General features: G+C 45.7%; 1 protein-coding gene and 1 long non-coding RNA gene across 5 annotated transcripts; both read right to left on the bottom strand.

The window, feature by feature from the left end:
* Positions 1-377: 377 nt before the first annotated feature.
* Positions 378-22,983, bottom strand: LOC118510267. 4 transcript variants are annotated; one of them, XM_036051867.1, is made up of 4 exons: positions 22,871-22,970; positions 20,786-22,270; positions 14,294-16,966; positions 378-7,987 (listed from the first exon to the last, which is right to left on the bottom strand). In XM_036051867.1, exons 3-4 carry the CDS (start codon positions 16,944-16,946, stop codon positions 7,167-7,169), a joined length of 3,474 nt encoding a protein of 1,157 aa, XP_035907760.1. In that variant the 5' UTR covers positions 16,947-16,966; positions 20,786-22,270; positions 22,871-22,970; the 3' UTR covers positions 378-7,166. The 4 variants fall into 4 exon arrangements, with proteins under 4 accessions (XP_035907760.1, XP_035907768.1, XP_035907779.1 ...); XM_036051875.1 differs by having other exon boundaries at positions 14,294-16,961; positions 20,786-22,983; XM_036051886.1 differs by having other exon boundaries at positions 14,294-16,956; positions 20,786-22,983.
* A 13,892-nt stretch (positions 22,984-36,875) lies between these two features.
* LOC118510249 lies at positions 36,876-42,015 on the bottom strand. The gene is made up of 3 exons (XR_004905988.1): positions 41,906-42,015; positions 37,459-37,756; positions 36,876-37,392 (listed from the first exon to the last, which is right to left on the bottom strand). It is a non-coding gene; the product is annotated as an uncharacterized LOC118510249 (long non-coding RNA).
* Positions 42,016-60,774: the final 18,759 nt, after the last annotated feature.

The following is a 60,774-nucleotide window of genomic DNA, read 5'->3' as shown; positions in this document are numbered from 1 at the left end:
CAGGCTCTAGAAATTGCCTTTCGAAGTGAAGAATCGACCGGGGAGAACGTATCATTTGCCAAATTTTATTTCTTTCAATGTATGTAATTAGGAACCAATGATGGAAAAACAAAAGATCAAACAAGAGAGACTTTTTTTTGTGCTTTCCTTTCCCCATCACCAATCACCGTTAAAAGCAAGCAGGGTAGAGAAAGGGAGGGTGTGTGTTTTTTGTTTTGTTTTCTGGGGTGTGTTTGTGTGTGTGTGTGTGTTCTTGTGTGTAAATTTTTATTTCAGGTTTTATTTAACAATCAGCGACAATAGTTCCGCTTTTCCGCGCGCTTCTTCGAATCTGTTTTGTTTCAACTAACTACCTCTTTCAATGAATCGATGCGTGATTTTGCTTTTTTGTTGTTGTTCGTTTATTTAACTGCAAACAATATCTAGAGCGTCCAATACCTTGCTAATTTATTAACCTTTCTAGCGATGCCTTTTATTACATTTCTCCTGCTTTCTCTCTCTTTCTCTCTCTCTCTCTCTCTCTCTCATTCATTTCCTTTCTATGCTTAAAGCAACCTCTTTACCACTCTTACACTCGTCAACTTCAGCGTGTCCTCCTGCTAAAGATCAAGTGTCCGGAGGACTTCGTCGAAAGCTATTGAGCGTCACCAATCCGGTTATCCTGTTTTCCCTTAACTGCATCCCTTATTTCTTCACAACACAAACCGTTCTGTCTTAAACACTGTCTTAGAAAAAATAATTAAAACTAGCTAGAAGGAAGGTAATCGTAGTAAAGAGCGATAATCTCAGTAAGAAAGTAAGTATAAAACGATAGATAATATTGTCAAACGTTTGTCGTTAACGATATTTTTTGTTGTATGTGCTTTACTATAATAATGTTGGGCACATTAAAACACTATCCCTCAAAAAAAAGTAACATAAACCATATAGCTAAAACAAGACCAGAAATCGGAACATCAAAAAAGCGAGGATCTCCAATAAAAATCGTTGGAGTTGAGCGATTTTTTGGGCTATTGTACATTGTGGTTTGTTCCTATCGCGAACTTCGTTGCGCTTGCTTGCGCTAATGTGCTCTTGTCTTCTGATGCAGTCAGCTAAGCTACGCTTTGAGGTGTGTGTTTTTCATAAAGCAATATATATATCACTGGTTCTCGCTTTAACTGACCACTCGGTTTGATAATAATTTTAAAATAAAGGTGAGGCAATTATTCACAAAAAAAAAGTATGTTCTAATCACGAAGTACGTTTTCCTTGTTAAGTCATAACGGTGTAGTGCAGAGCTTCGATCCAGTAAAAAAGAAAACGTTGAATCACTCGAGGGAATGTTTCAGGCGAATAGTGGAACATTGTAAATCGATTATGGAACGTTGCAATCACCTAATGGAATCTTTCAAACAGTCAGAGGAGTACAAAGGCTCAGCCGAAAGTCCAAAGCTGATTGATCGCAAATACTTCTCTAACTGATAATAGTAAGCTTCCATTATATGATTGCAACGTTCCACTAACAACATTTGCAACATTCCCCTAAATGATTCAACAGTTCCAAATATACGGTACGAGCCCCTGTAAACGTGAACGGCGAGGTGTACGGTTGTGTTCTTTCCCTCCAAATTGTTAGCATCAGTGAGGAACAAAATTCTCCATTCACAGCAACTTCAATGCCCAGAATATAAGGGATGAGAATATCCAGATTCCCCGGTTGGATGGTTGGAGTGGTGATCGTAATTTTTAGTAGCCCGTCAAAACAAAATGCACTCAGCCGTTTGGCTTCTGCTGCTTTCGCGCTTTCCGCTTTATTCCTTTGGGATTTTTCCAAGTTTTGTATGTATATATATCTATAACATGCATATCTGTATGTACGCAAATATATATATATATTTTCGTATGTATAGAGTTATAGCTTTATCCATAGTCTAATGGTCTTAGAGTACATGTAAGGTAGTGTTGTTTTGCGTGTTGTTCCTTTGTTTTTTGTTTAGAATGTACGATTGAAAATTTAATGAAAACATGCAGAAGAAAGTTCGCCGCGCTTCGAAGCCGAAGCGTGTGTTCAGCTAATAAGGTTAAAGAGAGTTTATATGCGAATATAAATGTATCTAAGTAAGTAAAGCACTGGTTTTGTTTTGTGTGTGTGTGTGTCTCTCTTCTTCCCTGCGTTTTTTTTTTGTCCCAATCCTCACCCCCGACTCTGGATTACTAGTTACTTGTCACGAAAAAAAAAACACAAATTGTTAAATAATAAGCGAACAGACTGCGACAGAGCTGTCTGCTCTATATAGTAAGGTCTGCGTTTTTTTGTTCTTGTTTTAGTTTAATGTTCTTCTAGGTACACTTCATTTTGTTTTCTTTCCTTTTTGCTATTTTCTCTCTTTCTTTCTTTCTTTCTTTCTTTCTTTCTCTCTCTCTCTCTCTCTCTCTCTCTCTCTTCAGAGTATTTCTTTTCCAATTTCCCAAGGGTACGACCTTGAGTGGGTGTGTGTGTGTGTATCTGCGTCATGCAAGATGCGAGGTTGGAAAATATAAAAAAATATCACTTATATGAAAAGAATGGCCCTTTGTTTAGTTAAGTAAACACAATTCTTAAAAAAAAAATTATTTTTCTTTCTTTCTCTGTGCCCACACACACACATGTATAGCGAGCAGAATGTGAAGCAAAACCAAAAAAAAGTCCCAAAAAATAAACACAAAACACCAATTCATAGTTTTAGGTTTGAAAAGAAACATTTATGCAAACGAAAAAAAAAAAACAAATACAAAAAAAATGTTTTAAAAATAGTTATTATAATAGTAGAGTTTTATCCTTACAAGTACAAGTAGTATAAGTGTAGTAGTAGTTGTGAAACATACTAACTGGAGCGGGAGGTTGTAAAGGCTACTGCGAAACTAATGAACCAGCGTGTGTAGATCGGGAGAAATCCGTTTTGTAGTAATTTCCGAATGAAATCCGAAGGAATTAATTAATAAAACAGAGGAAGTGAAAAAAAAAACACATTAATTCGTTTCTTTTTTTGTTTCGCATCTCCCCTAATTATCTTTTTCAAAATAAAACAAAACGAAAAAAAAACATCGTCAATATTCGTACTGCTACTACTACTACTACTACTTCTTCTTCGTCTAGCCGTACGCTGCCTAATTGTCGCTAACCTGTGGTGACACGTCTTACATATCGTTATTTACTTTGTAGATATATAATAATCATAAAAAAACGCTTAGCAAACTAGAAGACCTTTTCACTGTTCATGAGGAATCCCACAGGGTCCGGTGTATCGGGAGCGCACATTCTTAGTAGTAGGATGCCTGTGTTCGGTTGAATTCTATTGGTCAAAATTGGGCGAGAATTGTTTTTTTCATCATGGCATGGATGCGTATCTCTTATTCAGATACATGTACACGCACACACATACATGCAGAGTAGTTTCGATCTGTGAGGATTCTTCGATCTTAATATTATTTTGAAGATTAAGATCGTACTGGGTTAATGAAGTCAAAGGAAGCCAGCCAATGGTAGACCGAGTCAGCTTGAGGTTGTAGAGTTGAAGTAAAAGAATTCTGTTGAATTTATGTGTGTGTGTGTGTGTTTGTATGTAATGTGTCCATAAACTTGTACTTGAGTACAAGGACACACTAATCGCAGTATTAGACATGGGCTCCCTTTACCTGGTGTCCTGGTCCCTCTCGCTCTCTCGCCAACATCACACTGCTCAATAAAATCAATTTCATAAAAAAACCCTAACTAATTTTAGTATGTATGTAACTAGACAATAAAAAAAACAATGTTATCATGTATGCTAATAATAGTAAAAAAAACATATCCTTAAATCCTACCTACAGGAAATCCTCTACACTCTAACAGGGGGAAAAAAACACCTCGTCCACACTCAACCTCCCAACCTCGATCAATCCTCCGGGTATGTGATGCATGCACAGCATCCACCCACCCACAACGCACGGCGCGCACACCACAAAGGAACGTCTAACCCACTCCGCAATAGCGGCATTCTCCATTCTCCTACACCTCGCCCTCTCCTACAAACACATTCTAATTCTAATTAAAATTCTTACGGTCAAAGGGGGGGGGGGGGGGGAAACCAACCAAGGTGTCAAAAACATTTCGGTATTTTGGTCAGAGGAGCAAACAAACAAACAAACAAAAAGTACATCAAAATAACAAACAAAAAAAAAAACAAAAAAAGTATTGTCTTTCCCTTTCCAAAATAAAGGTTTTTCTTCTTCTTTGTTTCTGCTGTCCGTTGTCCTTCCGCTTCTGTATGCACACACACACACACCGCGACCTTTTCCATATTACATAACTACCCTTCTAAACACGCTTTCGCTTTTCGCTCTCGCACACACGCTTCCTATTCGTAACAAGTAATGAACACAACGTTTACACAGGGGTGTGGGGGGCTGTGAGTGAGTACTCATGGAGGGGAGGGGGGGGGGGGTATGATGGTGGATGGTGAGTTTTTGTTTTTTTTGTGTTTGTGTGTGTGTGTTATCATACCATCAAAAAGTACTAAGAATCGTTAATATCCTGTTCTCATCATACTTGGAGATTTAAAACAAGCGCAAATATCGTCCCCCCTCAAAATCCACCTCACCCCACCCACCTACACACACTTTACACCCCTTTCCTACACCCCTCTACGCATCACTATTCCTGGGTCTCTTCTTCCCGACTTTTTCCCCTTCCTTTTCATCCTACTCGCTACCACTACTACCTCCACTACTATGCTACCTACTACCTATAGGCGCCGCAGTCAAGTTTTCCAATTCAGAGAGAGTGAGACAATGGGCGATTGAAAGAAAAAATCTTTTAAAGAAGATGAAAAAGAAAATCTTACATACTAAAATGTATGGTTTTTGTTTTGTCTTTAAACTGTGTGTGTGTCTACTGAGGGAGAGCACAAACCAAATTAAAAAAATTGGAATCCGATTAAAAAAAAAGGAAAAAATTGTTGGAGTTTTCTTTTTAGAGAAAATGCATAAAAACCAAAAAATTTGCAACCATCGTCAAAATCGTCACCTTCAATCCCCAATGCCTTCCCCAACCACTACTTCTTCTTTCTTGTCTGTATTCGTCTGTATGGTGCTTTTGCAGATATTTGCCTTACAGCGCAAAGTTGTTAGAGCTACTAAACTTGTATTTATATTCGATATAATCCCTATATCTTACGATTTCTGTTTTATCAATCAACATCATAGCAATCTAATATTGCTGGGTTGGAGACGAGTAGATATTGTCTCTATCTCTCTCTTCACCAGCTCTTTCTCCCACTCGCACTCTATCTCCTATGTATGTACTGTAGTATATATATATAGCAATTTTATGTATCTATATGTCTGTTGCATCATATGTATATATAGGACTATGGATGTAAATTGTGTTCAATTATGTTCAATTATGCATGCACAGTAAAATGCATTCTTCAATATATAATACCCTAATATATGCGCAATTGTGTGTAATTAGCTTTTTGTGAATGTACAAATTAGCTTCAGCATAGTTGGTTGTGAAGCATAAATAAATGCTTGTGATTTTTTACCTTTATCTCTCCCACCTTAACTCTCTCCCTCCCTCCCTTTCTTTACTGTGTCTATCAGCTTATGAAACAGGTGTCCACACGTTTAAAACAATAAGCACATTTTCACATAACAGCAGTTACATTTTGAATGACACAATTGTGTTAAACATGTGAACACTTGTTCTATGACCTGAAAGAAGCACCTGTAGGAAAAAAAGGAAAGAACGATCGAGACAGGTTGAGGGAAAGAGTGAAACTCCTTTATATATCGATGGCATCAAAATTTTGCCCGTTCGGTCTATGTTTCGATTGCCATTGCTGGGTTTAAATCAATCAGCGATCATCCTCAAGGTAACCATATACTCTCGCTCTCTCGTACGCTTAATAATAGTGTACCGCCCAGCAGCAAAAAAAGCAAAGTCGCTTTTTTAACAAATAAAAAGCAATTAAAGGCCGCCTTCTTCTCCTTTCTCCCAGGTCCCCCGTTAAAATATGGGGGGAGGGGGGGGGGAGTAAGCAGACAGCCGCTGTTGCGATTTAACTCTCAGCATCTAATTTTTCTTCGTTTTACTACCACTATTTGCTCCTCTCTCTCTCCTATTTACAATAAATCATGTCTGTTATCGTCGTTACGACGCACGCAGCTTTTCTTTAAACCTAGTAATAGTAGTAGAACCACGCACACGCGTGTGTCCCAAAAAGAGGAAAACAAGAAAGAGCAATAAGCGTATGCAAAAAATAAGGGGGAAGCCCGCTAAACGGGGTTTCCTTCCCGTTATATATATTTTTAATAGGAAAATGCTTTTGCTTTTCATTGAACAAATCAAATTTACACTTGATAAGAGCAAGCCAAACAAAAAAAAAATCAAACTGTTTTGCTTATCAATGGTCAACACTGGATCAAAAATTATTGGTTTTGTTAATGCTAGTCCACCAACCGTCCATCGGGCATTAGTTATGCTTCTTCTTTTTTTTAAATCGAACTCTAATTCTCTAGGATCACTAAACTTCCGCCCCAAATATAATGTATGCATATATATGTGTGAATACCCCCAAACTTCCCAAAAACCCTACATTTTTATGTACACACCCACCAACAACGCACAGGTGAAATGAAAACCGTCTTTGAACAAAGTAATTGATAACATGATAATATAAAGGGTAGGTTTGATTTTGTTTACAAACAAACCAAAAACAAAAAATCAGGAACTATTAGTTTGTTTTCATCTTCATTAACTCCCACGCCTCCTCCCGCCTATTCACTCCTCTCTCTTTTCTAACCCCTAAAAAAATCCATTTGAAATGTTTATTCTAATTGTCTCTTTCTCTCTGCTGTGAGGGTTTGTTCCTCCCGGGATAATGTATATTAAGCAAAAAAAGAGGAATATATACATATATATATATATGTATATAAAAATAATAATAAAAAAACAAGGTCATGTGTACCACAAAACATACCCGACGTGACATGTGTGGGAGTCAACATCCTTTTCGGCATCTCTACTCCTTCTTCTCTCGCCCTACCCTATATATCTCTACCTCCTTTTCCTCCCTCTCACTCTCTCTCATATCACTCTCCTCTCTCTCCTCTCGCCACCTTCTCTCCGCCTCCCACCCATATAACGACTGATGGTGTTTCGTTTAGTCCGTGCCGTGCCGGTGCTGACTGTGAATGGAGGCGCGCAGATAGCGCACGCGCTCGTACAGCTTCATCTGCTGCTGGCGCAGCTCATTCACCTGTTCCGCCTCCTGTATCAGGCGGGTGCAGAGGGCAGCCGCCTCACGCAGTATGTTTACCTTGGGTGCACGGTCCTTGTCGCGCAGCGTCGGTATCTGGCGCTTCAGCTCCTCGAACAGATTCTTCAGCCCGATCCGGCGCTGCCGCTCGAGATTGTTGTGCAGGTTCCGCTTCTCGACCGTGTCGAGCTCTTCGGCCAGTGCCTGGTTGCTGCTATCACCACCACCACTGCCCCCGCTACCACCACGCTTCGAGTGTGCGAGACGCATTCGTTTGCTTGCGTTCGACGAGCGTTTACTACTGCTGCTGCCACCACCACCTATCGCCCGCTTCCGGGATGAGGTGCCGGACGACGACGAGCTGGAGCGTAGCAGACCGGTGGAGGTGCAGGGGGCGGGCGGTGGCGAGGAGGCAACGCTCGCACCGCCACTTCGCGTCGGCAACGGTGTGTTCGCACCGGATATCGTCGTCGAACCGGCCGGCGTTGGATAGATGCCGCCGAGGCTGTGATGATGATGGTGCAGCCGTTGCCCATCGGCCAGATGATGCTGACGCTGGTAGTGGGAGCTGCCCGTACCGTACGGATGCGAACCATTGCCGGTGTTACGAGACGCTGCGGTGCGTATCTTGCTCGCGACCTCCGACTGCATGTGGCGCATGTCGCGCTCGGTCGGGTTGGTCGGCAGGTTTTTGTCGCCAACGGATACCACGTCGATTTCTTCATCTGTAACGATTCAAGTAGAGGAATGATGAAGCGGATTAGTACAGAAATCAAGACTGCTGAGATGAGAGAGGGATATAGGTAATGTTGGGGAAAATTGTGAACTCTCCTATTTCTTCTCGAGGTAGATTTTATCCTCCTATGCTCTAAACTCTTAAGCTCTAATCTTAATTCGCATATTCAGAGAGGCGCTTACTTCCTCATCTGCCAATATCTACAGAGTCATATGTAAATTGAAACTCCCAACTCGCTCTATCAAGGGCTATTTCCAAAGTCGCCCTCCTTCATGTAACTCAATCTAGACATCAGTTGAGAAATTTATGCAAGATGAACCTGTTATGCACTGGGTTACTAACAGTGCCCGAAATGAACACTTCAGACCACGTGTAGTCTTTGGACTCATCCCCAATACTGATGTCTAGAATGTCTCTCTTTCTCTATGTCTCTGTCTATCCTAAATCCTTCTAAAACTCTATCGAAATCCACCACACCAGACACCGGGAATCCATTAAGTTCCTATCGAGCATCTATCTCTCCTCTCTACACTGCCATCTCTCGCCTTATCTCGCCCAGAACCTTCATCTTTCGAGACGCTCTCTTCCTTTTAGCACGTTTTAGCGTATGTTTTAAACATACCTTCAACAAACGAAAAAAAAAAAGAAACGAGACACATTTTTCTCCGCATGGCAACAAGAGCGAGAATCACGCGCTGTCCCGTATATTACATATGCGCGCGGACGCTTGTGGATGCTGTCGCAAATGATGAAAAAAAAAACCCGCGTGCGTCTCGTAACCGGCTCTCTCGCTCTCCCAGGCTGCCTTTTTCCTGCTACTGTTACCCTGTGCGTGCGTGTGTTTCGAATTCTTTCGCATTAAATCACCCCCGTAAGCGAGAGAGAGAGAGAGAGATGTTATAGTAGTGGCCCCGGAATAGTAAATCAGCAGCACAGCCCTCTGCGCGAAAAAGGGCGGCCGGGCGCGAAACGAAAGAATGTGTGGCGTGAATAATGGCCGAAGGGATGATGATGCCGCACCCCCCCCCCCCCCCAAACAAAAACCACCCCCCCCCCCTCGATAAGGGAGGGTTGAAAGAATCGCGCGAAACTAAAAATGCTCAAAACATGTCGCGCCGACAGATCGTCCGACGGGTGGTTTCCGGACATTCTTTGCGTTCTTGTATTGGCGCATACACACACACATACACATATGGGTGTCCTTTTTCGAACGAGCCGTTTTTTTTCGAATTTGAAACCGAATTGTGTACTTCAAATATTTTTTTCCTGCCTAATGAAAAAGTGAAGGGCAGCACACCGCTTCGTTTCTCGGCCTCAAAACTCGTCTTTTATATTTCTCTAATATATTATAGCCTTCGCTCGCCTTCCTTCCAACGCGACTGGCGGGGCACACACAGGAACAGGTTTCTTTTGGTTTAGAGGGTTTTTTTTTGCTTCCTTCTTTCTCTGTCTCCTGTTTGATGCACTCGGCAAAGCGGCAAAGAAAACTGCGTATTAAGTCGCGCCATCACTTGTGATTCATGTTTTCTCCGCGTTCCTCCTTGCAGAGCACACACGTGTACATATGGTAAATTGGCAGCCGTTATTCTTCTTCTTCATTTCGGGTTTGTCTTGTCGTTGTGTGTGTGTGTGTGTGTGTGTGTGTCTCGGTTCCCTCCGTCTAACGAGAACATTTGCTTTCAATTTTCGCTCACAAACAGTAAGAAGGATCTCTTCCTTATCCGCTTGTTTATTTTTTATTGGTTTGCTGTTGCAAAAGGAATGAAATAAGATTTTCCCACGATTTTCTTAGCATAAAAACGCTTGTGTGTGTGTGCTGTATGATGTTTGCCTATCTCATGTTACGCAAATGTATCCCGACGACGACCGCGACGACACACACTGCTGTATAATTTATTCATCTTTTCGCAGAGCGTTTTATTTTATTGTTATTTAGAATTGTGAGCCATTCTGTTTTTTTGTTTTGTGCCTTTCTTGTCCTTCGTTTTTTTCAATTAAAAAAACAACAGAAAAAAGCAAAACAAAAAAGCCACCGCCTTGTTGAGATGTGTGTTGTCAGAGAAACTACCACCCCATCGCTCTAAATGTCCCTTGCTTCCACAGCCTCATTCGATCCGGTTTTAGGTTAATTGAGGCGTATCTATCATGAATGAAAGTTTAAACGGGGAGTAACACAACACGAACAACAAATGATTTCCTTTTCTTTTTGCTGTTTTTTTTTTGTTTCTCCTTTCACCACGATTTACTCGATTTTATTTTATTTTCTTTTTTAAGAGAAGAAATTTAAAGTAATAAGAAAAGCCCCTACACAGCTCCTCGACTACTCGCTCGCTTAAAGGCTGATAGTGTCGGAATAGCATTTTATCGCAATACAGCGTGTATCGAGCCAGACGGGTCCGGTAGCCGAGAGGTAAAGACGATGGGGGCTTTACAATGCGGCCGGACACATGGGGTATCAAATCCCCCATCCATTGACGGGAATATTTATTCAACTACTACTACTACGGGATGGTAAAAAATTTCTCTAGTCAGTCCATTACATATGTGTGACCGACCACAGGCAAATTATATGACCTAGCCCCAAGAGTGTATATTATTTATTAAGCCCAGAGAAGAAAAAGAACCTTAAAAGAATAGAGTTTTTTTCATAACAGTCTTTGCTGAATAAAAGATTTCCTTTGCTCAATTTCTTGAAGTTCCAAGCGAACTCGCACTATAAGTGTGACACACCTAGGATAAAAAAAAGCTAGACGAAGATACACATAATTACAGACAAAGCAGAACTTGAGGATCTTCACTTCCCTATGGAAGGACACAATGGGTTGGCAGGGGAAAAAAATCTCCCAGCAGCACATCCTTTGCGCATTCCTTTGCCTTTTCCAATCCCCCCCCTCCCTCCCTCCCTCCCTCCCTGAACTTCCTCCAGTCCCGTGTGTCTACACAGTCGTCTCTCTGTCCGCCCCTTTTTGTCTGGCTATAACACGACGTCCTAAAGGGCGACGCATTATGCAAACCGGAAACTAAATCCCTTCACGTCTCCCCTTTTCCCTTCCCCGCTTCCTTTCTGTCTTCATTTACATATATCCTTGTGCTGCGCTCTCCTAGTGCAAAAGGAAGAACCATGCGCACTAAAATTTTCCTTGCGGAATGGGAGAGAGCGCGCGCACGTGTGCAGTAGACTACCCCAAGGCAACCGTTCTTTGCCCCCCTCAGGTCCATGATGCTGATGATGAGAGTGTGTGAGAGAGAGAGAAGTTTTCGTCCTTTTCATCCTCGCGCTCTTCGAACGATCTACCAAAAACTCGATATCAACACGGGAGTCCTTATAACGGGTATTCGCTCGCTCTCTCCCTCTCTCTCTCTCTGACTCACTTTTTTGGGTCGTTTGTCACTCTTGCAAGCAAAAAGGTGAGCGCGTAGGGCGAATGAACTCATTCGACAAAAGGGCTCGTGACCTTGAACCCGATACTCATTCCACGCACCATTTTTCCCGTACCTTGTCCTCCAAGCATTATGGTTACGACACGCACTTTTTCCGCACCTATTGTACGATGGCCAAGGGAAACTCCAACAATGAAGAAGAAGAAAAAAAAAAGCAATCACACACGCACGCGCCAGTGGAAGTTTCCCTTTCACTTACTTTTGCTGAAGGAGCTTTACTTGTTAACGCATTGCTTGGTGAGGAGGCTTTTACTTTTTCGTTTGACATTTGTGGACACATTGTTGGTAGAGTGTGGCAGGGTGGTGATGGCTGGTGGCAGTCTCACACACTCATTACGTCACATCACCACTAACCAGGGTGGGAGCCTTAAGAAATGGGATCCTTGCGGAATTATTACGCATGATAGGTGTGCGTGTGTGAATCAAGAATTCATTCGATTCATTCATGATTCATCACATTCTGATCTGACAGATACACCTTCAAAAATTAGACATTAAATGTCAAAATCGATATAAAACCTGGCCTCTCGTTTCGCTATGCTTTAATTGATGCAACTCCAAATACTTTTGTTTGAAGTCCTCGAATAACTCTTAACAATGCATTGCTCACCTCACCTCTTAACAAGCGCACCCTCATGCATCACGGTTGGGGGGGGGGGGGGGCGGTTCAATGAACCTGTCGAGCGTTAAAAGTGAAAGTATTCGACAGGTTCTGTCACCCATCTGTCGCATTCGGAACGATGAACAGATGCAGCATAGAAAAAAAAAACAAAAAGGTAACGACAAAAACTTGAAGCCTGATGGGAGAGAATATCACGTTTTCCACGCCCGAAAGCAATGGTTCGCGCGCGCGACACACCCGAAGCGGATGCTGCGGGACTGATAAAACTGGCCTGTCCCCGATAGAGGGAAAGGCGAGCACACAGAGACACACAACGAGGGCCTCCGCATTGCGCCAGCACGTACTTTCGTCGCCGCAGAGAGCATTGGTACATGCAATATTAAGCTTCTTTTTTCTTTTTGCTGGAGAGTAAGGGGGGCGAACGAAGTCCAAGCCCAAATAGGGATCGAATAAAGGAAAACTTAAAACTTAGTCAATTGCCTTCCTAAGAGCTTCTTGTTCTGCTTGGTCTGCAATTTATAGAGTAGCACGTCTATTAGATATGGCCAGGTCGCCGATCCTTCTCCAGGAAACTCGGTCCAGCGATGCATTTATCCAATCAAGGCTGCATCCGGTCTCCGACAGGTTAGACTCCACCTGATTCAACCTCAGAGCTCTGAAGTACCGAGAAGTATGCCTTCTTAATTATTGATTGATTCTGACAAGGATTTTATCTTTTCAAGTGCAATTTCCGTAAAATTGCTCTCAATCCTTGATTGTATTTAACCTGGATTCATACATTAGTGATAAAAAAAAATCCCGATATAATATAGGAAGTAGTAAGATAGGTGAGTGCAATTGCTCATCTGCAACACAAACAAGAATTAGTAATAGTCCACCCGCGAGCTTCATCATCAACAAGGAAGGAGAACCAAATCTACGTCTTCCCAAAAAAAAAAAGAATTTCCATCCGGAGACTGTCGAGACTGCAGAAAAGACCGATGACCCTGAAACATGGCCACCCGCCCCGCCCTGTCCTGTATCTCAATCCTACACTCCCTTTAATTCGAGATCTTGGGGGAAGCAGCATTCGCCTCCACACAAACACACACACACACACGCCGGTAACAACCGTACGCACGCGCCATATACATGCGCGCCCCGTACGGACGACGACCTGGCGGCATATGGCGTTTTCCTCAATTCACAACCACACACACTCCTACTTACACATCTCATGCAAAAAATTCTTTGCCGGGAAAACCGAACTGAAGCAACCAACACAGCAACCACAAAAAAATCCGGCGCATGCTCTCGTCCTGCGGTGGCATAAACGAGGCACTACTGTGTTGGAAGGAATGCACAGCAACCGTACGTAATAGTTGTCCTAGGATGGAGTTTACCCGACTGTAAGAAGCTTTCTTGCAGTCTCCCTGCAGAGGGAGGGGGGGGGGGTGCTGAGGGTTGAGGTGGAGGGGTTTGGAAACGGATGGAAAATCCCAACCTAACCCGGGCCACGCCTAAAATCCACAATGACGTCATCACCACCCAGCCGTTCAATAGTGGATGTGCCATACGAATTCAACAAAAATGATTCATTTTCCATTCCGAGCCTTTTCCGTGGGTGATTCATTTTCCCCGTAAGAAATCTGGAGTGCAAGAATGAATCGAAAAATTTAGCTCTTAAAAAATTGCATACTCTCTTGGCAAGCGTGCCAGATGCGATTGATGACGAATGTCCTAAAAATCTGGCAAGTCGCGCTCGCGTTTGACAACCCTGAAAAGCGCCGACAAACGGTGGTGCGTGTTCATTCATTCACGCTGCGGAAGGTTGCGATGAGAATGAACCGCCACGTTTGCTCACCGCGGCGCGTGAAAAGTGAGATGAGAGTGAGCCGCCTCTGCTCACTGGTTTCACGCGGTGCGGCTTCTCATCACCACAGAGCTCACGCTCGACAGGCGTGTCAAAGCATGTTTTCGATATTTTACAGTTTGTCGAAAGTGGAGGTTATGTTTAGTGCACTTTTTACACCAACAATATTATGAAGTCCTTGAAGTCATGAAAACATTGTCGTTATCTACGGATCTAAGGGAGATCTTAGATTTTGAGCCTAATTCGTTTTCCTTAACATTTCTATGCCAAAATTAGCATGAGGAGGTTTCCGACTCTCGAGAACATGCATTAAATTCCAGAGGAAATTTGGGAATGTATAGTCCAAGTGGATGAAGAAGATGTAACATAACGAAACTCACCAGAATCCGATGGTGTCTGTACGCCAAGCTCGTTCATGTTGTAGCCACCCTTCGGCCGGGTGTAACTATGATCACCGAAGTGTGTCGCCTGATAGGAGTTGGCGCCGGAACCACCGGTCGGCTGTTGTACGGCCGATGTGACGGTGGAGTTGTTTAAGTTGCCGTTGCCGTTGCAACTCGTACTGCTGATTTTCGAACCGAGCATGGATGACTTGAGTGACGCACCGGAACCGGCGATGATGGTGTTAACTCCACCGGCCGAAAGCACATTGTTGGTGGACTGTTTCTTCTGGTGCTTGCCGTTGCTGTTGTACACCTCCACATCGTACGGGCGGTACGAACGTGCAACACGCCGGTGATGGTTGTACTGACTGTGGTAGCGATGCCGGGACGTTCTAGTTCTGCTTCTACTCCGACTTCTACTGCTACCATCACCGTACATGCTTTCCTCGTTCGCGTCATCCATCTCTTCCTCCTCGTCCTCCTCATCGACATCCTCCTCCTGCTCATCCTTATCCTCCTCGTCCTCGCCACTTTCCTCTTCGTCCTCCTCCTCCTCCTCTTCGTCCTCTTCCTCTTCATCTTCCCAGGAGGAGGAGTTGGTGTAGCCACGGGTCGCCGCGTTACCAACCGCCACCACATTACCTCCATTGCTTTGCTCGAAATGCTTTTCGAAGAAATCGTCCTCCTCCTCCAGCTGTTTCAGCAGATCATCTTCCTCATCCTCATCGTCATCGCTCATCCATCCGCGAACGGTAATGCTCCGCCGCCGGTGGGCAAATTGGAGTCGCCGCCGGCGCTCCGTGGAGGGCGATGCCAGATGATGGGATAGCTCGAGACTGCTCCAACAACACTCCTTGCTGCAGGTAGCATGCGCACCCCCACTCAACTCACCGCCGCACGGTGCCAAGGATAGGGGACTGCGCTGTTGTTGCTGGTGCTGCTGGTGGTGTTGCTGTTGCTGCTGGTGCTGCTGTTGATGGTGGAGCGAGGAGGAGACTGATGACAGCGGTGAACCATCGTTCATACCTATGCTAAGGCTTGCCGTGGAAGTCTTGTGCTGATCGTCCAACAGGCAGCTACTACCCTCAATCTCGCGCAAATCGATCAGTAGCTGCTCGAGCTGACTGTCGGGTGAGTCGGGCCGCAGCTGATGAGGATGATGGTGGTGCCCGTTATAATGGTGGTGGGGGTGATGGTAATAATGATGGTGGTTTGGTAGTACTGCGTACGGATCGTCGAGCAATAGCAGTTGCTCGCGCAGCTGCTTGATTCGCACATCGTCCACACTGCTCGTGTCCTGCAGGTAGTTGACGTAGCACTGGGTCGTATGGCCTATACTACTGATGTTATTGCTATTGCTGATACCGCCACAACTACAGTTCCCACCCAGCCGGCCGTAAAGGGCCCCCGTACGAGATTCTACCCCCGACATTGCCGCCGTTCCGGAGCTTGCGCTGGTGGCGGTCGTAGGGATAGCGGTGGTACTGTTTGTGGAGGAAGACGGGGACGAGGAGCTGCTACTGGAAGCCGCCGGTGACAACGAGGACGCGGTATGCAGGAGGCTTTGCTGGTTGGACCCGATCGTGCAGGTCGCTACCAGATCGAGGTTATGCTTGAACTCGAGCGGATCATCGTCCAGACTGAGCGGGGTATCGGGCCGGGCATGGTTTTGGGCCGCTATGCTGCGTGCTTCCTGCTCTCGCGCCGCTAGGAACGATCCGCGTGGCAGATGGGGCACCCGCACCATGCGCAAATTCTGTTCGCCCACTTCACTACCCTCACCCGAGCTGACCCCACTATCCGACGACGACGATGGCGAGGACGTCGGTGGCGTCAGCTGCGACTGTCTGCTGTTTTGGGCGAGCATCGCGGTGGAAAGTTGCTGCTGCTGGCGCTTAATCAGGAGAGAGCTACCGGCCGGTATCCGGGCCGCGCTTTGTGTTGCTTTGAAAGGTGTCAACAGGCTTGCCGGATTGGACAACGGTTTCACCAGTACGGGAGCGCACGACGGCAACGCATTGCTGACCGTGCTGACTCTGTTTGCCAGCACACTACCCGCTGGCCCACTCTTTACTATACTGCCACCAACCACCATTTCGGCCGGCTGCTCACCGGCGCCCGGCACAATCTTGGGAATGTCCTTGGAAGGTACCAGCACCAAACTTCCGGCCGAACTTCCCAGCGACGTTTGCTGCTGTTGCAAATTTTGACGTGCGCATCCACCGCACCCACCGCTGTGCTTTTCCGGGTGTGACTGATCCGCACACACGCCGGCCCACATACAATCGTGCCGGATCTGTGGTTTCTGATCTGCTAGCATCAGTGTGTCGTACGGGCTGCTGCTGCTGCTGCTTGCGGAGCCGGACAGCAGGCTGCTCACGTTTGCACTGCTGCCGTCCACACCGAAACTCATTGCGATGGAACTTGCACCACCGAGAACGCTGCTGCCCGCACCGTCACCGGCACTGCCGCTGCTGCTGCTACCTGTGACTTCACCTTCCGCCGATCGGCCTACATCGCCACCGCTACTTACGGTACTGTCGGTGGCAAAATCCATCAGATGGTCCAGATCGCCTTTCGGTTCCAGCTCGAGCAGGCTGAACTCGGACGTGGACGTCATTAGCTCCCAGTGTTGCTGATTCGAGGCCATAATCACGAAGCTACACTGTCCTAAAGCAAATCGAAAAAAAAAAAACAGAGACAATAATGAAAACTATTAGTACCGAGGCAATTGACAATAGATAGAAAGTTCATATGCAAAAAAGGATGTGTAATCACTAGGCGGAGTTAATGCTCAGATTTTCGTTTGCGATGAATCATAATACATCGCAAACCAGCTGGCTCGGATCGGCGCCACACCAGCGGAAAACTAAAATATTCATTGAAAATGAATCACACAATCCACCACTATTAGCAGCACAAGTGGTGCCAATAGCACACAACAACGCACCGAACGCATACAACCGTGAAACGATCAATACACACATACACCACGGTGTAGGGTCGCGTGTAGGTTTTATAGGGCCTGCTGCTACTATAATAACAAATTACTTCCGGGAGGAGGCCAAAGTTTTGTCGATGTGTGTGTGTGAGAGAGAGCGCGAGCGAAGTTTATTGAGCGGAAGAGACTAGCGTTGTAGGGCGATGGAGCAGGCGGGAGGGGTGGCAGTTGGAAAGGGAAGGGCAAAGAACGAATTTTAATAATCCGCGCCGTCGTCTAAAGCGCTGGCCAGCGGACGGGAGAATCCCACACGATGATGGTCTTTCGCGTACTAATCTTCTTCTTCGTCTTCTTTTCCCTTTGCTCCCCATCCATTGCACCCGTGTGCTGCCTGTTTTCCCTACAAAATGTGCAAAAGCAGCAAAAATCCCCATGAGTCATTGAAATTCTTGTGAAATGGCTCTGCCGGCAAGCAAGTGCTACCTAATACTTACGCACACACACACACACACACAAACTATTGGCTAAAGAATTTGCGATTCCGTTGGACATTATATTGTGCAACGCACACACACATACACCTTCAAATGGAGGAAACAACCGCATCGATCTCTGGAAGTGTGTTTTTTTTCCTTCCTTCCAGTAGTCGTCCGGAATGTGCTGGTCGACCGGTCTTTAGAAATCGAAGTTGGAACAAAACGTGCTTCCACACTACACTGGGAAGGCGAGCGATAAGCGGCGATGTTGTGTTCTATGTGTGTGTGTGTCTGTGATTCCCGGCATCTGTCACCGTAATGACATAATAGTGGAATGAATTGGTTGGGGCGTATCATCATGCGCCCCAAGTCCACACGACACAACGAGCGAGAGCGAGAGTGGGAGAGACATTTATGGGAATTGTTCACGGGGCTTGGACCTTACATTGACGTACGAGGAAGTGGTGGACAACAACAACACACAGATAATAAGAGAGAATGCCAGATAACAAAATCGTGAAGCTTTCTCGCTCTATCTAAGCAACAAGTGAACCTGCCAAAGCGAGAAAGGATGATGATTTTGTTACCGGGGATGTTACGCAAATAATCGAGGACGATAGACGATTCATTGGCGAGTGTTGTGAAATGATTGCAATTCTGTTGCAATGCATCTCTTATTTTATCTCACACATACGTACACACATATCGAGCGTCTTGCACGCGGTGTGTTGTTGCAGTGCCATATACAGTGATCGACGATAAAATAGGAATGTCTAACATTATTTAATCCTTGTTATTTATAATTAGTTTTAATACATTTTTTAACAGTGTAAAACCTAAGGTTTTGATGCCGATTTTTGAGGAATTGGACTTGATTGCTTGCTGGTAAACGTTAGTTTAAATAATTTATTCTGATTTTTTTTAATTTGTATGATTTCTGATGGAAATATGGGCAAAACACATGAGGCAATTTAATAAGATCGTAAAATTAATTATCATAATTTGTTTTGTTGTTATGGACAGATTTTTATGAAAACAATGCACCGAACCAAGGCCATTCTTGTCGAATATAAAAAACGGTTTTTGGTCTTTTTTTCTATTCCTACTTATTGATTTGGTTATTTTGGATAAAAAAAATTGCTTCAAAAAGTTGAGATACTAATGAGAGATGATTTTTTTATATATTTTTTTTAATAAATTTAATCTCTTCCCATTGGAGGACTAGGAAAGAAAAATCCCATATGGAACATTTCTAGTAAACTAGATACCATTATATGGCCGCAATGATTACGCCGGCTCGTTCCGCCAAGAAGCAGCAGAGGCTCGCGCGGATAATTTTCTGACATTTGTCAACGGGGATGCTCCCACTTTTGGTTTGCCTGTACCACTCTAAGAGAACTATTGAAAGCAGTGGATCGAAATATTACTATATCGCGGTAGTCTTATATAAGTGTCCGTCACTGTAGCAAGCGCCCTAAGCCCGCTCCTTGACATTGAACACTGGAACAATGTTTTAAGATTGCAACGACAGCTCAACAGCTTTGGCTTTACTTTGCTGCACCGGGTACAGCAAGTTGTGCAATTATTTCCCCCGCTTCACAGACACACACAGGCACACACGGCTACAAATTATTGTGTGACCACATCACCATCACAACACAATAGTAAACAAAGTGCCCATTCACAAAAACGACAAAGCAACACAGCAAACAGCTCATTTGTAAACACCTTCCCTTTTTTTTTGGTTCTTCGCACCCTTTATCTACTCTGCTACACCTTCCTCTACCCCTCCCCATGGCCTTGCCACCACAAAACCACTATTCACACAACACATTCGCGCGACCAGCTGCACACCACCAGAGAGCAAGCGGTAGTAGTCATCACTCTTCTCTGCGGTAAGTTGACATGTGTGTGTGTTTTACTGCATGCACCTATGAATTTTGCATCTTTCCCATAAAAGCAGCAAACACACACACACACACACACACACACACACACACGCACGAATACAACCGAAAGCTGCAGCGGGTTTGTTTATTTGCTATTGCAAAGGAAAAAAAGCAATGGCAGCAAGTGGGTAAGAAAAAAGCCGGCCGGCCGGCATCAAAATGAACTCGGCGGCCGGCATAAGCGCGTTACGTGCGTGAACCGACATGAATTTCGCACCGAGCGAAGCGTTACATTACTGCGTGTGGCTGTATTGGGGAAAGGTTCTTATTTCCCTCTTACGTTAACGTGAACTATGATGCATTCACAAATAAATCCTTTCAGCTTTTGCCGATCGGGCGAAAACTATTATTTTCTGTGTGTTCACCGTAATGAATGAAGTGTCTCCCACATAGAGACTCCCAAGGCAAATAGTACGACGAACGCGTATCATCTCTTTCTCTCACCCTAGCTCGCTCGCTCGCTCTATCTCACAAGGACGAATGCCTTCACAGGGTGCGTTATTGGTGATACGCATTGACGGGGACTACCCGACCTACGCACTGGCTAATGCGGAGATTTTTCGTCCGCTATTCACAATTCGTCGCAGGATTTTTGTTCTTTAAACTCTAAGATGCGGCGGTCAAGACCTCCTGAGATTGCAGAGAGCCATGGAGGAAGCCGCATATGGAGGAACACCTCAGATGGAAATTCCAAACACTTTTTCAAATATCAAAATCCATCACGGGATCTGGGGTTAAAAGTTGATGTGAACCGCACGTAACGGCAGGTAACGAGACTATGGTATCAAAAAATGGCGTATCGGGATATGCGTGTCGGCTCCGACTCCGATCTCGGCACCGATACGCAATACGTACGCTCTCGTCGATCACACAGGTGTGAAACTCCGGATCTCGCTCGGTTCAGGTTTTTCGTTAACACAAGAGCTAACCTTCCAACTTGGATCCCCCCATTTGCAATTCGATCGTCAATCATTCCCATTTTATGTTACCGCACCGCAAACACTACTACACCAATAGACGCCGGACAGGTGTCGAACCGCATCACTAAACTAAAGCATATACTACTTCACAGAAGAAAAATGAAAAAAAACCTAATCGATAGAGAGAAGAAAAGAAGACTTACCGTTAATTTCACAAAGAAAATAGGTACACTAAACACACGTTAGCAAGGAAACTACTATTCCTTGTAGATGATGTCGTCGCTGAGACGCCTCACAATTCGTCGTTGTTGCTAGGCGTATTAGTAAACGCACACAGCCCGGTCTCCACTAACTCTAGGGGGGGGGGGGGAGGATCGGCGACGTAGAGTAGGTTGATAGTAGGTGTGATCGACGAAAAGGTTTGGATGATAGCGAATGTGCGTGTCGCTCAAACACTCGCACACACACACACACAACAGCACACACAACAAAACACACCGCGGGATCAATAATGATTGCTCGATCGATCCTTTCACTCGGTCGCTCGTATTCTCGGGTTATCCTTCTGGGTCGCCGAAACAAATCACACACAAACACACGCACGGTTCGCACGGATATATATATAGTTTTCTCTCTGCTCCTTTTTTGTGTTGTCTCCTCCGCTTTATCAGCAATACACCCGCACTTGTGATCACACACTATGGGGCAGCGAGGGACAAAACCCGACCTACGAGCCTACGCAATATAGTTACGACAGGAGCATTCACTTGCCTTGTGTGCGGTTGTCACTGGATGGAGAGACAGATTCGCTCGCGCGGCTCAACACTTCTTAGTTTGATGAGACGATACCGCCAAATGTTTGATTGTGTGTGAGAGATTTCCAAAACGCCGTCCGATTGTCCGGCCGGTAGCTTTGCAAAGTTTGATAGTAGAATTTTTCCAGATTTCAGTTGGTTTTTCTCACACAGCTGCTTCCACTGCGTGCTCGGACAAGGTTTGCGACCTAACAACACTTGTTGGCCTTCACTGCCTTCTAGCCAGATATTGCACACTTGACTTGACTGCTTCGTAATAGTATTTTGCGCCTTTCGTCTTCCTATTTGCGCATCCCGCGACAGACAACACAACACCCGCAAGTGCAAATTCTGCCACACAAGTGCTTTTCCGTGCCGCACCCACACACAAGCGCGCGAAAACACTACTCACAATCACGTACGCGCACGCCGCGGCCAGCAATTCGCGACACCTACGCAACCCGATGTGGATTCGTTGTGTGAGGATATAGATGGGCGATAGGATCCTCCGGGGCTCTAGGGTGCAACGACGACTACGACGACGCTGGTTTCACTTTTCTTTGCTACAACGACAACAGCTGTCCGTGCTATATTGTGCGACATCTTCGCATTCGACATTTGGGCGAAAGAAATGTATGTGAGGACACGCTCGCGCTATTCTCCACCAGTATACTAGATGGATGATGACGACTATGGTAGCTGATGCGCCATTCGACCAAATTGAAGGCTTTTTTTTTGTTACGCCATATACAAACACACGCCCGCACACACGGAAATTTTTCCTTTTTTCTTCTGCTTCTTCTTTGCACAAAAACACACACACACAAACGCGCGCCCACACACCCGGGTACACCTTCGACACTTGTGGAGGAAGCACCTACTAACTGCGCGCCACTGATGGATGATAAATATAATGTCTGTATAATGCTGGAGCTCCCCTTTGCGAATATGATGGGATATTGTGAAGGAATTCCTTTAAATCCGAATTACCACGGGAAGTTTTTTGTGTAGATGGGTAGAGAGAGAGAGAGAGATGGTTCACCGAATTCTAGTCTCTGCTTGGGAATTCCCTGTTCAATTCACACACGCACAACACCTTCGATGTCACTTGGATCACCCCTCTGGATATGGTTGTGGTCCACGGCAAGTGGACTTCCGACAAAATTCCGGCACCTCAACCTGAGTAGAGTCTTGATTAATTCGCTCTGTCCACACAATTTAGCGCGCACCGGAGTTAGAATCAAACACACACACCACTCACGACATAACAGCACTGCACAGCACACACACACTGGGGACACGGCACACAATTGGGAGGAGATAATATACACCTTCTTTTCCGACCGGGGAAAAACGATATATACGTCGCGTGGTGTGAAGTTCTGCTCCGATAAAAAAAAATTCTACTGCGGTGAAAGTTTTTTGAGTAAACGCGCGCGCCAAACCCGGACCACGGGGGGCCTGTTAGCTGCCGGTGAGAGTTGGTTGGTTTACTGGGTTTGGGATTTGGTGGGTCCTCTACTGTTCCCGACACCGGGACAAAAACTCAGCAATCTGCGAACTGCTCGGGCTGACGGTCCGCGAGTGATTGAACGCATGTCGCCGCCGTGTGCCGGCCCGAAACTTCCATCTACCGGCGCGCAACTGCTTGGGCGCTTGTTCACCAATACACAGACGCACACGCGCAAGCCGGAGATTCTCGTGCGGTCGCTCTCGCTCTCGCTCTCTTCTCGCTCACTCGTGTGTGTACTCTGCTATGCTAATGGTTCGCATTGCAGCATCTCCCGCATGTAAGTAGATGGTTTGGCTGTGTGTGCGGTGGGCATCGTGAGAAGCCGAAAGGCTCAATCGCTCAATGAGCGCGTGTATGGGTGCGGGGCGTATAAGAACGCACCACACTATCAGCACACGCCGGCACGCCGGTGTTGGTCGGTCGGTTTGTTTATGGGAGGCTATGAGTCTTGCGAAAGATGGCTTATTGCGTACGTCGCACGCTTTGCATGGGTGTGTGTGAGTGTGTGATCTATAATGCCGGTAAAACGGCATCTACATTCGATCGGTACGGTACGGTTATAGACGACGGGCAGTGTAGTGGATGCCTCCCGCTACGGTACGTCAAAAAAGTGGCACTATCGAGGGTTTTTTGTCCTCCGTTTAATAATTAATTACATATGTTAGACTGCTGGAGAGAGAGCTATCATGATATTTTATTCTTTAAAAAAATCGTTCTGTATTTGCACTAAAAAAATCCCTATTCCAATTTTCCTCTTCTCTGGCTCTTTATCTCCGAGAGGTTAGCGTAGGCCATTTTTATATCAAGGACAGGAGAATTGATTTTACCCCGACCTAGACAGTCCAGTGGCTGCGTGTCGATTTGAGATTCGATCCTCCGTTCTGCTGCGTGGGGAGACCTAGTCCAAGGACCTAGGAAACTTAGGAGTGGCGCCTTCGTCTTCTTCGTTCTTTGGCTTCTTTGATTTTATCCGACATTTATCCGTAGCTAGATAGATAGGATTCGAATTCCGGTCCTGTCGTATGAAAATCGACACCGTTATCGCCTCGGCCCCTAGCAGGATGATACTTCTCAATAAAAGCGGATACTGCGAGTCCGGGTCCTGCGTGAGACTTCTCTGTTGGCTCTGCAACCTCATCCTGGTCCTGATCCTGCCATTTTGCCTCCCTTTATTTGATTGGGGGTGGCCCGGGTAGAGGCGACAACGGAGCTGGTCTTTATACGGCGGGACAGGGGTTCAAATCTCATCTGAACGGCCATTCCCCCATAGTGAAGACGAACTATCCAACTATGCGATATTAATAAGTCTAGAAAGCTAGAAATGGCAGCACCTAAGAGCTGTTTAGGCCAAAGAAGAAGAAGGAGTAAAAATAAATTTAGTCTCTGGCGTTTTTTTTATTATTATTTTAACGCAATTGTTTGCTCATTTTTAAGCGAAAATGAATATATGCTCGCGAAAAATTTAAGAGATAAAAAATACTTCTTTCAAACTCTACATTTTTCCAACGTTGTGCCAAATAAAAGTATCGCAAGCAGCAGTTTAAATTTCGGGATATAAAGTTGATCTCCTACTCTCTTGTCCGTCACTGTAGCTGTGAATACCGTGTGAATCTATCGGTTTTTTATAAGTTTACCTTTTAACTTCCCTTACACATACACACACGACGCATACATTTCCGACCAAGAATCAAACATCATTCTTCGACTGTATCGGTTTACCTGCTGCAAAAACCACACAAGCGCAGCACAAACGACGTGTACTGTAATAATATGCCGGTAAGGTGTTTCGCGTTACCTACGTCTTGAGCACACGTTTCTTCAGCCCTCCCGCTTGTCCTCCCCCTCCCTCGTTTTCCAACTCAACCGACAACTTTTTGGGCGATACGCACACAAATGTGTACACGTGCTACTTCCCTTCGCCACCGCGCTCACGGTGTCTCCTTCTGCTCCCCGCACCCGAAGGCCAACAGAAGGTGGGGAGGACACTAGTTGTACCGATTAAGGTTTCTGAGAAAAAAAATCAGTGTTGGCGGTTGCTAATATCATAACAATGTTATAACGTTTATGTAAAAATTGCGAAGTGGTTTGGTGCTACTGAGTCTGTGGCTGCGTCGGTTATTTTCAAGCCGGCAATTCGACGAAAATCGTCGGCGGAAGAGCTCTATGCAAGCCTGTTCAAACATGTCACGGCGATACAGAATTGTGTAAAAAATGAAAACCCCAAAACAGGGCGGATTCTTTCGAAATGGAATAATAAGGTCCCCGAAGAATAATGTATGATCTTCTTATTTTCTTTCTTCGCACTTCCATGTCTGGCTTTCCTTGGCTTGATTTTACCCATAGCTGGTAGTCAGTCCTGCGTTCGGGGGAGCGATTCGGATGTCTCGTCTAGCTTTGAACAAATTCTTACGAAATGCTAGTGGCATAGCTCCGTCGTACGATACGTGCTGTTTTTAAGGTACTCCGCTAGTATGAGCATTCACTGGTCAATTACCTTTAAAATTTATTTAAAGACCGGTAACTAGCAGTCATGCGTCCTAAAGCGACAGGTGATATCCTTCTATGGTGCTTTTGATAGTTTATGTGGCACTTGACTTAAAAGGTCGGAGCGCATGAACTTGAATTTGAAAACAAACGATTTGTCATAGTAAATTCGTTCGAATTGGACCGTTTGATCGTTTTAAATCGTGAACCAAACCATTCGAAACACATGGAGCGTTTTCATGAAATCGAGGGGATTCTTAAATAATTTAATAATATGCTCTACTTTATTTTTTATAGCTCTGAAGAAGTTAACTATCTGCCGATTTTTAACACGGTTTTCTTCTTCTCACTTGACACCACAACCTTGTCCGGCCTGGTCTCGCTTACAATTTCTGGCCCCCTGTGTTTGATTTTACTCGGAGCTGGAAAGTCAGTACTGCGTACGGGGAGGCGGTCTGAATGAGAATTTAACCTCGGTCCTGCCGTGTGAAGACCGGCTTGGCTAACGCCTCAATCGCCGAACCAACAGTACAACAGTGTAGATTTCTGATTTCTTCTCTCGTCTCTCTCTCTCTCTCTCTCTCTCTCTCTCTCTCTCTCTCTCTTTTTAGCCTAGCGACTTATAAAGTCATGCCTGTCATTTCTGGCTAACTGGACTTAAATATGGGACGATCCAGTGGTAGTGGCGATAACGGTGCCGGTCTTCACATGGCATGATCGGGGTTCAAATCCCATCCAGACCGCCTCCCCGTTAGGTACGGCTGACTACTTTACTACGGGTAAAATAAAGTCACACAGAGCCAGAAATGGTAGGCCGAGAACTCTAGAGGTTGTAGTGCCAAGGAAGAAGAAGAAGGACTTAAAGATGCCACGTAGTTGTATAATCAGTCCTCATTACGGGCGAACGGTCCGGATGGGATTTGGACCCCGGTACCGTCGCCTGTCGTCTCCACCACTGGACCGTTCCAAACTGTTGCCAGTCTTATGATAGTTTTGAAAGGCTTTCTTCCTAACTAGTGGCTTAGGGAGTGTTTTGCTCGCTTGAACTACTTTTGAAGTTGAGTTCGATATCGTTTATAAGTGCAGGAACCAAAACCACCCATCATGTTGCTTTAGTGTTACGCAGGGTTTGTCATTGAAAATGCGTTGCCGAGTTTGCCGGGTGTCTCTGTGTGTGTCCGACTAGATGCCGGCAAGCGATGTCGCATGTTTACCCTTCCACCTCACAATAACCCTGGTCGTTCGCATCAGCTCCCTCAAACCGCCAACCCCCCTCCCCCCTCCCCCCACAACTCCTTCGTAAATCTAATCGTGCCACTACCATATTCGTCCTAATACGCATGCTGACATCCGATGAGTAGAAGGATTGTGTAGATATCTCATAAGAACAAAAAAAAAAAAAAAATTGAGCCGATACTTCTGAGATGGCACTGCTCCTTCATCCATTAGGTTATCGTTTTGCCAAAATTTTTGCACCAGGTAATGGATAATGGCCTCCTGAATATTTTTTTTTTCTGGGTGCTGTAATTGATCCTGTTTCTAAGTAGTTACCAATTAAGGGAAAATATTGCAGGCAGAGTTGTAGAATTACCGTTCCAGCGCCTGAGTATGGATGACAAACCTGGCTGCTCTGCGCTGCTGGCACCCTGCTGATGATGTGTCCTGCGATTATCTCTTCTTCTTGGGCCTGCCGAGGCCCTGGCCTTCGAGGACCAGGAGTGTGCAGGTTTTATTTTTGTTTGCAAGGCTCTGCAGATGGTTGGCAACGCTGCACTGCAGAAGAGTTGTATATTTTCATTACCCATCGTCTAGACCCCATCAAAGTCTCGGGCCCCAGGTTTTGGCGCAGCCACCGTAGGAGTCTGCTACCATTGGGGTTCCGAAGTATGGACGATATTTAATCTGACGTTCGAATGGCTTGTAGCGTAATGTAAAAGCGCGCGCGATAAACCCATGTCCCGTGATGCAGTTGTAGCCCTTTTGCCGGCTGGCTGGCCATACATGTGTCTGCATGGGAATGCCGGTGCGCTGGTGTTGGTGCACGCTGCGGTGTATCGCAACACGGCCGGAGCCGAAACAGGTGCGATCGATGGCCGGCTGGACCAGATATTCGGAAGAGCATGTGCGTAAGATGAGTGCGTGCGTGCGAGCGAAAGAGAAAGGCAAAGATGAGATGCAGCTAGAGGTCGAGTCATCTCGCCGGACAAACACCTTGCTAGTGCTCGGAGTTTTCTTTTTTTTTTGTTTTTCTGTCTTCAAACACAACACACACAGCCAAAAGGTGCCGGGTTCAGCTGCCCTGCATTCGTGCAACAAGCATCAAACCTTTTTTTCCGTTCGGCGACTGTCCGCGAGGCATCTGGGGGCCGCTTGCGGAAGCTTCGGCATCGATAATCGCACTACAATTAGCCCTCCGGGTGCTTTGATGCGGTCAACCCGGGAGTAAAAACAAATAAACAAAAGCCCACACCTCCACCCGGCCCGGTGAAGGTACGGCCAAGCCCTCGCCTGTAGGGTGAACACAGTCACACACGCACACAGAGGAAGCGAAAATAAAATGTCATAATTTAAAAGGACAGCGTATCGTAGTTTGTAAATCGATAGTGGGCGATAAAGGCTGATGAGGTGTCATGCATGCGTGACATAAAAAGAGGGCACACAGCAAGCAAACAATCAAGATGAAGAACAAAAACAGATACTTGATGGACCACCCTTTTTTGAAGAACAAAAAAACGACTACTCAAGATAAGCGCACGCGAATGCGTCAGATGGTCAGATAAGGGGAGTGAGCAAAAAAGGAGAGCGAACCTAAATATTCGCACCGCGAACACTTTTTGCGCACCGCTATTATCGGCAGCGTATCGGTAACATGGCGAGGTTGACTTAGACCACTTGAAGGGTGCAGTGGCGCCTGATGTACCCGGTGACGGCGTTGACATTGTGGTACGTTAGGATAGGCGCTACCACAACGATCGGAGTCTTAATCTGCTGCTGCAGTCCTCAGTATCCAGACGTATCAACGCTATCACCCTATCTCAACTTTTTTAGTTACCAAGCCTCCAATTGCCGTGAGGACGGGCTGGGTTGTCCGGTGTCATTCTTATGATATTAGTCCTCAGCTCAACTCAGCGTCCAGCAGCCTGACGAGAGTTATTTACATACTACGAAGAGCTCTAGCAAAGAATAGGTGAAATCTCTAAAATTCAGCATTAGACCATCTCTTACCCTCAGGCTTTATCCCTGAGGATCTACCATTACTGGCTTCCTTGATTTGATCTGTAACAGAATAGGTGGTCCTGCGTTTGGGGTCCATTGGAAGCATCGGACCACCATCGGTCACATTTCGACATCGGCATACTATAACTGGCAAACCCCACTAACTATTACATAAACGAGACATTTCACAAGAAGAACAAATAGTAACGAGATTCGAACCGAAGTATCTATTAACATGGCTGAGCTGATTCATCAAACATGGCGCGTACTTTAGCACATAAACGTCATAATTGTTCAGCCTCCACAGCTTCCAAGGTTGTGAGTAACCATAATGTGAGCATCTTTTGAGAATTTAAAGATCTTTTTTATCTAAGCTAAAAAAAAAACAATTCTACGCTCATCATACACATCGTTTCGCGTGCCGGAAATTGTCAGGCCATCGTCATACCGATGGACAGTATCCCCTGCATCGTTCACGTGTACGTTTGCAATCTTTTTTGGCGCCAAAAATTGAGCGGCAGGAACTCATCCCCAGTCGCAGAAATAGCACGAAAGCGGTGTGTTCCGTTCGGGTGTAGCTTGGTGAGTGTCTTCGGCTGGTGCCCCGGCGAGCGGCCGCGATCGAGCTGAAGTTACGAGATGCGTCGTCGTTTTATGTGTGCCGTTTTTTAATTGATTGTGTGCTTTTTACTATTTTGGAAGTAGGCTACCAGGAAGTATTTTCCGAAGGAAAAGTTTACATTGCTTTAATACGACTCTATTGAATGACGATGAAAAATCAAGCATTTTTTAAAGTTTATTTTCGATGCGTTTTAAGCGAAAAATTTAAATCTACTTCCATACACCATCCACCATTGAAACAAGTGTTTTGAATAATTAAATATATTGTACTCATAAACGTTTGGCTATAAGTGTAAAATCCAGACCACTAGCGAAGAAATTGGGCACCACTACTTTCAAAATTGGCATGTGCTACGACTGAGGAACTGCGAGTATCCGTGAGTTACATTGAAGTGCTTCGGTTCACACTCACCGGCGCCTGGTAACGCAGTCGTTCATCAATTGCCACGCGCGTGCGGATTCGCGTGCAGTCACTCAGCGCTTGCAGCGGTCGGATTCGGTCTGGTACGTGAGTGTGCTTTTCAAAATTGCGTACTGGCCGAATCACGGCGAGTGAAGATAGGTCCTAAATGCCATCCCTTTTTTCCAGAATCACTTGCAGAGGGTTATACTCGACATCGATATCTGTATCATATCGTAGGATGAAAGGATAATTTGGGGAGCAAACATGAAAAAGTTTTAACCTAGAACCTGGGTAGAATTATTGTAGAGAAGATTGGATGATTGGACGTTCAGTTTAACGGTTTTTTAAGTTTGAAAAGCATTTGAAAAAAATGTAAAAATTAAAGCAATTCTATAGAGTCTTTGCAAAGAAATCAAAATAAATATAAAAAGTAATGAAAACTATTAACTCCTCCAAAAGAATCCTCGATGAGTAATACCAAAAAGTATTCGCCATCATGTCGCTAATTGGTCGGCACGTGACAACGCGCGTGTTAACCGATGAACTACCAGGAACTCAACAAGCGCAGGGCTTTACAGTATCCAAACAGTCAGATTTGACAATGTTACGGAAGAACTAAAAAAAAGGAATTTGTTGTAAGATTATGATGTTTAGAGTAAAATTAACAAGTAAAAATTATGCACGAGTACTTCGTTCTGGTGTATCGTTTCTTCATTTATAGGACATATCCAATATCAGAATGTTTGCAACGATCTCAGTCAGCCTTAAAGTCACGTTAATCAACTCTATACCTGAACAGTCCACTAGAAAACCCCTGTACTCTAGAGTGCCGGCACGAGTGACTTGCCGTGGAACTCACACGAAGTGCAACGTGATGCTTGATTAACCCTTGGGGAGAACTCAGGAAACATTAACTCGAACCATAAGCGTTACTTTAAATGCAACAACTTGGAAAGCCATAAACCCATCACATTCTATTACTTTTAAGTAGATAAATACATAAAAAGTACACAGTGTAAATGAGAAAAAAATGTTATTGTTTTCCATTTCACGCATCGAAGGGTTTAACCGGCCGGCATATTCGACGCGCGCGATACTTTCACTCGCAATAAAATCCGTTACACTTCTCGCACGTTGCAGTCCGATTCTGCCGATTCAAATTGGTGTACATGGTGAACAAACAAAAAATAAAAATCGACCGTGAAAATGCTGCAATTTGAAATGGCAAAAAATGGCGGGAGGCTCTCGTGTTGAGGTTAGGTTTTGAGAAAAAAAAAATTATTAGAATACATTTTTGAATAAATTATTTCGGGGGGAAACAATCATATTTATTTACTATTTCCTACATATTAAATCTGGTTCTTAGATTCATTATTTCAAATAATGTATGACATTTTTTGTTCTAAAGAGCTAAGTTTTGAAGATTTTGGAAAGAAAAGCTTTTATTCTACAGTTTTTTGTAGCGACTTCTCCAATTGTAGACGTTTCAGCAAAATTACTTCTTCCTTCCTTCTTTATTGTCGTGTTTCGGTGCAATGTACGAGGATCAATTAGCAACATTTTAGCATTACTTAAATGGTGGAGTTAAAGTACCCATAAAAGAAAAAATCTGCGGCAACATGTGATAAACATTTTTGACAAGCTTATCAACCATTTGTATATCAATCCAAGCACTTTATTAGCATTTATAGCCAGCCGCAGAAGAAAACGAGAAAAGCCTCAAGTCTGCAAAAAAGCACGGCTTAATGTGGCCCACCTTTAATTAGGCAGGCTTTACAGCCCCAATCATCAGATTCCTCTGTGCTTCGATCAGTCTGTTATTTTTTTATTGAGCCTGCCGCCTACGCCGTCCGCTTTCGAACGTTGTAAAGTGTCAAAAAGCAATCGTCAAAGAATGAGAGAACACACCGGAGGGTTAATAAGGCTCGCAAGTCGCCAAAAAAAAAAGAGCGGCACATAGGTGAACGCAATACGAGTGAAGAATGATAACGACATGCACCAGGAGTGAAGCAGCGGCTTAGAACGCTGGTAAGCGCTTACCCGGCGGCACTCCAACCGTCCGGTAAGTGTGATACGAAACGGAGCAAATGAGCAAATGAAAGAAAAGGCGTGCGTTCAGGATGGAGCGCGTGAAAGGAGACAGACAACAACAAAAACCGCTTAACAAGGCCTCTGCAAAAAAAAAGTGCGAAAGTCGGGAATGGCCATAGAGAAAGAGAGAGAGAGAGAGAGAGAGAGAGAGAGAGAGAGAGAGAGAGAGAAAGGAAAGAGCTCCAAATGCCCAAAATGCCCAGGGAACTTGGGTCGGTTTTGATCTTTGGCGCGGAACCTGTAAACCCAAAGTGAATGTAGTTTTTCCAGTTTTGCTCTTCCATGGGATTCACAACCGATGCGTCTCGCACGAGCTTTTCAAACTGCCTTCGTTTTAAATGCCCCACACACACACATGCTTGTTTTAACCATCACCAACAGCAACAACCTCAAAGAATAAGAAGATTAGAAGGAATGTCCTGTGGCTACATATTTTCGATCTCGACCCACCCTTCGCCCAGGAATCGGGCATTCGCGGCGAAATTCTTATTCTTGTCACACGCACCGTCCTGCGCCGCCGCCGCCGCCTCCTCCATTGATGCCGCCTGGGTTTGCTGATTGATGCTGATCGGTGCTGCAGCTAAATGGGCGACGCGAGCGTCAGGTTGATTGACCCGTTTTAGCATGCACACGAAGCAGGCGTGGACCATTCCCGGGTTCCACTGGGAAAGGAGCGCTTTCGTGGAGCGAAAACGTGAGCGATGATGGCGAACGACGCCCTGCATCGCCGGCGGTGGTGATCGCGATTGATTGAGGCACTACCGCCTAATCTGGAATGTGGCGTTCCGTGCTACCTTGGTGGAAGGTGGATCAGGTAAAGCAGGCCACCGAGCCGTGGTAAGCATTCAACGTTCCCTTCCGCTTCTTGATGCGTCTGGATCAATCTTGTGCCCTATTAAGCTATTGGGAGCATATTGGGAGTTGGGACAATTTATTGGCACTTTAAAGATTGATCGATCGAGGAATCCTGAAAAATTGAATTCATTCATCGAGTCGTTGAATATCCGATGTCCGGTTCCGGTTTTTGATGCTTCTACATCAATCTTAATAAGCTATTGGGAACATATTGGGAGTTGAGAATTTGTTGGAACTTTGAAGATTGAACAATCGATGAATCCCGGAAGCTTGGATTGGCTTTCTGAAATTCTGCGGCAATTTGCGGTTATCGTGTCGTTCATCAGCCAATGTCCGGTTCCGGGTCTTGATACAACTTGAGCATATTGGGAGTCGAGAACTTATTGGAACTTTGATGATTGATTGATCGAGGAATCTTGGAACGTTGGATTGACTTTTTGTAATCCTGCAGTAATTCACGGTCATCGAGACGTTGCACATCCAGTTCCAATGATCGGTTTTGATGCGATTGGTGCAAAATGCAATAGTGCTATTGGGAGCATATTGAGAGTTGAGAATTTATTGGAACTATGAAGATTGATTAATCTCGGAAATTTGGACATCCAACGGTCCTTTCCGGTTCTTGATGCGTCTGGATCAATCCTGTGTCATATCAAGGTATAGGGAGCCTATTGCAAGTTGGGAATTGATGGGGTCTATTCAATTAAATTCAGATCAATTCTGAACTCCCGGAAAGTTGAACATCCAACGTTACCTTTCGGTTCTGGATACATCTGGATCAATCTAATGCCTTAATAAGCTATCGGGAACATTTTGAGAGTTGAGAACTCATTCTAATGTTCCTTGAAGATTTATTAATCCAGGAATCCTAAAAATCTGAATTATTATTTCTAGGATTCTGAAGACGAAGAAGACGAAGAGTGGGTAATTTTTGACATTTATTTATTTATTTGTTAATTATTATTATTGTTATTATTAACCGACAGACGCCACATTGTCCAATTTTTGACAGTTTTTGATTTAAAAGCAGGTATTATCTGACCTATCGCCTTAAGCTGCATATATGCGCGCTAGATTGTAATTGTACAAACCCATCACAAACAGTTCCGTGTACGTCATCCACGGCTTGCATCGCCCCTAACAGAAGCAGCACCACAAATCGTACTATCATGTGTCTTCCCATTGCAATGCTTGCAATTAAAACCGCTGTCCTTGAACCACGCTAACACGCAGCGCGGGAGATAAAACCGCACAGGAAATTGAGGCCAGCCAAAGGTGACTTTTCTAATCCTGGTCCTTTCTGTTGAGGTACCAGCAGGAAGAAGCCGAAATCAAGCTGCGCTCGCAAAACGGCTACCCAGGTCAACTGCGCAGAATGCGCCCCGAAAACATGCGCACCGCGCTGCGTTGAGACTGCACCCGAGATAACCTGCGGGGCCCACACAGCCCATGCACAACCGGGTAGGTACCTTATCCGGACCATTAGACACGCGGTTAGAAAGAGTGAGACAGAGAGAAACGTTTGGAGGAAACTGCCGGTAGCGGCAAGTTGCAGTGTACGGTGTCGTACCAATGTTTAGGCACGCCCGTGTACGTGTTGGGTCCGGTAATGTGATGCGCAAGTAAGGAAAAGTATAGGCAATATGTAGTGATAGAGTGAGAGAGAGAGAGAGACAACCACAAAACGAAAAAAAGCGCAAACCAAAATGCTAATCAGGATGGCAAAGGCCCCACTCAAGGACCGGCGGAGGTCAGCGGAGTTCAGTGCCATGGTAACGAGCGTGCCAAAACGTAAGCAAAACTAATCATAATAAAATATAAGCAAATGCGCGAGCTGCAGCGGATGGACGGATTCACCTTTCTCGATCACGCTGGCCCTTGTGGTATTGGGCTTTTTTTTTAGAGAGGGAGGATCGACGAACATGGTTGGACCTTCACCGGTCCAACCCATAACGAGAACAATCTTAAGATAAGATTTTGTTTCCCTACATGCAACTGGTCCCAGCACGGAACTATTCCGATGACAGTTGTTATGTTTCGGTACGTTAAGACACTTCATCAAGATCGGCCCATGTACCGTGGACTCTCGGGGTAGAGCTGAGGTTGCAAATATGGCTTTGTGCTGTGTGTAATCTTAATCGAGAATCTGTATAACTTTGTCTCTGTTATCAAACCTCGTAGCCACCATAGTAACTGTGAAGATGTAGGAGTACAACTGTTGTCCAGTGTTACTCCCTCAATGAAATAGCTCTTGAGCATCTGCTGCTCAACTTGCCTGCCGGATGCTGTAAATCGGCTACAGAAGCTAACCAGCAACTTTAAATGATATCCCTCAGCGAGATCTCTTGAAACAGCGTTACGACCCTGTCTGTCCCTAAAAGGTTATTGCTCACCAGACTTCTAATCACACCACCGGGCAACTACGCTTTACTTAAGATGTTTGCTGACATCGGACAAAACGGTAGGGGTTCGGTCCTGGACGAGGCTTTTTTTATCTTTGCCCTGATAAAAGAAGCAATGGGTAGGTATGGCCGACCCAGTCCCATGGACCGGCAATGGCGGCACAACTCGGCAAAGGGTTCGATCGGTATCGATCGGGTTGGTGTTAACATCTTCGGTGTCCGTTTGAACTACGGGTTCGTAGAAATGCCCCATCCATTCTGCTGATGGCGTCGATCGACATCGACGGCTAGCTTCCTGGAACCGAGCGTTACCGAGAAATTACGACCCAAAGCAACCGGATACTTGTAATGGACGAATATCTTGGAATCTACCGGATATTAGGTAATTGCGCCATATAAGGTAATGGTTTCTTTATAAAGCCAGATATTCTAAGATCGCTTAAAAAGTTTAGAGCGACTAAAATAAATCGCACATGGTGGTACAAAAATTTGAAACTCGTAATGATTCAACCAAACAACGGTTCGCCTTGTACGGGTAGCCTTGAGGAAAATCTCAATTGAGCCTAGTTCCTGCTATTTTTGGCAAATAAACACGTACACGGGCAGGATAGAACGCGAACCGACGACATACCATAATGGACCCCATTCATAAGGGGAGGTCCGCCCTAGCATGAGCAAAATGTAAATAGATCCTCCACGCCACCTAGGAGAACGCCACTGTAGGTCGAGAATTTGACTGGCAGAATTCTAGATCTGCTAGCGCGAGACCACCAACCGTCGCGTTCTAGCCGCAAATATCTTCACGACGTGGGGTGCACGGATGGTAATACTGTTCCTTCTGTTACTTACTTTTTTGTCGTCTTTCGCTGCGTCCTCGCATCACATTCGGCAAGTGCGTATCACCACTAATAATTTCCGCTCATTTTGTCACGTTTGTCAGACGACGCCCAAAGGCCGAAGAATTCGTCCAAAGGGGATAATAAAAAAGTTGGAAGATTTCCGGTTTTCTTCAGCAGAAACCTTGGGAGGTCTCGGTATGCGACGCAAACATGTGGAAACCCGATCGTCGCTGGGCGATGATACAGCGCTAACGGCTAACAGTGGCGCCTCACCAAACTCCCCGATGGGATGGCCGTGTGTGGCCAGAAGGGGTACTCGCGCTCACAATATGCAGTGGTGCCTAATCAAAGTGAATCGATTATTCTAAGCGAGAAACTGTGTTGCGCAGTGTTTTGCGACGATTGCAACGCTTGCACAGCTAATCACTTATCATCTGCGCCGGAAACGCAGAACTCAACTAGAGCGTGTCGTGAGCACTAGGCACTAGGGCTAGGCCACAGTAGGAAGTAAGAGGGGGGAGGGGGAGTTCAGAGGTAAGGGTGGGTTTGGGAGACCGGTTGTGCGCATGCAATAACAATAACAAACGAAAGTAATAGACGGCACGGGTGAACTTACTGACCATAGTTGACTGTGTCCAATCGCTACAATGTTAGACACTGTTCCCAAACAACATGGGCCTCAGGTGCCAGATGTTTACCAACATCAATGACTGCACGGTGGAATGGAATTTATAGCTCCCGTCTGCTGGGAGGTTGATAGAGTGCTGCGTTGTACTACTATCAGATTCGCTTCCAGGGTATGACATTTGGAATATAGTTATTTGAGCTATTTAGGTCGAATTTCGAATATCTCGGTCACACCCTAAGATACATCGAGGAGGACTTTGAAACGTTAGATCTATCGCTGGAATGTTTCTAAGCGGTATCTGCATCCAACGCAGCGCGTTCCCGCTGCACACAGTCATCGCTATCCTCGGTGAGCTCTGTTTACTTTCTAACGCGCTGTTAGCCAGGAAGCGAATTCTAACGCTAGATATGGAACCTGTTTCTATTTCTGGACTTTACGGCTTGATGCAATTTTCCAGCACTAAACATTTGATAGATTCACAGCAGCAGGTCGGGATGAATGCATAAATTCGTGTGTTTGAAGTTCACGGCGCGTCATGCATATTGCAAAACCCCATACTCCTCGCAGGCCAGGCAGTTAATCAGGTTAGGGTGAGGTGGCGCGTACAACACTGTACAGTAACAATGTAGCACTGTTCAGATTATAGTTCTGAAAAGGCATCCGGACGAGTGCAGTTCAAACCGGTCACGCATAACGCCGAGCGCTATCCGCCGGAGGCCGGCGTGCGGGTTGAAGGAAGTTTGATGGACGAGCAGCACAAGGGATCGAATGGAGGTTTAATTGCATCCACGAGTGACACCCGTTTGCTAACGGGGTTCGCTGTTATCTATAAGGCTCCTCTGCCGCACTTCCATACGCCTATCAGTTCCATGTAAAGCGCCTTCAAGCAGCGTGGACTAGAGATGCCATTTTCGATTGAGAGAATCACTTCACTCGCTCGAAAGAGTCGACTCTCTAAATAAATCTTTGACGAAATTTCAGATAAAAAAATTAAGAAAACTGCCTTTTTCCGATAATTTATGATACTCACCAACAAGACGTCTGTTCAGAACAAGTTCAACGCCACATCGTCCGAATATCGATAATGATAAGTGTGGTGTGAACCGCTCATCTGCAGAGTTTTATCTCCTTTTCAACTCAAACATATGTTTGTAATCAGATAAAGAAATATCTGCTGAGCCTTTGAGATGCATTCTTCTTCTTCTTCCTTGACACTTCAACCTCGTGAGATCTCGGCCTGCCATTTCTGGTTTTCTGTGACTTAATTTTAACTGTAGTAAAGTAGTCAGCCCTACGTACGGAGTGAGATGCATTTTCGGGTTTTTATTCTGTGTGACAAAGAGTGAACAGGAGATATACTTCGAGTTTTTATAATGACAAGCGGAATGACAGTGATGGGAGATAAAGGGTCGACTCTTAGCTGGTCAGTCACTCCAGTCAATTCAAGCCAGGATTTTTGATGCGATTCGTGAGTCGGTTCTTGTAGATGTTGAGATAGTTTTATTGATAGAGTTAGCGACAGTTGGATTACACAGTTGTACTCTCTACTTATAGAATACCTCCAAGTTCCTATCTTACACAATTCGGATTAAGAGTTTGAGTTCTAAAGAATTGAGAATAATATAAAGAATTGATTCGATTCATTTCACTGCAAGAATGACTCTCAACTGCGGTGTCGACACTGTTCGCCCATCGCTAGCGCCAACTGCTCCACTACTTGAGTCATTGACAATACACACGTTTACACACTCTCACTCTTTAGCGCTGTTGACTTGATTTGAAATGTAAACAAACCGCGCTGGTAAAGTGCATACTGAAGTGGGCGATGCAGCGTGCAGGTGTAGCGGACCGCCCTTGCTACACACGCTACCTCACCTGAGAGCAGATGGCCTAGTTTTCTTGCAGCTACAAGATTTACAACCGACGCTCCATACATCATTATCCTTCAGGAAGTGGCTTCGGTGCTGTACAGCCGTATACATAGAGATCTCTTTTCTACCATGTGAGTTAGTCTACACCCTAGCAACGGCTCTACTGCAGACAGACCAAAATATTGGGGAGATACAAAAGAAGCGGATTGTTCTCGGTTCTTTTTTTCCTGGTGGGGATTTCATCTTTGGAAATTCTGAAATTGAAATTTAGACAGCTGATCGGAACTTCGGAAGGGGGAGAAGCGAAAGGAATAAATTCATGCTAGATGTACGAGACCCATACGTTATCTCAACGTACAATAACGGTCGTCATACAGCTCAAAGTTTGATTGCGTACCTCGTACGTACGAAACTGTCAATACAGTAGGCTTTGCACGTGAAGCAGCCGATTCTTTTTACGCAGCCGCACATACCGCCCGGTGACCTTAATTATCTAACAACCCAGTCCGTTTGTACAGATTTTAGGTGTTGGGATGTGTCGGTGCAATATCTAGCCGGTAGGCAAATATTGGAATCGAACTCTGCTCCACAGTGGGAAAGATACTAAGCTATGAAGATCTTGCCGGTGGTAGGTTTGAAAACATTTTGAAACCTGCCACATAATTAAAGACCTCGTACAGTAGCGTTTTTTGCGAGCGAGGAAGATCTATTCTACTGAGGACCAGTTGTTGTAGCCAGTAACACATTGTTGCCCAAGGCCCCCCACCCATACCTAATTGAACAAAGTAACGGTTGGTGGAATGTGTATATAAATACTACACACGATAGGTGTTTTGATAAGGCGTGCAAAAACTACCGCGGTGGTTAATGTTGCTAGTGTGCAGCTCCGCAATCGTTTGATTAGCGCTAATCCACCAGGAAATCATTGATAGGTGACATTGTACGCCGTTTTGCTACTCTGCTACTAAAAACTGATAAGCTGGAGTGCTTTCAGGGAGACATTTTTTTGCCCCCCGTTCTGGCCCTTGGCGAGATGGAACTACCGCAGCAGCTTAACCTCATTTCCCCCGATAGGATGATTGATTTACCAATCGAGATTTACCACCAGAGCTGGGATTAAGCGTGCGGCAGATTAGTGACGTACTAGTGGAGCGTTCGCTGTCAAATGAGGACTTCTACACTGGGTTCCTAATAGCTAGAGCTCATCGTAGTTCACAGTTAGGAGTAAAAATCGGCTAGTCAAAATTAATTTCAATTCCAACCTTTTGTTTGCACTCCCAATATCTTGAAGTTAGATTTTCGCAAAAACCACCATAATGTCGGTGAGCGATTTTTCACGTGCCGCTGCGCACAACTCTCGGCAGCCGGGCGTGTTCGGTTGGGACGTTGAAGTAAGCTGGGTGGCAACAGGTTGGAGTGAATGTAGTCGGAACTGTGGGAGCTAGAACGGAGGGCGGTGGGTCGTCTACGTCTGAAGGGTGTCTACGTTTGGAGCGTGGCTGGGTGGAAGTGAAAGTTCATCAAGTTCAAGGACACGGATGTACGGTGATGTTTTTTTTTGTTCCTTCTGCCGGCATTTTACAACAAAACCTTCGACCTGGGTATACAATTCCGGGCATCAAATGCAGGGCTGCTTTGTCTGACTTTTACCTTCTACTCGCCACCCTGACCAGTGCTACTCTTCTCGCGGCTGGAGATATCACTGGAGGCGGATTCGCCCGTTTAACGTTTTTTTTTCTGCTTCTTTGGGGTGGGAGGACATCGTTCCCATCGTCAGGATAATGGGCTGCGGCAGGCAGGATTCTGCCAGTGGCTGGAGCTGGGTCGCTTATGTACTGCCGTCGTGTCGGGACGATAGACGACAATGGCCCCCGAATGGGTAAACCGTTGTAGTGGTTGACGACCGAACCGAGCGTTGGCAGTTCACCTAAAACCCAGACTACTTTAGCATCAAGCTAATCAAGTCCAGTGATTGACAATCTTGCAACACACAAAGAAGTGATGTTCGTAAAAGTGGGGTTTCCAGCTACGGTCCTTGATGGTTGGATCAAGCGTGAATCCCAAGTTCTGTCAATCCTTTAATTATCAGAGATTGATAGGATTTGAAGTACAGTAGATAAAGAAATCTGTCTGCCGACATATTGCGTACTGCAAACCACTGCTCTCAACTCAAGAACATACATCCAGAATCCTTTGTTCCGACCGAGCTCTTCTAACGAGACGCATCTCCCTAACCTCCTAACCAAACCCTCTTTTCACCCTAACCAGGATACGCATTAAAATCCAACCGAAAAGCTCTGTCAAAAGCACATTATCTTTATGGTATCTCTTCCCGCACCAAAAACAAAAACGCCTCCCTCAAAGATAGTGAACCTCGTGCGAGTGACAGGTTCGGGCCGGTTCATGTTAGAGGTTCACGCTCGCTGGTCGGCGAACGGGAGCCAATGCCACAGCATCTTGGCCGCGACTGAGTCACTCACAGTCTCAACCGCTTGGCTCACTCAATATTTTCCGTCCGGGTCCGAAAGGGTGGTCGAAGCAGCAAAAGAGGTGTTTGCAATGTGTACACCCGCAGACATATGGTACCTCATCTTCCCAACCTTTCGGACTTCCGTTTTGCTCCAACGCAACGCCGTAGACACATAGCTGGCGCGCAGTTTTGTACATAGTGAAGCGAAATACATAGCCGGCTTCTTGCGGGGGTTCGGCCGGATTGAACTTTAACCTCGACCTGGTGGCGGTCGGTATCTTGAACGGGTTTCTTGGTTTAGTGTGTGTTGTTCTATCTTTCTCCGAGATTGGGAGATAGAGAGCCGGCAAGAGAGAATTTTGGCAAGAAGATCTGCTGCGACACACCCTATTTCGTGGATGCTGATACTAATTGAAACGGACAAATAAATTGATTTCTTTCCCCACCTAGAAACTCAGTGCTCAGTACGGTGTCTTATCAACCTCGGGAAGAAAAATGGCCTACCCGTAAACTTATCTTAATTTAACCGTCAGCCGAGATAAGTGGCGAAAAAATCGCGTGGCCTTGACACAGTTACAAGGCTATCGTGCGTTCAATTTCGTGTCGATGCTGCTCGATTCGCGGTGTGACATCGCAATTGTTTCTGCAACTTAAAGGCAGGTAGGAAGGCTTCGCACAGAAGCTGATGCCATAACCCCGGTTCGTGCAGATAGCTTGCAGCTGATGCGGGATGCCGTAACTTATCGCCTCCAAATTTCCCCTACAATAAACAGGCAATAAATGCAACGAACCCTCCACAGGATTCCTCCTTCTTCGTTAATTTTGAGGTGTTTGCGTTACCCTCGGCAGGGAAGGTAGGATTAGACGCACAATCAGAAGCAAATCATTTTGCAATATGCTCTTTTGAAAATAATTTCCCCACCTTTTTTCCTTCGTTGGCTTCAATTCTTGAAGAAATGGGCTAGATCATGCGACAAAAAAAAATGCTTCAAGGTCTGCCGAAAGTGAACTGCATCCGATGAAAGAAACCAAGGTACTCCTAAATTATCCAGTAATGGTTAACATGACAGATCGCACGGAATGAACGAAAGAAAGAAAGTGTGCAGAGCAACAAAAAAAAAAAGGCTGCAGCTTACCTTATTCCATGCTCAGTGAGCCATTGCTGTCATCGAGGCCTTTTTCAATGGGAACAAAGCTACAGTCATGATCGACATGATGTGCCTCTTAGCGTCATGACTTGATAAAATCTGTGGAAAAGGGAGACATAAATTTTGTAAAGTAAATATCATGGACGAATAATTGAAGCAAAAAAAAAAGGCAGGAGAGAAGCGAATGTCCTAGGTAGGCTGACAATGGTACAAAAATTAATACACTTTCTATGAACTGCTCTTGAGGACCTCTAGCGATGATAAATTCTTCTTTTTTTTTGTCAGCAAGCAATTATTGGTTTTGACTGACATCGAACGTATGTGACACATGGTTGTCAGGAAAAAGATCGTTTCACAATTTTTTGGGCGAAGTTTAGGTACAACTGATATAACTAGCTAAATGATTTTTTTTTATTTTAGAACACTGAAGTCCTTGGTACTTCAAGTTCCTTGGATGTTGTTTATTAAGGTCACCCGGAAGCATCGGCAACATGAAACCCATACGAAAGGTTTTAAAATGGATGTAGAACTGTTATTTTTATCTGCCTTCACAAATTTAACACAATGTCCTATTGTGGGACGTTACAAGACTTCGGGTCATTGACATAACTCGTAATAAATATGGTATTGAAGAGCATTACTCTGATAGGAGCTTCACAGGTTCATCAGGATTTGTCTGGAAGAGTCATCTTGAGGGCGCGTTCTTGAGAGTCTACACCGCCATTACTCACATCTTTGACTTAGTTTACTCGTAGTTGGATAGTTAGTCCTGCGCGCAGGAAGAAGGTCCAGACCTCCCCAAACTCAAGGTATCTCCTTATGTTACAATCATAATAAGAAGCGCCTGACGCCATGCTAATTAGAGTTGAGATAATGCTGTCCAATTTGCTGTCAATGCGTTGCGCCAACAGGTATCACAAAGCAAACACAAAGCTCCCCTCCGAAACAAAACCTTGCTAGACTCCAGCTGATGTCTTGCTGATGGACAACGCTTGACGGAAGTCGAAACATTGATTATCGCCGGCACGTGCATCACGCAACCCGAGCCGATCGAACAGCATGACAGCAATGCAACGAATAAATGCAGAACTTCTCGGTAACGGGGAAGTCTGTATCCCCGTCTGTCATCCGTACCGTTTGGTTTATTTTCGGAAGCCAAAAATAGTTGCCGAGTGCTGCCGGCAGATGTCTTACGACAGACGACGGCGGCCAGGCAGTTTGGTTCGTCCAAAATCTCTCATGATGCGAGACATCAAGCGAGAGGGAGGGAGAGAGAGAGAGGGAGAAGGGAATGGGAAGAAACATTTGCCAATGACTGTGGCCGATAGCCGAGTGCTATGCTAGAAGGGCTACCTCGGTCACCGTGGAATGGATCACGCGTGCGCAACCGTACTACGTCATATTTGCTGCCGGATCGGGAGCATATGGGAGAGGCTGGGACGCAAGAAGCAAACGAAAAAAAACCTTTAAATGTCCGGCCATATCGTTATCTCGCGAGTAGTGGAGGACTGATTGATTGAGTATATCGGAATATTGGAAGAGTACCAGCTTCTTACCAGGAGTTGCCTTATTGTGTACAAACTCCCAGTCATGCATTCAATAAACACGAACACACTGCTTTAGTGAGCTATTAGTCACCTTACCGAACACCGCATATTAAACCGATTGTTGTGACAGAATGACGTAAAGTAATCGCTCGAGGCAATCTTCCAAGATTCCGGGAAGAGTATGTTATACAAATTCAATTTGTACCCCCTCTCCCTAACAAATGCTCTACCCCTGATTCCGATTTTGGGACGATGGCTAACTCGGAACCGTCTCGTCCACGATATGACATTTCTAGTTTAACACATTGCCCGCAGAAAACAGAAAAGAAAGCTCTCACCAACCACGCCTTCGCTCCGGTCGACAACCATATCAAAACAGCAAACCGGAGCAGATTCGCACAACATCAAAGGGTTAATGTACTGGCTTGCCCGGTGTCGTAGAGCAAGAGTCCCGGGGTTTGCCCCGGTGGGTGGCGTTGGAGGTCTCCACTGTCTCGGGTGGGCAGGATTGTTGATAGATGTTGCTTCCGCTTTGCGTGAAACCTGGTGCCTGGGGGCATCCGCCCAACCGGTGGACCGGATGAGTGTTGGGCGGAGGCCGGGACGCCGGGACGAATAGCTTCGTCTGGCACTTTTACCGAATTTACCGCTGCGCGCATGAGGTGAGTGACAGATCTATGAAGTGAAAAGACGGCTGCAGGCGAGCAGACAGCAGAGGTGAGTGTGTGTACCCATTTTGCTGTGGGTAAAGGAAAAGCTGGTAGCTAAAATCGAGCCGGGAAGACTGTGCGCGCGAGTGTTTGATGTGTTTTGCCTCAGCATCCCTTTTGGCCGCGTCGCTTTACTTTCACACATTGTGTTCTACGCGGCCGACAGTTCCGCGGAACTGTCGGTGAGCTGTCACGCATACAACCGTACGCGCATTCTCTTCTGATCGGCATTTAGGGCATTTCAATTTCGTAGCCAAAGGCAACCCAGGGGACATTCGGGAGGGATCCGTCCGTGTATCGGACGGAGGTGCGTTCGTGCGACAGAGGACTAATTTTAGCGCTACTGAGAGCGCGCGCTCAACGACGACGGGCCCGACGGAATGGGCAGCCGGCGAAGGACGGCGCGAAACACCGGGTATGGGACACCTTTTCGAAAGAAAAGGTTCTTATTCTTTGCGCTGTGCGTCCCCGTGTAGCCGTGTTTTCTGTTTAGAAGTTTCGGCTTGTCGCGTCGCCACCGTTCACGGGGGGGTTTCATTTTGGAGGTTATGTTTCGCGGGGGTTTGCCGGAACCGGCGTCCGGGACCGTTGATGTGAACCTGGTGGCGACGGCGACGACTGGCCGTTGATGGACATTTTGTTGCATACGGCCAGCGACCTGTCTGCTTTTCGCCCGTGCCCCGAACCAAAAGGTAAATAAAACAACATGCGAGCATCGAGACATCGGTTTGACGAGCGAAAATGACAGTATGTCTGGGCACCGCTGAGGGTTATTACTCCCGGCACTCAAACTGAAAACCAAAAACCAAAGTAGCAAGAAGCCAAAAAACATGATCTCAAACCCAACAAAACTGTGAATAGATTTATAGGTTAAGTTTGACAGTACTCGGGGAGGTAATACTTAGACGGAACCGAAAATAATAATACAACAATCAAAAACTAGACACACGATCCACACACCACGTTCAACGGTCGGATGACTCGGTCTCGGGCAACTTTGATCGTTGAACACGCAGTCTACGACGCAAAACAATGGTAGTTGCGCTGTGGTTCAAGTGTCCCGGTTAGTATTTACGCGCGTGCGTTATTGATTGAGCTATTGACATAATGGATTAATGGTATTCGGTGCGATAATTGGATGCCAGTTACCTTGCTACTGTCCGCACCGGAACTCTTCCGAGCGGATGGTGTTACGGCTTATTAAAGGCGAATACTATTCATGTTCAAAGTCTGCAATATTCTCGTTCTTTTGTATCTTCATCATGTCAGCAATATTAACAACAAGATTTCTTGGTAAATATTTAACGAACAAAAGATGTCCAGATATCTTTTTCAAGTAATGTTTCAGAATCGCTTATCGTCATATGGCAGGATCGGGTACTGATTCTCTTCAGGACCTACTCACCGTACCCAGGTTTGAATGTCCGGTCAAGAACACTTTCCATAAGTTGGGGACACAAATCTTGATGAATATTGATTGAGCGTAACATCCATTATTAACATCCAGATATCCTCTTGACTCAGAATTCTAGAATCCCTTTGTTATGGTCCAAAGCCCGATGATCGATGAGGTAGCGACTGGTTGTCGATACTCGTCAGGATCTTTTCCCTGTATCTAGGACTGTCCAGGTGCATGGTATCAATAATTCTAGAAATGGCTGACAAGACCCAGTATGCCATTATCCCAAGAAGAGTCGGAAGTATTCAAAACGCTCTACACCCAACACACACACCCAGAAACTGTCGAATGCACAACTGGAAAGCCATCGGATATCCTACTGTCATCATGATCCGTAGGTGTCACGAGTGATTTTGCGCCTAGCGACGATAGACAAGATGCTGCGCGATATTACGCCACCATTATCTGCTTGCAGCACGCAGATTAGACGAACAATTTGCACTTGGTAGCGTCGCTTTGTTGCGTCCCATTTCTTTCCCATCGCATCACATGGCATTCATGGTTATCAACGTGGTTGTTCTGGTGGTTGAAGCGACGAAGAAGAAGAAGAAGAAAAAAAAACATACACACACATACACGCACATACAAAATACGAAACATGTTCGTTAATCACTTCCGTTCGTGTTTCGCACAGCGGCTAACGCACTGTGATTTAGCGCGTTACCAAGCGGTACGTTCGGCAATAATGGTTTGACCTAATTTGCTGAGGCCTCACAGGCCGGGCGAAAAGCTGGTGAATCGGAACAATTGCGAAACACAGAGATCCGGAGCGTGTGTGTGTTTATGTTTCTCTTGATACGCTGAGGTCTAAAGAAACCTAAGAAATCCTGAGCAGCTATGTAGTCTCGTTCCAGGGTGCTTTGTAGCGACGGCAGAAAGGCGTTGATGATGATGCTAGCTAATCAATTGCTTCTTATTGTTGAGATCGTGCTGTAAGCCGCGTACTCGGGCGGTTTGCTCTTCAATTCGGGGTACCTCCACACACCAGGAGCAAACAAATTCTCGGCTATTTCCGGGGACCCTCTCCACAACCGTTCTACAGCGGTAACAGCACAAAAAGCGCACAACTCCGCAGATCGGGACGCGCTCCGAAGGGTAGACCGATCTTCGCCTCTAGAGTAGCAATCCGAAGCATTAGGGCCGTTTGACGAGGTAAGTTTTTACCTATGGTACATAAAAATAAACTTCTTCCTCAAGGTACCGCCGTCGAACTCTAATTGATTTTGAGCTCACCCAAAAAAAAAAAAGGCAAACGATAGGGAGGAATGACACAAAAAAAAAACGAACGTAAAAATAGACAACAATATGTCCAAAAGAAGAATTTGGGAATACAAATGTGTCCAAGTTCTAGCCTACCGAGTCGTCGATAAGAGGGCCAGCTGAACTGGTTTTTGCTCACCAGATGGAGGAATACATGAAGAGCAGCTGTTAAAAGGGGCCCGGGGAATCGGCCCCGTTTTTGTGGAATCGATTTCAATAAAAGCGGAAGGAATGTGTCGACGCGACCCTTACCGCCCTATTTGGAATGAGCAATTAAGAGCTAAAATCTTGCCCGCCCGTCATCGCCTCCGAGCGGGATCTGCTTGGTGCTGACATCGCGGGAATCAAGCCGTGTATTTATAACTTTGTTTCGCTTTCGATAGTGGATCGCATGGGGTTTTGGATAGTGTTGGATCGCCGTTCGGGACTTTTGATTGTTGTAAGTCGTGTCTCCGTTGGTCCGTCGTTCCCTGACGACTATAATCGGGCGTTAATGGCGGGATCTGGGAACTTCCTCTGGGGGTCCCAGAATTCGATGTGAAGATGTCTCGTACTTGAGTACGGACTTAAAGCGGAAGCGTTCCAAGTCCCAGAGCGAGAGAGATCCCAACTTCTGAAGACTTGTCCTCACATCTGTCACGCTGTGATTCTCGCAACTGACGTGTGTGGTAACGGTTTTTGGCTAACTAAACAAGCAGAAAAAAAATAGCATACGGATATTGCACAATTTATCAGGTTTTGTGCAGCGCGATGAATCAACCGCCATTGCGTTTCCCTGAAATTTCGTACGATAGGTGCACACGCAGAAGCACAACAAAAAAACCAAAAGCAACCAAAAAGTACACACAACGCTCCCTTGCCTTGATTCAATCTAATCTTTGCGCACTAACTGCTTGGTGCGCACAGTGGCGCCACTCGGTACACTAATCTATCATGCCCCCGGTGTGCTGTGTGATGTTTTGGGTTTTTTCGTCAATTCTTGAAGACCACTCCCCGTGATTGCTTTGCCTCGCTTCCCGCGCCCGGGTCCCAGGATTTTTTTTTGCAAATTTTTTTTTGTTGGTTGCCTATACCTTCGTCTGTAGTGCGCAATTCGTCGCCCTAAACAAGGCGTCCGTTAGCGGGGCAGAGCGCACACATATCGCAAATAAAGCAGGCACGCATACTTGAGCATAGTGCCCACTTCCGTACGCCGTGTCGGTCTGATAAGAAGATTTCTTTCTTTTTTTCGGTGGTGTAAGTAGCTTCTGGGGTGTGCCAGGAGTCACCTCCTCGATGGTTTTGTTAGAAGCGGTCCGATAAAAGACGCACACACATACACAGTAGCAGGGAAGGAGACCGCAGAAACCGCATCCGCGCCTTAACACCCAAGGCCATCGGTAACGTACGTTACCAAGCCTACACGCTTGCATCCCTTCTCTGTGAGCTGGCAGAAATTTAAAGACCGGCGTATACCGGCTACCGGCCACGCATTCCGACTGCGCAATTCCCATACCTCATACGCTCGGGTTCGGCACCGGGCACGATCGGTGCGCAATATGTTGACAGACCTGGCCTTGCCCGTGGTACTGATAACTTTCGACGATCGACTTCCTTTTCTGTACTGTGCCACGCGCAGCACCTGTGATGTAACGACCTGCGAGATAGAGATGCGGGGGTCCCTCGCATACTGCTAACATGACAAGATTATCACGACGATCCAAATTGATCTGGTGCGCGGCAATCGGGTGTCCGTGGCCAGCTTGCAGGGTAGATGGCTAGGTTCTTTTCGTTTGGAGGTCATCTCTCGATGTCCTCCGCAATCGATGGTTGCACCAATCTTGAGCCGACCTTGAGGTTTTTCGAGGGCTAGGGCACCAGAGTGTCCCTGATGTCGTCCTAGTTTCAAAACGCAAATAACCGGATAAGCATCTCGCGCGCCACCCGTGGGAACTTTGGCTGACCAGTGTGACTAAACGAGGCGTTTCCGACCCGGTCGGCATCCGCAAAGTCTATCGGGCGATATTTCCGCCTCTCGAGCCAAGGTTACACGCGCCACCAGCAGCGAGCGAGAGACTTCGCAGCAAGTTGAAGTTCGTTCGCGGTTACACACGCGCCTGATGGCAGGGTTTGTTCAAGGGATCGCCTGCCCCAACTCCCGGCTCGCCTGCTCGAGGTTCGCCGAAAAGCCGGTTGATTAGAGATCGCCGGCCAAGCTATGGTATGGTAAGGCGGTGGAGCATCATCATAAAAAATCATAAAGAACCCAACCTAATGGACTAGTTTGTGCGGATCTTTCAGCTTCTCTCTCTCGCGCTCTTTCTTGGACTGTGTGGATGACCTTGAGCGCCACATATAGTTTCGTTTTTTTTTGAAAACTCCTTCCTAAATAGCTGCACGATGGTGTGATGATGCTCCATCGTCTGATAATGACGATTGGCTTTTATTAACGCACAGTGTTGTGTGCCGGCGCGGCCTCCCTTTGGTGCTGACCGGTTTGTTCGCACACGTCACGCAGTACGCTCGATTATGTTGTTCCACCACCTGTCGTCCAGCGGTGTTGTGGAGCGAATCTCCCATCTCACCTACACCTAGGAGGCTAGGAGGTGATCCACTCGCCGCTATTAGCTCTATTAATTGGACCTACCTGCAGCCCTTTCGGAACCGAAGCCCGAACAAGACCGATTTAAATGTGCATTGAATATTCAATTAAACCGTGCGCCAAGCCAGGTCCCGGGCGAGTGATCTCGCGTGTCAGCAGAGAAGAGATATTAAAGACCGAGAACATAACAAGATAGCTGGAAGCCAAACACCGGAAGGTAATTAATAGGGTCGTTTTGGACAAGTGGAGACTGCCACATCACGTAAATAGTGCGGTGAAAGAGCAATTAAGCAAAATATTACTAGCGACCTACGATAGCTGGCTATTTGAATTGCTGTTCGACGATTTTTGGGACCCTTCTGTTTCTTCTGTATGAAGTGATAAATAATCAGTATCTCTAAATCTGTAACGACTGCTCACCAGGCAGTGAACCTCGCTACCGTAACAAATGTAAGCTTTAATGTAGGTAGATATCCATATTTTGGGATATCTCTAGATCTTTGAACAGGATTCTGAGGGCGTTAGTGCGTTTGTCGTTTCCGATTGCTTAATAACGCCGCGTCATCCACGATGTAACGGTGGGTATTATTGATAGTAAGAAACACTCTTAAATTACACATGTAATCGTCCCATTATCCTCCTGTTGACGATCTACCAAACGTTCGCACGACACCGATAGGTACTTTAGGTATCTCTCTCGCTCCAGGATCACTCTGTCATCCGGCGGTGGTGCGCATTAGCTGGGGTGCAAATGTGAAAGTTACGAGACAATGAACAAAGACACCGTATAACACCCTCTATCTGTTTGTTCGGCAAGTGATCCTGCCATAAATTGTTCGCAACGACCGATCCCGATCCACGGTCGCTATTATCAGTTGCACCATTTTTTTGGGCAAGAACTAATTGCTGGGTTGTGTTACAATAGATTTATGTTACCGGGTGCGTCCGGATACCGTATCCAGTGTCGTCGATGCGTGAGAGCCTCCATGTTGTGGGGCACCTGTGCCAGCTTATGCTGGTTGTGCGGCTCGTTTAGGGTCACCCGGTGTTCTAGGTTGGGCGATAGCGTTCCGTGCACCGGTGCTCTATCACTACTGTTACAGAGGTCTCACAATTTGGGATGTGATCTATTAACGACAGAGAGAGAGAGAGAGAGAAAAAAGGAACAAGTGCCCCGAGTCTCCTGCATGTTTGATAGGCGTGGTTCCGGTTGTCATTAGAACTTGTGGTCTATCGTTACGCATCTCTAGCTATTGTCATAGACGCAGCGTTGGATTGATTCAATGGGTCTAGCAAACGCATAAACATTTATTACCATTTGGAGCAAAGGTGAAGATGCGTCAGGTCCTCAGAACCTGCGTACTTCTAGCAATCATATATACACAAATAAAAAATGGCGTAATGGCGCCGTTCGGCAGAAGAATTGGTCTGATTATAGGAAAGATATAAAGCAATAAATAATTCTCCACCGAACGAATTGCCTGCCAGTCCGGCCCGGCCCGTCCACCTGATCAAGCTTTCGATTAGTTCCGCTCTGGCTGGCAAGGAACGAAGAGTGACGGTAAAACGCCAACCAAGAGTGTAAGTTGGCCAGTAAACCATCCGGCTTCGATGAACAACAGAAAAAAAACGCACCAGGTCCAGATGAATGAGTAAATAGATAAATAATAGCAAGACATACAATAAGGTAACGGCAGCATTACTTTTGGTTGTTCAAGTGTCGAGTCCTCGCGCAAGACTTGGCCACAACCCACAAACGACGGTCAGGGTTGGAATCGCTTGGGTCCCGACCGACAACTGTTTCAACGTACGTTCGTTTTTTTTTTCTTGCTTCTCTTTGCCCCTTTCTTTGCTCCAAGGTTCCAAGTTCCATGTCCACGCACGGTTCCGAACACGAACAGACAGACGTTGTGAAGGCTCTGGTGCGTAGTGGAGTTTTCTTTCGTCCATTTTTTTTTCTTTTGGTACTCTTTATCGCTGCCTACCGAGACGGCTTTCGAGGGTCATTGGGAGGGAAAATTATGACACATGAATGTTCATAACTTAATAAGATGGGATATCTAACCCGGGGTGGATTCAGACCCACATCTGAGCACCAACACATACGGTAGCAATCGGCGACTAATTAGTCTCAGTATTTTTTGTTTTGTGTGTCTGGGTCTGAGTGGTTCCTCCAGTTTTTCTTTGGTGGGGCATGATTGGGATGGCGGAGATGACGGGCCTTTCGCTGTTAGAAACCGAAAGTCACGTTCCCTTAGGTCAATGTCTAGGTACGGGTATGGGTCCACCAGGGCGATGTAACCAGCACTGGGTGTGGGTTTATCGGTGCTCTTTGCATGTGGACTGCTCGACAACTTTGGGGACATCGCAGACCCCCCGATGGATCTGCTCTATTAATAGTAGTCCACACGGTCATCATTAATCACGCAGCTGCAAGGGATGGTTGGTCTTCATCTTCAGGTCTTATTACCCGTTCGCCGATCGAAACATATATCTCTTGCCGGAGGGTCGACTACCCAACCGTCCGGGTGTCGGTAAACATGTCACAGCGAAGGCGCTTGACCGGCATTGATAAGTTCCAGGAGGCCTAGAACTCAGGTGGCAGGTGCGGTTTCCTCCATTGGATGGATCGATTGATTGGTTCTATCAGGGTGTGTGTGCTAGCTTGAAGAGTCCTATGCCTAGGTGCACTATCAAAGATTAATGACGATTTACGACCCAATCGATCGGCGCACCTTACTTAGACTTTAATTTCTCAATCGACCATCGCCCAAAATTGGGACCAAGTCGCGAGTACTCGCAGATTCGATCCATTTCCACCGTATCCAGTTACTCACCCATCAATTCGCCGAAATATCGCACCGACTCTGGTACGAAAGAGCGAACATTGGAACAATTTTGATTGGTAGAAACTGTGGTTCCAAGTTCCGTGAGCCAACTCGTCAAGGTTCATAAATTTTTCCCAATGCCGCGCGCGCGTTAGCCACCGCGTTCGCCAACGTGGCGAATGTGAATCTGTAAACCGCAAACCTGAGCAAACTTATCGCCAGACTACCGCAGCTAATTGAAACTGTGGAGCCTCTCCAGCTCCATCTCGTTGGCTCCGAGTCTTCCTCGCGCGGACCTCCCGCTTATGTGCGTTACTTGCGTGTGAAGTTCGGCCGAATGGTTGGCCCACCGTTTGCCCGCTGTACTATGAGGTGGTCGACTCCAAATATAGGTTTTATAGGTTTTTGAGCGTACGAGCAAAATGGTAACTTCATTTGGGAAGGTTTTTCGGCTCGCAGCCAAAAAAAAAAGAAGGGTTTTTTGGGACATAAGACCCAAAAAGCGATCAGTCAGTGATTGCTCGCTTTCCTGGAAGCTACATGCCAATGAAGTGAAATAATCGTTTGCAGTTTCAACTCTACCAACGCCATTGATGCGGCCACGTTCAACAACCCGGCTTGTCATTGCCCCGGCTGGACGAAACGGTACGAAAACTCCATAAACTCCGGAACAAATATGAAACAGCGACTCGGGAACGAGCGGCTTCTAGTTCTTGGCCGTGCCGTAACAAATTGGGAACACATAATATACAGAATGGGCTGGAAAACCCATTTTAAACTGCTCCGAAGTTCCGGACATCCATGGGGTAGTGCCGGAGAGATGTCGAACCGACGAAGATGTCGAAGACACAAATGAAGAAAAAGAAAGAAAAAAGCCCTCCCCAGGCCCAGACTTCTAAACTACGGGCGTTGAGACCTCCACATGGATTCCAAGCGTTAGCCTCGGACGACTCTCATTATTGGTGATCATTTGCGGTTTGAAGAGTAACATTTTTTGTTGTTTTGTTTTAAGTTTTGACATTTATGACTCTTCAAGAGTTGCGTTTCGTTCCCTCTCTCTCTGGCTTATTATAGACTTCGTTTCAATTTTTTTTAGTCTGTTACTCGTTTGCATGAACTGCGTCTTCAGGCGTTTGCATCGCAAGGCGTATGCAAACACGTGTGGTGTGGCGATAAGCCTTGCGTTCTGGATGTAGCCATTTTTTTGTTGTCGTTCGTTGCCTAGCTTTGAAGGATTCGTCTTCGAAACGCGCATATGGTGCACCTTTCTCACCGGATCAACAAATAGTTGCGCCCGGGTCTTATCATGGGAAAGGTTCGCCGAGGGTTTACCATTTCGCTAAAAAATCCATCATCTAACGCCTAAACTAACAGGCAGCCACCGATAAGCTCGGGCAGGGCACAATCAAAGACCTGTGGAACGGTTTGCTTTCGCCGAGTCTTGCTTCTCGCTTGCTGCGATTCCGGAACGCCGGATCGTTGATATCGTGCGAGCATGATCTGCATAGGAGGTCGAGGTGCTGACCACCCTGAGGCGGACCCGTTATGGGTTAAGGGGTTTTTATTTTTAAATTCTAATTTCTCATCCTTTTCCCTCTTTTTTTCGCCCTATGTTCTCACCAGCCGTGGGGTGGATTTTGACGGGTGGTAGAGGATGGGATGGAGGAAGAGGTAGGAAGGGCATGAAGGAAAACGAAGCGTGAGTAAAGCGGGCAGATAATATCGAACGATAATCGATCGCCTAAGGAGCCCTAAGGAGCCCGGGATCTCGAACGTTTGCCGATGTTTGCCGTGGAAGGGAACAATAACAGAACAACAGAACATTTTAGGCGAAGTTTTACGGTGCTGTAGAAATTCCGTAATTGTTTCAATTTGTCACACCGTGTGCCGTGGCGAATCTTTCCCGGGTGCATTGCGTTGGTGGTAACCGCGTCGACGCTACTGTTGTTAATCCTGCTGCGAGCTAAATGCTCGTAGAACGCGCCATTGTTTTGAAATTTTGAAATAAGCAGGTTGAAAAACAATCGCAATCGGGTGTGAGAACCAAAACCAGCAGTGTTTTGAGATCAGCAGCAAGCGTCGGTAGGCAGAACGTGGTCTCGGTAGGCAAAACCGTGCCCGTGGACGCCTCACCGAAGCTTACCTCGGCTAAATGTCCCGCCTAACGAGCCGCTAAACAGGGGAGCGTTGCGAATCAATTGGCTCGCTACAGATCTCGGCGTAATTGTAGCGTAGCGATGGAATAGCGTATTGGGCTGTTAATGAAAATATTACGAAAAGAGAAGTTAACCGGGAAGCTTTCACTCTCCTGCGCGGCGGATCTGATGAACATATGAACTGACCTATTGCGATAACTGCCCATCGCTTAGTGTACCACCTTTCATTAGCGGTTAAAGCACACACACACACGTATAACTATATCCTCACCTGACAAAAGGGCCGAAAAGGGGTTTGATGCATAAAAATTAAAATTTTGAATCGTTCACATTTTTTTTTTCAAATTAAAATTGTAATATGTTTTGCAACTGACAATACGGCTTCAAGCCGTCATAATAAATAATAACAAATAATTTGCAACCATACAATAGAATTTTATACATAGTAAGGAGAATCTTGCAACGTGACTATGAAATGTTGTCTTCAGGTGTAGATTAAAGAATTAGTAATTTTAGCGTTTGTATCCATGTAATGGATCTTTTGATTTACTCAGGAGAACTTTTCGAACGTATAGTGGAATATTGTAAGTCCGTGGTGCAGCTTTGAAATCATATGATGGCATTATACATTCAGTTACGGGAATTTTGCAACATAAAAAGATAGAACTTTACAATCAGTTGTGGATTTACTGCCAAGTTTTTGGTTCACCACTAATAAACTGTCAAACTTGCGAAAAAATCATTATATTGTTTGTTTACATTACCACGCGCTTTTCGTCACATTCGGACGGGTTGAACGTGAAAATTAGTCGAAAATGTTGTTTTTTACTACTTTTTTAATGAACAGCTGATTGTCAAGTTCCCGTAACGGAATGCAAAACATTCATTTGTAAGATTGCAACTTTCCACAACGGGATCACAATATTCCACTATCCGGTTGAAACGATCCGATGAGTTCACTCAAAAATTCCATTATTTGATTCAAACCCCTGTAAAACAAATTTTCCGACATTTTTTTTTTGCGTTAAACGCGTTCGAATCTGAATGACAGTGCGTGTTGATATCAAGAAACGATCCAACGACATTTTAATATTTTGACAGTTTGGTAGAAATGGTATCAAAAAAGCGCATAGCTAATTTTAAAGTGCCATAGTTGCTTTGCGAATCTCTCTTAACTGTGGGTAAGATAAAAAAAAACCCATTTCTAACTTTTATAATATTCCACTATTCGTTTGGCACATTCCCCTGTGCGAGTCCAAAAGATCCATTATAGGGATGGAAAACCCTGCATCTTCCGTAGCAAGTGCTGATGCACGAGTTCTTTAATGATAATTTCATAATTGCCATTCCCATTCCAATTCCCCCAAAAAGGTGGTACTTGTGAGGCCCCCGTGGGTTCCACGCTTCGGTAGAACTACGGTTTGACTATGGAGAACCCCGTTTGCAACAAACGCACCGTCGGTAAGATGCAAAGAAAAGGCCACTATAGGGAGAGACACCACACACACGGACCGAGAAGATAAATAATTTCACTTCTCGATTTCAACACCCTGCATTATTTTCGAATAAAGAAATTAAAAGCCCACAAGGTTTTCGGTTGAAACGTCCAACTTGGCACCGGGGAGATTTGAGACTTTTCACGCCCATTCCTTAAGTGAGCACCGGTCTAAACGCATCTAGCCCAATTATCCTTGCATTCTAGCTGTGCCCACTTCCCTCCCTGTTCTAGGCCTCCCGTTAATTGTCATTTATTATCTGTACTTCCGGGGTTTTTTTCCGGGTGTTTCCTTTACGCAGGATCCTCACAATATCCGTGGTGAAAGGGAACTTCACCTGTTTTTTGTTCACGAGTTTTTTTTTCTTCTGTTGGCGAAATGACCTATTAATGAGCAATTAAGAATCGTTAACGAACAACTGAGAGGAGATTTATTGCTGTCCACCGAGACCTTGCAGCTGTCGTCACAATGCAATGATCGTGATCTCCACCTTCCAAATGAAAAAAAAAAAACAGGGCTAAGTCATCAGTAAGGTGTCTAAGAATGATAATGGACTTCATCTACACGGTGCTTGAGGATATCGGCCAGAGCTTGGTTAAGCGTCCATAGATATCAATACCGTGTACCTTTTTTTGATGAATTGCTTCATTTACACTTATCCGAACCGTATCCTTACACCCGCAGCATAGTTTCTTTGGGCGTTTGCCGGCATCCTTGATCGGTGCAACTGTCCCATCACCAGAACGGAGACCAGACAAAAAAAAAATGATTTACTGCCAGCGGAAATGATAAAACGAAGTCGTTTAGATTTTAGAGTACAGTTCGAATAGAGCACTTGCCATAAAGCTGACCCTTGGGCATGGGGCCTGGCCGGGCTCTCGGCAGGACCTATTGTAAATAGTGTCCTCCGTCCGACCGGTGTCCCCTCGGGGCATTCGTCAAGGATAAGCATTAAATCTCTTGGTCGTATGCGATGCCGGAGCAGCTGGTTCTAGCGCCTTATCTGCGAGGCTGCAATCACCTTGCAACCGGGTGCCTTCAACGAGGTAAAGCACAATAAGAGAAATGGCAATCCTGGGAGGCCCCTGATGAAGAGGTAAGAGAAACCCTAAATTGACAATAACAGCAACCAAAAGAGAAAAAAAGCACACGACAGCTGCATGATGGATGTGTTTGCTATGTTTCAATTTCTCTTCTCCCGGGGTGTGCGTGTGTTTTCCCTGTTCTTGTTCTCCTCTTCTCTGAGACTCTGTCGCTGATATTATCCTGAAGCCTCATCTGAACTCTCCTACCTGCGAGCTGACCTATAATTACCCTTAAATTATCGCTGCAAAGTACCTGCTGCATTGGTGGTGCGTTTTGGGATGCTCAAGGGATATCTTGCGCCCATGTGTGCCCTGTATGTTCTCCGTTAGATAATCCCCGTTTTGAGAAGCAAAAAAAAAAGAAGCCCGAGTTGTGGGCAAATCCTGCAATCGGACCGCTTCTTTTATTTGCCAGGAATGTAATCTATTGGCAAACCTATCTACGCCCACCATGCATCGACGTACTTGTTGCTTGGAAGTTTGCCGATAATCTGATAATGAGGACCTCCTCAGAACATTGTCATAAATTCTGCACAGTACCTGTTCCGTGTTTTGTGAAGTTATAGAAACCTGAGAACGTGTCGGTGTATTCGGTATTCGGCTCGGCAAACGCATCGCAAGTCTTGATGCACTGCAGTACGCTATTTAGACGCATCTTCTCAGGAAAAACTGCATGACAACTGAGTGCATGAGTGTGTGTCTCTAAAGCAGTTCTAGTTTACCGGCAATGCTGCGCACTCATTAGTTTCTTTTCGGGGGACGTATTTTTGGATTGTCTATCAGTTGGTAGAGTGACTACTTGCGTGCGTGTTTGCACCGTTGCCGATGAGCCAGAAAATAAATTTAAACACTAAGTCCTTATACCGTAGAAACATCACGAACGTTCGGGCACCGTTTCGGAAGCACGGCCATGCAGATTAGAGACCGGGTCGCAGAAAGGCTTTCTCAATAAAAACTCCACGGTCCTGGGCGCAGGGATTCTAAAATTATCCGTTGGCTTTGTTTTACTCCTAGCTTCACCCAATCTCCAGGAACTCTAAAGATGACTCCGGATATAAAGGAAACTCGTGTCATCTAACTATCTCCGTGGAGAATGGGGAAAGGTTTTAGAATCTAATATAACCAGCAGCACACACACCCATCTTGCGACAGTCGTTTCTTCCTCTATCGAGTCGTTCCTCTATCGAGTCGCTAGTCATTCGCTTTAGTAGCAGCACCAAACTACAAAACTATTTCAAACCTTCCGTCAACCTTCTCCTGGATGAGTCCTATGGTGCCTTTGCGCCGTGCAGCGGGAGGCCCCCAACTATTTTTAGTCAAGGGCTCCCGCAACTTCACTATCACGCTATTTTCGGAAAGCAAAAGAACCATTTCGGAACACCCCGTTTACAACTTCGGCAGGGCGCGTATACACACCGCACACACCCGAGCTACTAGGCATTTATTGTTGCCGATGCCGACATCTGTATCTAATTTGGCGTAGAATGCAGCGAGTATTCTGCATTCTAGTTTGCGGTCGAGCGTTTTGCAAGGGCCGCGTAATAGGTTTGCCGAGCTGCCGAGGACGCTCCAGACACTGTCAGCAGCTTGCCCTGATTTGTTTGCCATTGCCTTTTAAAATCCCAACAAACAAAGTCTGCTCTTCTTCTGTCCGATTCTGTCTGCCAGTATTATTAAAGATCTGTTTTTGTTGTTGTTGTGAGTGCTCTCCCGCAAAGTCGAAAGCACTGACACCCGGTACGATATTACTGACATAAGATAGATGCTCACACATCAAAACAGACAAATTGATACATTTCTGGTCTCCCCTTTCTCCAATCGAGACGAGAAATTATCAACCAACAAATACAAAAAAAAAACCCGCATCCAACGAAGCAAAGTAGCAATAAAAACGATATTCGTAGGACTCGCCGGCTTTAATTATACCCATAAACACCGGGGACTATTTAAGGTGTCTTGTGACAGAGCAGGCTGCTACTGCTGCTGCACATTTAAATAGAGTGGAAAGACGATCCATGAACGTTCAGCGAACGACCAACGTCTAGCAACGGCTGGCGGGAAACACTAAACTCGAACCCCTTTTTTTCTGTTGCTGTACCGGTGGAATGCAGTTGCTGTGTTTTGCATAACCAGCGGCCCAGCATTTTGCCTATTGGTCGTTCCGTTCCTCGTTCCACCTAGCCAGCGTGCGTTTTGAGATTCTCGCGTGCAGCACGATTTAACGGCTAGATCGACAAGATCCAGACTGGGGATGATATCAGCCAGTGGGATTTACGCTTCCGGCAGCGGATTGTTGAGTTGGATTTCCCTTCTTACGCCTCATCAGCGAAAGATGTTTTGTGAAATGAATTACTTGAGTTTGATGCTGGTAATTCCATGGGAAGTGTTATTTGGCTCGTAAATTCAACTTGCCACAATATCCTAGATTTTAAATGATATCGTTTCGGATAATGCTTTTATTGGGTCGTTTATTCAACAGGCTTAGGCTTTGGAGTTATTAGACAAAACAGTCTATTCTTAGCTGAGTCTTTTTCGGAGCTCAAGCATAAAGCTTGACTCAGTGAGTGGAATATCCCTTCTAGGTTTATGATATGTCCAAGAAGAATAGAGTGTAAAGATTCTAGCCCGCAACTCGTCTAAATTAAATGCTTGAGAGGGGTAGACCTGTCAACATAGGACATTCAAGTTTAAAAGGAAATCATAAGCGAAACCTGCGAAAACAAGTTTAAACCCGAAGCGTCGTTGGATCAAATGAATGAAATAGTATCGTTAAACAACAAAACAAAAAATACGTTACAAAAGTTGCTTAAAATTGTCGAACAAACTGTTTGCAAACCATTTCAAACTTCTGATACGCATTTGGAACCGAATCACACGCCCACCGAGGTGCCTTTGGGCCAGGTTTCCAACTGGCCCGCTGCTGCCGATAGCACATTCCCGGCGAACGTTATCTGCTTACGCAAACCCAATTCTTCCCCGCTTGTGGAGCGTGGAAGCGTGAGCGCTTGGTGCCTTGGTTTTGCTCGCCAGCTCCCATTGTTGCAAATCAAATTTCACCGATCAAGCACCGAAAAATGCTATGGTCATGGTTGTTTTTCATTCCATTCGGGAAAGGTAAACCGGTGCACATAAACTTGAACTTTTTTTTTTTTGTTTCTTCTTACAGCGAGGCAAGCAGTTCAAGAGTGCAGTTAAGATGCACCGAGCTCACCGAGCATGCAAGGTGCATTATTACATTAGGTTTCAGAAGCACAAGAGAACACGGGTGAGAGGATGAGAGGGAACGGGGGAGGTAGGAACCACGTAAGCATAATAATACATGTGCATGTGGTTTGGTTTGGTTCGGTTTCGTTTGTCCGGGAAAAGGAACGAAGACGAACCTCGCGGCTTGCACGGGGGTTGCAAGGGAGGGAGGAGGTTGGGACACGCAACATGCGGTAGAAAGCATCGAACATCGAATGTCCCGATGTGCATCGGCATAAACAAAAAAAAACTCCACCAAGGGCAAGCGTTGACACGAACTTGAGACCTGATGAATTGAGCTCGGAAAAGTGGAAGGATGCGAAAAGAAGGGGTTTTTGGGAAAAATTGTATTAAACCAAAAAAAAGGGTGGGGGGGGGGGGGGAGAAAAATAACAAAACAGGCAAGAATTGTACCGTGTGTTAACCCTTTGGTAGAAAGTAAACCGTTGACTGTTGCGAGTTGAGATATTTAAAAGACTTTCATTTGTGGAA

Source organism: Anopheles stephensi, chromosome X (genome assembly GCF_013141755.1).
Source record: "Anopheles stephensi strain Indian chromosome X, UCI_ANSTEP_V1.0, whole genome shotgun sequence".
Lineage (NCBI taxonomy): Eukaryota > Metazoa > Arthropoda > Insecta > Diptera > Culicidae > Anopheles > Anopheles stephensi.
This window is presented reverse-complemented; position numbering and strand designations above follow the sequence as displayed.

Bases quoted from the DNA above. Each gene is read 5' to 3' on its own strand.
- LOC118510267 (XM_036051875.1), bottom strand. From the start codon at position 16,946: ATGGCCTCGAATCAGCAACACTGGGAGCTAATGACGTCCACGTCCGAG. The intron at 7,988-14,293 runs GTGAGTTTCGTT...GAATCGTTACAG, and splicing joins ACAGACACCATCGGATTCTG to ATGAAGAAATCGACGTGGTA.